Here is a 72,089-nt window from a genome sequence, read left to right on the forward strand (position 1 = left end):
CAAAACATTTTTTAGAGCAAATTTCAATAGAATATCATCAATTTTTCTATTAAAAATATTCATTCATAATCCATCAATTATTCTCATTAAAATTCAACATAAATTTAAGTAATAAAAACATCCATTTCATTAAAATTCAATTTAAACTTAAATAATATCCATTCATAATCCATCAACTATTTTAAAAAAAGGTACAACATGCCAACAAATATATTTGTTTAAGATACAACAGACAACAACACTTCATTAACATCGCCAAACCAAGCCGCCATCAACGAATTTCATCCAAGTTTGCAAGGGATGATTCCTAAAAAAATACAAATATTGTACATATTAATATAAATCAATATTAAATTAATAATAATAATAATAATAATAATACACGAATTTATAGCTTACATAATCTGGATTTTGATCCTCAAGAACATTTTCCAAAACTTTAGCATCTATAGGAGTATGTTTATCTATTTAAGACATGTAAAAGGAAAATTAAATCTCAAATTATAAATAATAAAAGCTTATTAAATGAATTAAACAATTCATACCTTCTGCCCATAACCAATCTTGAGTAGCTTCCAATAAATTTTCATTAATTTGAGAACGATGTGGACCTATGTGTCTACCACCAATACTAAATGTAGATTCAGAAGCAACAGTAGTGACAGGAACGACTAGAATATCTTTTGCAATTTGATACAAAGCAGGATACTTCACTCCATTCAACTTCCACCATTGCAAAATATTAAAATCATCTTACTGCGGTAGAAGAGACTCATCCAAATAATGATCCAACTCTGATTTGACATTATCAACATTATTAACAAACTCTTCAAACTTGAGATATCGATCTTTCCTATTAACAAAAGCAGTTAAACTACTACTTCCATCTCGCCTTGAAGTTAAAGAAGTACTAATTGTAGATGTAGAACGTTGAGGTTCTTCTATTGTTCTTGAATTTGAACTATAAAACTTCATTAAATCACAATACAAGTCTCTAACACGTTTATTTTCAACAGTTTAATGAGATCCATAGATTTGAGGAAAATAAAACTGGATCAATCTCATCTTAAATCTAAGATCTAATACTGTAGCTATTGCCAATACACCATGAATCACACTCCAATATTTTTCAAACATAGCAATCATTCTTAATGTCATTACTTGTACCTCCTCAACATCAGAGTTAAAGCACTTAGAAAGTTCTAACCTAATTTCACAAACTTCTTCAAAAAAGACATTAGAGGTTGGATAACTTGACCTAGAAAACAACTCAGTCATCAAGTAAAATGGTTCTAGTCTATCACACATTTCTTTTGCAAAATTCCAATCAGTATCTAAAGGAAGACAAGTGTATGGTGGCTCACGTTATTTTAGACGAGAAAAAACATCTTTGTATTCCAAAGCAGTTTTGAGCATCACAAAGGTTGAATTCCATCTTGTAATACAATCAAGACTGAGTTTTTTAGTGCATGGAATTTGTAATTGACGAACTCCTTTAAATTTTTCCAATTTGTAATTGATGAACTCCTTCAAATTTTTCCTTCCTTTATGGAGAAAAAGTCCAGAAATGAACAGTACCTCTAATCTTCTCTATACCATCCGAAATTATAGTCAAACCATCTTTCACTATCAAATTCAAAATATGTGCACAACAATGAATGTGGAACAAACTTCCATGCAACCACAGTGTCCTTAAATCTAACTTCCTTAATAAAATGTTAACCATTGCATCATTTGTTGAACAATTATCTACTGTTAAAGTGGACAATTTATAATCTATGTTCTAATAAAAAATACACTCCATTAATGCTTCAGAAAGTAACTGTCCAGTATGTGGATGTGGCACGTGTACAAACCTAGTATAGTAGTATTAGGTAATAATATGTTAAAATGGAAACTACCAAATCAACAAAAAATACATAACAATATAAAAGATTTAAATTACCTTAAAAGTCTACTTTGCAGGACCCGCCATCAATAAAATGTGCAGTGATTGCCATGTATCCCTTCTTCTGACTAGACGCAGTCCACATGTCCGTAGTAAGAGTAACCCTACTTCTATTATTTTCCAAAAATTTCATTGTTTTAATTCTCTCTTCTTCATAAATTTTTATTATATCTCTCCTCATCGTGGTTCTTGAAATCATCTTAAACAACGGTTGAACACCACTCAAAAACTTTCTAAATCCTTTGTGTTCAACCATGTTTATTGGATATTCATGTAAGATTATAACATAAGCAATATCTCTTCTAGAAGCTTCATAATCAAAGAGGGTCGCATTTAGGACTACTTTTCCTTCATTGATTTTAGTAGGTCTCAAACATGATTGCCTAAAATTTTGAAATGGTCATGTAAATGCTTTGTCCCATTTTTAGATCCCCCTCCTAACTTTTTTTCCACAATAATTACATATTCTTTCATTGTGTCATTTATTTTGTCTTTTATAATGATTTCATACTACTAATGTCAACCTATTACTTTTTAGTACATCCTCATTATCATCGGTATCTAACGTAATAGGCGTAGATTGATCATTACCATTCGAAACAATGTTTATTGGGATTGATTCGCTCATGTTCATGGATGTTGGAGTTGAACCACCTTGTTCTAACTCATTATTATTCGATAGAGTCATTTTCAAATTTCACCTACAAAGAGTTAAATAGTAACAAAACAATCACAAAATCGAACAATTAGTCAATTTCAGACATACAAAAAATAGTAGATCACAGTCCACAGATTCACAATCACAAATCACATATTCACAAATAGAGATGTCCATTTAATTTGTGGGGCCGGGGCCCCAAAAGGACCCGCCTCGAACGTGTGGTAATGATCAATCTATGCCTCAGGTCAATAATGAGTTAGAACAAGGTGGTTCAACTCCAACATCCATGAACATGAGCGAATCAACCCCAATAAACAGTGTTTCGAGTAGTAATGATCAATCTACGCCTATTACATAAGATACTGATTATAATGAGGATGTACTAAAAAGTAATAGGTTAACCTCAGTAGTATGGAATCATTATTAAAGACAAAAAATAAATGACACAATGAAAGCAGTATGTAATTATTGTGGAAAAAAGTCAAGAGGGGAATCTAAAAATGGGACAAAGCATTTAAATGACCATTTCAAAATTTGTCCCTTACGAAGACAGAGACATTAGGCAATCATGCTTGAGACCCACTAAAACCAATGAAGGAAAAGTAGTCCTAAACCCGACCCTCTTTGATTATGAATCTTCTAGAAGAGATCTTGCTTATGTTATAATCTTACATGAACATCTAATAAACATGGTTGAACACAAAGGATTTAGAAAGTTTTTTAGTGGTGTTCAACCGTTGTTTAAGATGATTTCAAGAACCACGATGAGGAGAGATATAATAAAAGTTTATGAAGAAGAGAGAATTAAAACAATGAAATTTTTGGAAAACAATAGAAGTAAGGTTGCTCTTATTACGGATATGTGGACTGCGTCTAGTCAGAAGAAGAGTTACATGGCAATCACTGCACATTTTATTGATGATTCTTGGGTCCTGCAAAGCAGACTTTTAAGGTAATTTAAATCTTTTATATTGCTATGTATTTTTTGTTGATTTGATAGTTTTCATTTTAACATATTATTACCTAATACTACTATACTAGGTTTTTACACGTGCCACATCCACATATTAGCCAGTTACTTTCTGAAGCATTAATGTAGTGTATTTTTTATTGGAACATAGATTGTAAATTGTCCACTTTAATAGTAGATAATTTTTCAACAAATGATGCAATGGTTGACATTTTATTAAGCAAGTTAGATTTAAGGACACTGTGGTTGCATGGAAGTTTGTTCCACATTTGTTGTTGTGCACATATTTTGAATTTGATAGTGAAAGATGGTTTGGCTATAATTTCGGATGGTATAGAGAAAATTAGAGGTACTGTTCATTTCTGGACTCTTTCTCCAAAAAGAAAGGAAAAAATTGAAGGAGTTCGTCAATTACAAATTCCATGTACTAAAAAACTCAGTATTTATTGTATTACAAGATGGAATTCAACATTTGTGATGCTCAAAACTGCTTTGGAATATAAAGATATTTTTCCTCGTCTAAAATAACGTGAGCCACCATAAACTTGTCTTCCTTCAGATACTGATTGGAATTTTGCAAAAGAAATGTGTGATAGACTAAAACCATCTTCCTTCTGATGACTGAGTTGTTTTCTAGGTCAAGTTATCCAACCTCTAATGTCTTTTTTAAAGAAGTTTGTGAAATTAGGTTGGAACTTTCTAAGTGGCTTAACTCTGATGTTGAGGAGGTACAAGTAATGACATCAAGAATGATTGCTAAGTTTAAAAAATATTGGAGTGTGATTCATGGTGTATGGACAATAGCTAACATTGTTTTTTAAAAATTGGTCATTTGACATTTTGGACCCAAAAAATGGGTCATCCGTACAAATTTCCCAACAAATCTCTCCCTTTTTCGTTCTCTCTCCGGGCGAAGCCCAGCCACCATCAAAGCCTCAGCCGTCGCTCCCTCTTTTAGCACCGTTCGAGCCTAGCCGTCGTCGACTCCTCCGTCAAGCCTCAAGGCCCGTCTCTTCGCGATGCCGTCCAGATCTGTCGCGCCTCCTCACGTCATCTAGTGTCATACATTTCGGCTCATCTCAGCCACGCCGCTCCGACTTTCAAGTTTTCGGATCTGCTCGCCGTTGGTCCTCTTCTCTTCCAGTTGTTGTCATCTTTCGAACACCACCACAAGGTTCGTTAGTTTTGGAATAAGATCTAAATGAGTTCTTGGATTTGTTAAGGATCTTGAATACCCAATAGTGCGTGTTGAATGAGAAATTTTGGACCAATCACAAGTCACCACATCGTTTGCTAAATTAACGACGAATTTCTAAATCATTGACTTTGGGTCCAATTAGAAGTTGACACATGTCCCGAATTGAATTAAAGACAAGTTTCGATGACGTCACGCGGATGAATCAGATGAGATTAAATTGGTCCAATTTGATATTACTATTTGGGCTTAAAGTCCAAACTATAAAAAAAGTTGAATTGGACCCAAATTCCAGATCAGGTTCAAAACCAACTAATTGGGCCCAAGGGTCAAGCCCATGGACCAACCAAGCCCACGAAGCCCACCTAAGAACTCTATAAATAGAGAAGTTCTCTTCATTTGTAAGGGTAACATTTTCTACACTCAGAAGACCCAGAGAGAATTCACTAATAAGTAGGGGACTCCTGAAGCTGCACTCCTATAAGGTAGAAGACCTTTGAAGACACAAATACTCTTCTAAGACTTCTACTCTAAGCTTCCAAGACTTCTACTTTAAGAACGTTCGGTACTTTCTTTCTCCAAGTCAAGCATATTCACCCAACTGAGAGAGAATCAGAGGATCAAATATTAGAGATCGAACCACATCGCATCAAATCAACTCCAACATTAACACCAACTTAAGTTCAACTCCACAAAACACGTTTCTCCAGAAACCTCGTGCGAACAAATTGGCATACCCGATGGAACCTCTCTACCTCTTATCTCTTTCTCGGCATTCAAACAAGCCAAATGGCACCAAAGAAAGTTGCATCCAAAGCTACCGTTGCAAGCAACACTTACATAAACTCTGTCATCACGGAGGAAATCTGGGGCCAGCTGATGGAATTTCTTAAAGGCGAGATCGTCATCAGAGAAAATCCCTTGTTTAAAAACTATGCTTCTGTTACTGATCTATCAGAGAAAGAATCACATCTTGATGTAGTGTCTGTCATGATGACTGACGTAACAACTGAGTCGACCATGGCAGAGATAGAGGTAAAGATAAACCTCATAATGAAGGCTGTAGAGGAGCGAGATCATGAAATCGCTGCTTTAAGAGATCAGATACAAGCTCGAGATACTGCTCAATCAAGCCTAGCACCCATGATGAAAGAAATCGACAAGGGGAAGACTGTGCTACAAGAAAGCCAATCGCAACAGTCAGCCTTGGTGGCCTCTTTGTCGGTCCAACAACAACTACAAGACATGATCATGACCTCTATAAGAGCTCAATATGGAGGGTCGGCCCAAACCTCCTTCATGTATTCCAAGCCATACACTCAGAGGATCGACAACTTGAGAATGCCTACTGGATATCAGCCCCTAAAGTTCCAATAATTCGACGGAAAGAGCAACCCAAAGCAACACATTGCCCACTTCGTAGAAACTGCGAAAATGCAGGAACAAGAGGAGATCTACTGGTCAAACAGTTCGTTAGAACCCTCAAAGGGAACGCTTTTGACTGGTACACAGACTTAGAGCCTGAGGTGATTAACAGCTGGGAGCAACTTGAAAGCGAATTCTTGAATCGCTTCTACAGCACCAGATGTACCGTCAGCATGATGGAGCTGATAAACTCCAAACAACGGAAAAGGGAACCAATCGTCGACTACATCAATCGATGGAGAGCTCTGAGTCTGGATTGCAAAGATCGACTCACCGAGTTGTCTGTTGTGGAAATGTGCACGCAGGGTATGCATTGGGAACTCCTCTACATCCTACAAGGGATAAAACCTCGTACGTTTGAGGGGATGGTAACACAAGCTCATGATATGGAGCTGAGCATTGCCAATAGGGGAACTAAAGATTTCCTAGTCTCTGAAGGGAGAAAATACAGAAATGATGCCAAGGGCACTGAAAAGATCGTGGGTAGTGCCACAAAAGAATCTATGGTCGTTCATGTGACCCCGCTGAAATTTTCCTCCAAAGGAAAACAAACAAAATTTGAAAGAAGGCACAATGAGGGTGAGAAACGTCGTCCAACTCTTAAAGAACGACAAGAGAAGGTTTATCCATTCCCTGACTCTGATGTGGCAGATATGTTGGAGCAACTACTAGAGAAGCAACTTATTCAGCTACCGGAATGCAAGTGATCGGAACAAGAAGAAAAAATGGATGATCCTAACTACTACAAGTATCATCAGGTCATTAGTCACCCAGTTGAAAGGTGCTTCGCGCTGAAGGAACGAATTATGAAGTTGGCTCGTGAAAAGAAGATTGTGTTAGATTTGGACGAAGTAGCTTAGACAAATCACGCTACAGTAGCGGTGACTTCAAATGTTCCAATACTGTCTGTGTCCCATGCTCAAAGACAAAATCCGATCCAGTTTGGAGAATTCGAGCCTATAGTTGTTCGGTTCCAACAAGAGATTCAAACAGCAAATTCCGAAAAGAAATATGAGCTTGTTGAAGATGACAACAAAAGGTGGATAGTAGTGTCTCATTGAAAGAGAAAACAACCAAACTCCACCCAAAAAAAGTCGCGTTCCTATCAAAGCTATAGAAGAAGAAACAAGACTTATAATAAAAAAAAAAAAAAAAAAAAAAAAAAAAAAAGGCAAAAAGATGACACGAAAGCCTAAGCCTGCTAAGAAAGAAGAGAAAGACTTCCCTCAATTCTGACGGCCAGCAACATCGGCAGAATTTCTCCCAAGAAGCTTTCTCAATAATCATCCAGAGAAAGTATCAGAAGTTATTTCATGTCACACTGTCAGTATAGTGGAAGTCGACAACAATCATGTGACTGCTGAAGAAGTCAAAGACTTAGAAGAAATGAAGCAAAGAACTTCTGTCTTCGATCGTATTAAGCCTTCAAGTGCTCGATCTTCAGTTTTTCAGAGATTGAGTATGGCCACGGTAGGAGAAGAAGACCAATGTCCAACGACTACTTCTGCTTGAACTTCAGCCTTTAAAAGGCTAAGTATATCCACATTTAAGAAAGATCAACCTCCGGCATCTGCTTTTGATCGTCTCAAGACAACAAGCGATCAACGTAAAAGAAGGATGAAAATCTTGAAGCCAACGTCATTCCATGAAGAAAACAACGATGAAAAGATTCATAGTCGTGTCCCTTCACGCATGAAGAGGAAATTTTCTGTTGACATAAGTACATAAGGTTCCTTGATAATGAAGCCAAAACTCATCATATTGACGAATCCTACAAATGAAGAGGATAATCAAAACCATGATGAAATAAGAGCTTCTGAAGTTTAAATGAAGAAGCTCCTCATCGCACGAGCCTAAATTGCATGATGCTCCTAGCCCGCATGAGCTTAAAATGTGAACGGCTCAAAAAAAATTGTATGAACTATATTACGACTTGATCCCTTTCATTATAAAGGGTACGTAGGCAACTTAAAGAAATTTAAGTTCAATCGCGCATAAAAAACAAAAAAAAATCTCTTCGAACTACATTATGACTTGATACCTATCATTAAAAAGAGTATGTAGGCAGCTTGAAAGAAACTTCACGTTCAGTCCAGTTAAAAAAAAAAAAAAAACTTGAAGAAGTTTGTGAAATTAGGTTGGAACTTTCTAAATGGCTTAACTCTGATGTTGAGGAGGTACAAGTAATGACATCAAGAATGATTGCTAAGTTTGAAAAATATTGGGGTGTGATTCATGGTGTATGGACAATAACTACAATATTACATCCTAGATTTAAGATTAGATTGATCCAGTTTTATTTTCCTCAAATCTATGAATCTCATCATACTGTTGAAATTAAACGTGTTAGAGACTTTGTTGTGATTTGATGAAGTTTTATAGTTCAAATTCAAGAATAATAGAAGAACCTCAACGTTCTACATCTACAATTAGTATTTCTTCAACTTCAAAGCAAGATGGACAGTTAAATGGAGGAAAAATGATACATTTGGATGTGCAAGACGGAAACAAACGGAGGAGGTTTTCAAACGATTTTGGACGGGGAAGACGAAAGCAAAAAGGCAGAAGCTTTCGAATGAGGAAGAAGATGAGTCGCACGGCGGTTTAATGGAGAAGGAAGTCGTGTACCCAGTACACGACTTAAGGTAATTGTGTACTGGGTACATGATTACCTTAGTCAAGGTTGCATGACTGCCACATTGGCAGTCTGCGCGTGCCAGATCAACCGGCACTCGTGTACCGGGTATACGACTTAAAGCTAATCGTGTACCAGGTACACGATTAAGGCATAATCATGTATCGGGTACACGATTTAAAACTTATTTTTGTTAATATTTTCAATCTTACCCTATTTTTGTTAATATATATATATATATATATTAAAATAACATTATTTAAAAAAAAAAAATCGTTTTCATGTGTTTGAACCAAAATTTTTATTTGGTTTTCATGTGTTTGAATTTTACATTTTTTATTCATTATGTTAGGAGAATGACCCATGACAACAATAAAGAACAATATAATCAAATTTGATAGATTCAAAAGATCTAAAATAAATGTATTAGTATATACCAAAATTTATGTTTCAAATGTTCCAAATATCCAAATAAATGTGTAACTCATTTTATATTGTTGTGAATTGATCTAAAATAAGATATATATATATATATATATATATATAATTTCGACTATTAATTATTTTATTTTAATTTTCATGTTAGATATTTGTTTTTTACAAAAAAAAAAAATATAAGTTCATTTGTTCTTGACATTTCATAAACAAAATTGATGTTCTAAAAATTTAAGTCGGTTGTTTAATGGAAAAGGAAGTCAGAAAGCTTCTTCCTCTTTTTGACTGAGGTAAAAAAATTTTCCTACATTGTTTTCCAATATATATATATATATATATATATCATTTTGGAACTTAATGTGCAGTTTATGGATCCATGATTTATTTTTGGATATATGTTGATGAACTTAGAAACTAGATTTTGTTGGACTATTTTTCTGATGATTATGTTTGTTGGATTATTTTTTTTATAAATAATTTGTTGGATGATTATGTATTTATTGGGTTGAACCTAGAAATATATGTATATGTTTATAAAAATAAAGATTGGTTTATATTATTTTGTTTGCATTTGGGTTGAATTAAATGTATGGTTCATGGATATATTATTTTATTTTTATTTGGACGGATTTAAATGAATAATTTATGGATCTTGGATTTAGATTGATTTAAATGTATAATTTATGAATCTTAGATTTGGGCTGATCTAAATGTATATTTTATGGATTTTATATTTGGGTTGATTTAAATGTATAACATTTAGATCTTATATGGAACTTAGAAATTGAATTTTGTTGAGTTGACATATTAACATATTTTTTATCAACTATAACAATTGAAAAAAATCATAATAAATATGTTGATGCGTCTTGAAGATTTAGTTACTCTTGAATCTGGAAATGATGGAGAAAGTGATATTAATGTTGAAGTTGATGAATTATTTAGAAACGATAGTAGTGGTGAACATGATCTTGAGTTGGTACCTCGGATATGTTCACCCAAATAGATTGGGAAATTACAAATTCATCATGTGAACTAGGGTCCACTTTGGAGGAAAGGAGTATACATGTAGTTGTAGTTTAATATAGAAAGGAATGTTTAATATTAAAGAAGATTTACAGCTTGCTGTAAAAAAATATTATGTGACAAAACATTACGAGATTATTGTAGTGGAATCAAATCAAGATCTTTAGTATGACAGATGTAAATCATGGAGTGATGGTTGTGATTGGAGCTGTGATTGGAGTTTACCGACATGTCGGCGTAAAATTGTTCGAAATCACCAAACTTCAAGGGGAACACTAATGTTTGTTTTCAGAATTGATACAGGATTATTCACAGTTTGATTCAAATTTTATGAGTATCGAAATCCAAAATTTGGTTAGAACTGATCCTGGAGTACCTGTGGCCCTACTCCAAGAAGCAATGGCTATAATGTTAATTATAGATGGGTGTGGCAAGCCAAGAGAAAAGTGTTGATTATTGTGTTTGGTGATTGAGAGAAATCATATTCAAAATTTCCGTAAGTGTGTCAGGTACGTCCTATAAGAGAAAGGTTCAAACATTGTAGGCCATTAATCCATATCGATGAAACTGATCTCTACGAAAAGTATAAGAGAAATTATTAACCGTCTTATCGCAAACAGGCATACATTTCCCCTTTTGCTATTTTGAAGGTGAAAATTCAACAACTAAAAGATTTGGTATTTGAAGCAGGAAATTAACACAAAAGGCACAAGTTCATTCGGTGCATGAAAGAATTGAAACAATTACACTCTAAATGCTTTGAATATTTTTCAAATATTGACTTGAAAAAATGGACCCAATCACATGATAGTGATATCGCTATAGGTGGATGATAAGCAATGCAACTGAATGCATGATTGGTGTTTTCAAATATGCTAGAATGTTACCAATTACTTCTTTGGTTATACTAACATTTTATCACACAATACTGTATTTTGAACATCGAAGATAAGAAAAATCAGTGAAACACTCGATCTAAGATTCCATGCTCTCATGTAATTGTAATTTGTAATTAAAAATACACGCATTCATAATGAAATGGATTGGAGAGAGGCAGGTCAAAGCATAATGAAAGAGATTGGATAGAGGCAAGTGTTATGTAGTTGTATCTTTTATGTGCTTTATTTTTTATGTAATTGTATATTTTATGTACTTATATTTTTCATATAATTGTATATTTATGTACTTATATTTTTTTTATGTAATTGTTTCATTTTATGTAATGAAATTATTTTTCATGTAATTGTATCTTTTTATATATCTTTTATGTGATGAATTTTATTATATAATGTAATTTGAACTTATTAGGTAATGGAGTCTGATCCTTCTAATCCACATATCATTCATAATCGGTATAGGATAGTTCTTCCGCAGTAGACAACATACTATACCATTTAATCTCCGTAATATTTCCTACGTTGAACAAGCAAGATCTGAAAGGCTCAAGATTGTGCATCCCTAATTGGCATCCCAGTTTCCAGAATTCCCTCCCGATGCCGACAATATTCGTCGTAGACGACAATAGGGACACGAAGAACCCCATGAGGGGTAAGGGACAACAACATTAACATTATAATTTGAAAATAAAATAAATTTACTAAAGGATGATACTCATTATAATTGTGCACTATTAAAAGATTTTGTTTTTTAAATAGACTAAATAATTTGCCAATTAGGAGAACCATTTGACAACTTAAAGATTAAAAAGTTTCTTGTAATTTCTCAAAAATAACGGTAATAATGAATAAAATTGTGGCATCCTTTATGTTTTACAACGTTATATTTATGAATACAAAATAATCATCATTGTTAACAATCCCTTTTTCTCCATTTAAACTCATTTTTATTTCTTCTCAAAAGATTCATTTCTTGTTTATTTTTTCTTCTTCTTTTTCAATCTAAATTCTAATACATATACTAAATAATTGGCCAATTTGGAGAATGATAAAAAAACTTATCATAATTTCTTTGAGTCTTCTCCTTAAAATTCATATAAAAAGACAAAAAGATGTAGAAATTGGTCATTACCTTGATTGCAAAGAGATGTTTTTTTAGTACAAATGGGGTGGGGAATTTGAACCTCATGAATGTTGTGATGCTTAATTTTGCTAGAATTTGCTAGAAATCTTGTGAAAAAATACATTAAAAATTTTCACATAAAAAATAATGTAAAATTAAATGAAAAAAAAATAAATTTATATATAATACTTACCTAAAATTTGAAATTGCAACTCTTTTCCTTCACATTAATTAATTTTGCATGGTCAAATGAACCAAGAATAAAATCAAGAAGAAATATGAAAATAACTACCTAACCAAATAGGTATATTTTAGAGATTCACAATCTATATATTTAGTAAAATTATTTATTCTACCAATTTTTATATATAAATATGGATATCATATCTCAAGTAAATCTCAAAAACAATTGTTTTATATTTCGGTCTTTTTTACTAGAGATCTTCACTCATTATTTTTCTTTTCAAAAGAAAAAGAAGATGAAGAAACTCACCTTAAAACGAAAAAACTTTTGAAATAGAGAAAGAAAACTTGATTCTAAAATTCTTTGAAGAGATGTGGCTAAATAAAGGTAGAAAGGTTTATATTTATTGTTTGAAAATTTCATAGTTATAATGCAAAAGAATGTGTCTATCCGAAGTGATGCAATTTTGTAAAGAGTTGTATGAAGTGATTGCCAAGGCCAAAAATATTGAAAAATATGGAAGGAGGGTAAAATAGGAATTTTAAAGAGATATAAGGGCAAAAAAGGAAGATAAAAATTCTCCCTTTAGTGTACCTTTGAATATACTATAGATAATAAATTAAAAAATTGGGAGATAAATTTGGATAAAATATAAGAACAAGAAAAAGGAAATGTTATAAAAAGTGGCGCAAATGTAAAAGATGTACAAACTTATCCAATTGTAAGAGGAAGAGAGGAAGCAGAGCAATTAGGAATAGTATTGCCCAAAGGTAAAGGTACTTACATTTGTGGAGCCATAAAACAAATAAGAGCAGACAAAGGCAAACCCATATAGTGGAACTGAAGCTGGGATGGATGGCATTGGTAAGGCCAATGTGTGTGTTGAGTGCAAGCAGATAACCCAATCCAACGCCAAAAAAAGCCACACACCTTAGTTCCTGCACATCAATCAACAATCAACAAATCTATATAAATTGAATGGAAAATCCTCATGTCAAGATTAATTCCGTACCATACGGCCAACATCCCAAGATTGATTTTCAGATTCAGCGTGGGGCATTTTGGACCGGCCACACCCCAAATGCTTCTTGACGAAGCTGAGCATTCGAGATTTCAAAGTCCGTCGGCGTTGAACGAGGATCCAAGATTCGGATTTGGAATCCGCTCCGATGAGTAGTTTATCAAGCTTCAGGAGGCGTTGGAGTTTCCCGGATGGGGGTTTCAGAGTGGCCTTAAGCTTGATATATAGGTTACAGATCTTGGCATGAACAGTGATTTTGAATGACCGCCGAAAACCTAACGCCATTGCAACGCAACCGCACGCGTCACACACCCACGGGGAGCAAAGCAAATGAAACCATCTTACTGACCTAATTTCATTCAATATGGGCCCACTTGGCTGATCGGCCCATTTGGATGATAGGCCCATTTGACTGATCGGCCCGCTGAACCCAATCTTAATGTCCTTTCCCTATGTGTGTGTGTTTTTCTTATTTTTTATGATTTATTTATGGAAATGTCCCTTCCCTATGTACTATAGGGATCACTAAATATGATATGAAATATAGTACAAGTTGAAGATAGGGATTTAAATCATGGATCACTTGATTTTAAATATATATAAATGTCAGTAGAGCTAAGTTCTTATTGACAGTGTGATGACCAATTTACCCATAGTTTAATTAGTTGAGCCAATTTTGTTACTCACTTGCTGTGATAGAGATGATTAGAGTATATTTGAGCATGCCTTAATAGACAGGCCCTCAGTTACCATATCTTATTTTCTTTTATTTAAAAAAAAAGAGGATATTACCGAAAGGGTATGATGTTGTTTGAAGGATGTAAACCTAGACGTTATCCTCAGCATAATGCATATCATAAGAAAAAACTGAAGGAAAAAGCTATCATTCGATTGTTTAATGTCTACGAACGAACTACAAACACAAAATTGCAACAACATAAAAAGCCTCGTCCACACTCAGTGACTCGGTATAATTGGGATAGGTCGTGGGTCGTCTAATTTGCACTCTCTATGACCACAACGACGTGGGGTGGCAGCGGTGAAATAAGAGCGGCGGGTTGTTTGGGTTTGGGTTTGGGTTTGACAGAATGGCGGCAGTTGGGGCAAGATGAGTGAGAGAAGAGCCAGGTATCAATGCATGTGAGGTGGAATCCATGGTTGCAAATGGGCAACATTCTAAGCTTCTCGCCCTCTTCAAACTGGGCAAGGCAAATTCCGCAATCTGTGCTCTTAATATTTGCATCACTTCCATAAACACCAATCGGAATCAGAGTGATTTCTCGCTTCTTAAGCCCCGGTGCCGGTGCCGGTGTCGCCTCCTCTGCACTCTCCCTTCCAAACCTATACCCACACCGCAAAACGCACCGTACAATAGTGTTCACTCCAAGCGCTCCAATGAGTGCACATAATAAGGCCGCCAGTATCACCGCCATGTGCGCATCGAAATTCATTTCCCCCACATAAGACGAATTGGTCGTCCTGTTCTCCTGCACCATCTCTGTTTCCACGACCCCTCGTGGCAATTTTTGATCCATCATTCAAAACTAATTGCTACACAAAAAGCAATAATAGAATAGGTGCTACAACTAATTGTTTAATTTGGAAACAAAACTAAAGGATTTTATAGGGACTCATTGATTGTGGCAAATTCCTAGTTATTTTAAAAAGAAAATACAAAACTTTTGGAGCTAAAGATGAAGTTTGTCAGTGATGAATCAAGATGAAACGGTGGGCAGAAGCAGAAATATCTTAGATATGTTGGAGAGTGGACACGTACCTAATTATGGGTTCAAAAATCAGCTGCAGTTCACAGCTTTATCTAATATCTAATAAGATTAGGATTTTATGGGGTTTAAAAAATTGGATATTGGAATATGTGGAAGTTGTAGATGGCAAAATGTGATTGGATAAGGACTTTCCCTTTCCTTTTGACTAGACAGCAAGGTGTTGTGAGAATGAGAGATGTAGATGTTAGTGAATGTAGGTAAAGGATAAAGAGAAATATGGATTGTTTGCCAAGTTGCCAACCAAAATATCTCCTTTTTTAAACTTTGGAACCCTTTTGTCTTATTTTTCACTTTTAAGATTCTGCTGGAGAATGAAAAAGGTTGAGGTGTTGGTTTGGTTTGGTATTGTTTTATGTTATGTACCAAAAAAGCACTTCAGAGTTGGACCAAATCTGGTGCTGCATCACATAATTTAAAATGTTGAAGTTAACATACAGATCATGTATTCATTTATCTTTCTTGCGATAAACTAAAGACAGTAAAAAAAGGTGGACCTGAAATTTGAAGAGGCTAACCTTTAACTTGAGATTTCTTTTTAAAATATCAGAGATAAAGACAAAGACAGTGTAGAATCAGTGATGGGACCACATACCCCCCATCAGGATTCGTCCTTATCCTCCTCTCATTGTCTATATATAATTTTAAATACAACGAGAATCTCAGAGTATAACTAAAAATGAAATAAAGTGAGAATAGCTCAATTTTCTGTATTTTTTAATTCTCTAATCTTATTATACTAAAACAAAACATTTATCATCGTTTTAAACATCGAAATCAGTATCATTATATTCTCCTAACCCAATCGAGCTCACCTCAGAAATGTAAATATTAAATGGGAATCAAGGTCTGAAGGGCAGAAGAAAAGCAGAGAGATGACCCTCATTCATTCAATCAACCATTTAGGAGAATGGTATAGTAGAAACTCCTATAAAGGAAACCTTAGAATATCTAACTACACTCCAAATATCTAAAACTCAACAAAAATATTGAAGAGACGTTTGGGGCAAGAGTTATCATCAAAATATAATAACCACCTCTTGTTACGTTTAAAACTATTTCAAAATCTTCAATTACCTACCGTCAACATTATTTCAAAACCCTTATTTACTATTATATTTTACTATTTTATATTCATTATTTTTTTATTATTTGCTACGGTGTTTACTATTTACTTTTTAAATTAAAATAGTTTACACCTTAAACACATACGTTTATAATCCAAATTAAAATAATCTACACTCCAAACACAAACTATCATGATCCAACTATAATAACTAATTCATTACCCCAAATACTCTAAGAGTACAAATGGAGGTCGATGAGCTACTAACCAAAGAATATCGTGAAGGTTGTCAGAAAAAAAAAAAAAAAAAAAAAAAGCAATGCATTCACATTTTAATATTGAAAAGAAATAGAGCGTAAAAATTTTGAATTAAACTTAGAAAAAAGGCCTTGATAGCTAAATTTTATAAACGGTTTAATTTTTTTTTCCTAGAGATATGATAAATTATGTAGAACATATATATCAATTTCAAATATATACATGTGAATATATGAAAAACTATGTGAAATATAAATCTTGATACTAAAATTAAAATATAGAGTACATCTATTATATGTAACATACAAGACTCAAGATTCGGAATCCAGATTGAGTAACTGATGGTCCCGACACGTATTCCCTGCGATCATTCTTGCTTGTCTTGAATGCTTCTCTCACAAGCGAATACAGGTCCAATCAATTTGTAGTATCATTGGCCCGTGTTCATTTGTAAGTTCACTACATCCAATTTCTCAGTAAGCGAAGTAATTAAAATATAGAGTACATATTATATTAAGGCCCACGATACTACAAACTAGTAAATAAAAAGGGGAATTTGAGTTATATGACTATTTTGGCGACAAAGTACCTTATTTTTCAAAAAATAGCAAACCACGTTTTTGTTGAGGATCAATATCGTATCTTTTATGAGTCTTAGGCTGCACCTAAGTCCATGCTTATTAATCTACACACAAAAAAAAAATAGTTTTTAATAATTTTTTAAAAAAATAATAATTGTCCATGATAATTTTTAATTTGGTGTAGCACGGGCATGCACAATAGATGGGGTGTGGCCTAACTGCACCCAAGTTATTCCATCTTTAATTCCAATTAAACCTTCAACCAATGTGAAATAATGGAATTCCTGAAGCGGAAGCAATTGATCATATTCGTGTCTTATACTTCATTTTACAAACTTAATATAATAGAGAGGATGAAAACATAATAAAGTATGACCTTAAGCATGCAATTCTACAAGATATCATAGGGAAGAAAAGTGAAATGATATACATACCCTTGAAGAACCGTTCTTCTTGAGATTCTCTCCCGATGAGATCACGAACAATAAAGTCCATTCCCTCGATCACAGATCTTCTCTCGAACGCAGCAACCACAAACACTGACAACAATTGGACACCAACACAGTAGTTACCTTATTATTCTCAAGGTGAGAATCAAGAAGAGTGTGTGAACTTTTGTGATTAATTTTGGTGAAATGAGAATGATTGATTGTTGAGAGAAAATGCAGAGGGAGGAAGATGAAGTGTAGAGATCTTCTATCAAAATGATTTCACCTGATTGATCCTTCAACCATTCCTCTTCCTTACAATATGAGAGAAGGGTAAGGGAGTTATAACTCCCTCCGCTATGTGAAATTAACTCCTAGAGAGTTGAATTTTGAAATTCAAAATTCAAATTATATTAACCAATTTAATATAATTAAACCATATATTATATCTCATATAATATATAACCTATAGTTTATTATATCACATACGATATAACCTTAGTTTATATTCTCTCATATAACTTATAGTTTTAATATGAATCATATTCATATTAATTTTAACCTATAGTGTTTATATGAATTACATTCATATAATTAATATTTGAATCATATTCAATATTATAATGTATGAACATAAATTATATTAATTGTATCTCATATAATTAATTCCCTTTAATTAATTTGAATAATTCAAATTAATCAAAAATTAATTGATTCTCATTAATCTTTATTGAGCTAACAAAGGAACCTTATGAACCTATAGATTAGAAGCTCCAATGATACGAGATTAATTAACCAAACTCTTTAATTAAATTAATAAACATTCATTAACTATCAATTACACCACTAAAGACCGACAACTGCACTCTTCATATTATAGATATATTTCTGTGCCCATTGGATATAACCAATCAATAATGTGTTGACCATTCACAAATTACTCGTAAGTACTGTTGGGTCAAAATTATTGTTTTACTCCTGTAGTTACATCTAACTCCTTAAGTACCACCAATCTCTCTAATGAACAATTCGTCAAAGTCCAACTATGACTAGACCCCTCCCTGGTCAGTGAGAGGGTGAAGTGTCTCATTGTTCAAGACCTAGAATTAACCTTAAAGGAGCAATTTATCTACTTACCCTAACAACGAGAATGAGTGAATTTCTTCTTGTGTAGATGTGTTCCCAGCTCCCCACTCGAATGAATCCCCAAAATGGCAAGCATATTGAGTCAGCAAATCTGACCACTCTCACTCATGTAGATCAAAGGATTGTTCTCATAAGCAGGAGTTGACAACTCATTCAGGATTAAGGTAAAGTCACTATGGTCATCCTAGTGAAGTGTAAGTATCTTCTAGTAACCGTGTTATAAAAAGAGACTAACAATTTCGTGGTTCGGTCTTATATAAACTCTTTATATAGGATACCTCCACTCATATGTCTTCACATAGATGATTAGGATCCAATCATTTGTAACATTTTACAACAACTATAACAGTTACAAAATGGGTCGCATCCGTAGTGTCACCAGGATAGGTACCTAGCCTTATCCATCTAGTATAGACCATTATGGTTATTACTTAAACATAATCCACCTGTTATGTCTCCACATACATGTTTAAGCTATATCAAATAACGTTGGATCTTAGTTCATTAGTTTTGTGTTAATGCAACAAAATGTCAAATAAAATAACAACTTATTTTGTTAAATAACTAATCTGTTTGTACAAATAAATTTATAAACTACGAAACCACGAAATTTAGGGCATCAACCCCAAGAATCTCCTACTTGTCCTAAAGTTAGTGGAGTGTATAAATACAAAGTACAGAAATTAAGTATAGTACACAAAAAAATAAACTAGGGCATATAATACGCCTAGTAACACCTCTCACTTGCCCTAGACAAGATGATGCATGTCTCATAGACCTAGACTCTCCAAGTGACCCTCAAACACTTTAACCATGAGTGCCTTTCTAAATGGATCAACAACATTATGCTCCAAAGCGATATTCATGGCATTCACATACCTTTGATGCATAATCTCCCGTATAAGATGATATTTACGCTCTATGTGCTTCCCTCGCTTGTGACTCCTAAGCTCCCTAGAGTTAATCACAATACCATTATTATCACAATAAAGAGTGATGAGCTTTGACATGTTTAGAACAACTTCCAGATCTGTCAAAAACTTTCTAAGTCATACAACCCCCTTGGCAGCTTCACAAGCCACTGCATACTCTGCCTCCATGGTAGAGTCAGCGATGTAACTTTGCTTTGTGCTTCTCAAGACCACAACTCCTCCGTTAAAAGTGGACAGTGATCTTGAAGTAGATTTCCTAGAATTTTTATGAGTCTGAAAATCAAAGTCAGTATTTTCTGTAAGGATCAAATCCTTAGACCCATACACAAGCATGTAGTCCTTCATTTTCCAAAGATACTTGAGGATGATTTTAACTATTGTTCAGTGATCTAATCCTAGATTGGACTAATATCTACTGAAAATCCTCACTACATAGCAAATATTAGGTCTATTACATAACATTGCATACATCAAGCTGCCAACAACCAATGTATCAAGGATTTGTCTCATTTCCTTAACCTCTTGAGGTGTGTTAGGACACTGTTCCTTAGACAAAATAATTTCATGCCTGAAAGATAATAAACCTCTCTTGGAATTCTGCATCAAATATTTGAGAAGCATCTTGTCAATGTACGATGCCTGAGACTAGTCTAGCATTTTGTTCTTACGTCTTGCGGATCTAGATCTCTAGAACAAATTGAGACTTTTCTAAATATTTCATTTGGAATTAAGCTGCTAACCACTATTTTGAAGGAATCGAATTCCCACGAAAGTTTGTGAATGCCTTACATTTAGATATACGTTTTTATAGAAACAAAAATAATAAAATAAAACATGCATTTGTAGAATAAAAATTCAAACAAAAACATAATCATGTTAGAAAAGAGGAAGAATGGTAGAGATTAGGACTAATCTTTGATGATTCCTCTATCCTCTTCCACCGTTATCAGCGATCTCAAACTTCTCCAAGAACAAGGACACCACCAACATAGCTACCTTGCTATTCTCTAGGATTCTAAAGAACTTGGAAGAGTGATCTCCAAGATCTTTTGAGAAGGAGGAAGGGTAGAGAATTTCTAGAGAGAAGTTAGAGAGAAGGTAGAGGTTGGAGGCTAGGATTTTGTGTAATAAAATTCCTTTACCCTAAAATGGGCTATAAGAATATATTTATATGGAGAAGGGTTAACCCATTCTCCAAGTATTTTCCTTTATACCCTTAGTGCTAATTAATTAAATAACACTTATTTAATTAATTGACATATTAATTAAATGACCATGTATTAAATCCTATTTAATATATACATTTAATTGATTATCATAAATATCATATATTTATACTAACCTCCAATCTCGGTTATTTCTTAATCAATTAAGTAACCATTAATTAATCAATTAAATAACTATACTAAATCATATTTAATATGAAGTTAATTAACATATGAATATCATATATTTGTATGTTTACATCTCTTTATGAATCCAATTCATATAAATCTAATATCTGAATCTTATTCAAATATGTATCTCTTATTTGGACTATAGATCATATCTATAATTAGCCATTATATATTAATCTCATTAATATAAAATTCTTTCACTTGATTTGAACAATTTAAATCATTCCTCAATATCCTAGTGTGCTAACAAGGGGACCTTATGGACCTACAGATTAGAAGCTCCAATGATATGAGATTAATTGATTAAACTTCTTTAATTCAATTAATCAATATTCATTAACTACGGATCACTCCCCTAAAAATCGATACCTGCATTTTTCGCACTGTAGATATATTTTTGTGTCCATGGATATAACCAATCAACAGAGCGATGACTCTTCACAAATGCTCGTAACTACAGTTGGGTCAAAATACCGTTTTACACCTATAGTTATATCTATCTCCTTAAGTACCACTGATTCCTATAATGAATAAACAGTTTATAGTCTCAAATACTTTATTATCTTTAGGATCGTAGAAATTATTTTGGTCTTGAAAATATTTTATTTGTGTTCTTTTGTGTTTGTCTCATTGACGGCTGGTATCGCTTTTATGTCGCTCCCAAAAGACCGCCGATCAAATAACATTTATAAATCACCGAACAAACTACTTATACTAACTAGTAGTACGAGTGGTAAGTCCAGGGTTGAACCATAGGGAAGCATGGAAGATTAGTTCCTCGAAGTGCATTTTTAGTTAAAGTGGTAAAATTGGGGGAGGGGTTGGAATAGGTAATGCATAAATGAAATAAAATGCAGTGAAACTAAAAGATAGAAATGAAATTAACTACGAAATTTTAGTTTAGAAAAATGGAATGGACCAATGCAATCTTGTTCATCGAGTTATTTAAATGCAATTTTAGGTTCTTAACTATGCCTAGCCCAATTGATTAGACATGCAACCAACAGTCCTAATTACCTAATTAGCTAAGCATGCTCAAATGAATCTGATAGAGTTGGCATTCAATTAATAGAAGCAATTAGGATCTTAAACACTCTAATTACATTAATTTTGGCAGAGAAACATGCATATTTATAACAACAACAGTAATAAGATTTCAGTGAACAGCCTTGGATGAAACCTTCAATTGATGCAATCTATCCGTGAATTCTCTTCAACAACTTGTTATAGGCCACCACAATGATCTTCTCTACTATTCTCAGGTCTTAGATTGGGTAGTAAAGCCCAAATTGAGAAGGATTTTGGGTGGAATATGAGAGCTAGAGTGAAGGGGAAAAAAAAAACCCAGAATTTTCACATTTGAAATTTAGATTGCATGAATCAAATTCATTCAAATTAACTTGTATTTAAGTAATTTGAACATGCAAAATGACTTAATTGTGACATTGACACTTAATATTCCACTCAATTAGTGGATTAAGTGTTTCAATTAGTGGGAAAATCCAACTTTTTCCACCAATTTTATTTATATTAATTTTAAATAAAATTTCAAATTATTTTTCATAAAATTAAATTAAATTAAATTTATTTTATTTATTTATAATAAAATAAAATAAAATTAATTATATATTTTGAATTTCATAAATTCAAAATTTTAAGCAAATAAATTATTAAATAAATAAATAAATTTAATATCAAATATTAAATTATTAAAACAACTAATTCTAACATGAATCCCTATTCATGTTATTAATATTTCAATCAAATTTAAATATTTTCAACTCTCCAAATCTGTTTGATTTGTTAATTAAACATTTATTATATCGAATATAATAATCCAAACCCTAAATCAAAATTGAACATTTCAAATTCTCTCAACACGTTATTTTAAGGTTTAATTCTTTTATGAGTTAGTAGGGAGATCTAATGGACCCACAGATCATGAGCTCCAATAATTTGAAATTAATTGGCTTAACTCTTTAAATCGAATTAATCAATATTAGTTAACTACCGAGACACTCCAATATATCTCAGTAATTACACGCTCCTCACTATAGATATATTTATGTCCACTTGATTAAACCATAATCAGTAAGTCAAACATTCACAGGTTGTTCGTATTTACAGCTAGGTCAAATTACCGTTTTACCCCTGTAATACATCTTGCTCCTTAAATTTCCACTGATCCTCTAATGAACAATTAGTTTATGGTTCTATCAATAAACCATATCTTCTCTCAGCCATAGAAAAGGTGGGGTCCCTTTGTTCAAAACCAGGAATCAATACTTAAAGAAACAACCTATCTTCTAACCCTAAAACGGGTAGGAGTGAATATCGTCTCGTAGGACATAATCCCCAACTATCTATCCAATCTTACCCCTAAAATGGGAGGCTTATTGAGCAGCGATGTTGAGCCACTCTCATCCATGCAGATTAGAGGATAATTCCGAATAAACAAGAGTTCATAATTATAACAGTGAACGACCGTCAACTTAAGTACCCCCAGCCTTAGACAGGATTATATACTGATTGAGTTTGTAACCTGGGTTTTATAAGCTTTAACTATTAAAACAGGTGGTCAACCTACGTGAGCATGCAGTTGTTGTTTATGGATTTTAAATGTCTAACCCAATTTTATAACAACTTATAAAACTTTAAACAAGCTAAAACATCCATAACATACATAAAGGCCTTCAATATTTAATATAACACTTATATTAAATACAAGAAACCCTAACATGTATACTATATATTATAACATATTATAACATACTTTCAATGCATGTAACGTGCTTCCTATGGTGGGATTTTAAATCTAAATGGCATACTGTATGCACATACAAGATTTATTTAATTATAACATACATCAAATGATTAAACACAGACTGATATGGTTTTAGTTTTGGCATACACAAGCAAACAGAAGCCTAACTATTACAAACAGCTTTAAAACCATCTTTGAACCACTCGAACCGCTCCAAACCGAACTCAAGCATATTGAACCAGATTGATGAGTCTGAACTGGACCAACCAAAAAAACTTTGAGAATGAACCAGATTGGACCTCGAGAAAATCGGTTGAACAGTTGCTCTTGGTCCAACCTCAAGGTCTTGCTAAGGCTGATCGTGTAGCGTTGAAAGCAATTGTCTAACACCATCGCCTTGTGTTGAGAAGAGGTACACGATCGCTTAGTGTCTGCTGCAGCTAAACGATCGCTTAACTCTATTGTATAGAACTACACGATCGCTTAACACCATCGTCTAGCATTTCATATCATCGTTTAGTGTCCGCCGTAGCTAAACGATCGATTAGCTCTATCATATAGAACATCATTGTGTCATTCAACCTCGTAACTAAATGATCGTTTAGTTCCATCGTTTAGAAACTTCAACGCATCGCTTAGCACTGCATCTACACGATTCCTCAGCACCGCAACTAGACGATCGCTCAATGCTATCGCATAGCACTTCATCACATCGCTTAGCGCGCGCCACAACTACACGAGCGTGTAGTACCAGCGTATAGAAAATCCAACGTATCGTTTAGTTCCCACGCAAAAGCTAAATGATCACGTAGAACTATCGTATAGCAATCTGAACGCATCGCTTAGCTCCCGCAGGTACACGATTGTTTAGCGTTCAACATTGCAACGACCAGTGCCTATTGCTATACGATCGTCTAGCTTTTCTTCACATCGTGTAACGCATGGAACTAGACAATCGCTTAGAAACTGAACCTTAACAATGATTTTGAGTAGAAGCTGAAAATTGGAACAACAGTTCGGCCTCCTTCACTTGTTTCTTCAATTACATCTTAATTTCAACTCTAATGACTCTAAATAAATTACAGAATCGTGCTAACACATAAAAGCTCATCAAACAAGAGCCAATTACAAATTTAAATGAGAAATTAAAGAGAATTAAAATGCCAAATCTCAGAAAACCATATCAGTGCATCAGTTTCATATTTCTCATATAAAACACCCACCAAACCAAGATTAAACTAAATTGAATGCTTATATGACGCTCTGATACCAATTGTAGGAATGTATCAGCAATAATGAAGACAACAATGATCATTTAAGCACTCTAATTCATTAATTTTGGCAAAATATAAAGCATGCTCTTGTAGAAAACAAGTGAGTTTCATGACATACCTTTGTAGAACCTGTTGAAAGCTCAATCTCCAACTGCAATCTTCTTCAAATCTTGTTGCAGACCACCTTAAGATCTTTCCCACTATTTTCTTGGTGCTCTAGATTGAGTTGTGGGACTAAAAACAAGCTTAAATCAAGGCATGAAGGAGAATTTCTCACAACAGCAATCTGGTTGAAGAACTCTTTCTTCAACACGAATTTTTTCTAAAATTCTCTCTTGGTTGCATACCCGAAATTCAGTCCAAACTCTTCAATATATTGCAGATCATCATGCAAGGAAGAGTTGCATGAGTTGCAGCTAATACTTTGAGTAAATGAAGAAGAGCAAATGGAAAGTGTGTGAGCAAGTAGAAGATGGATAATGGAAAACCATGTTTTTCCATTTGTGTATTATTTTTTCTAATTTTCCAATTCTATCACAAAATCAAAACTTTATTTTTAAAATCCATTTTGATTGTAAAACTAAAAAAAATTTATAAAATTAACTTCATAAATTAATTTTTAAATAAAACTTAATTAATTTAATACAAATATTAAATTAATTTTTATTCAAATCATATTTAAATATAAATTCTTCTATTCCATTTAATTCTCAAATTAAACACATAATTGTATCTCATATAATTACTAATTCCCTTAATTCTAATTTGAACGTTTCAAATTAACTTATCACATTATTCTAGAGCTAGTAGGGGGACCCCACGGACCTACAGATCATGGGCTCAAACGATCCAAGATTAATTGGCAAAACTCATTAGACTAGATTAATCCTCATTCGTTAACTAATGGGTCACTCCATTAAAGCCCATAGTTGCACTCCCCTCATTGTTGATATATTATGTCAACATGATTTAACCATAATCAGCAAGTCAACCCTTCACAAATTGTTCATAATAATGGCTAGGTCAAATATATGTTTTACCCCCAAGATTACGTCTTATTCCTCAAGTTTCTACTGATCCTCTAATGAACAATTGGTTTGTGATCCAATCACTAAACCAAACTCTTGTTGGATTTTATATCCTAAAACTCATGGTATATATACAATGGAACTTATTTTGAAAATTCAATAAAGATGTTATTGAATAGATCTATTGCTTGAATAGGAATCCAATAAACCTAAAAGTCCCTTGATTATTGGATAAGTACTTGAACTTTATGTGGAGACATAAAGGTGGATCAGGTTCGAGTAAATAGTCAAAATGATCTATAGTATATGGATAAGGTTTGGTACCTTATTCTGGTAACACTATTGGATGCGGCCTGCTCTGTAGTTGTTACAAGGAGTTGTAAACTGCTACAAACGAAGTGATCCTAATTCGTTCATGTTGGACATGAGAAGTGAGGGTGTCTTTATGCAAAAGAGTTTGTACAAGATCGGACCACGAAATGAGTCACTCTTACTTTATAACTATGTTTATTGTTTAAGACTGACTATTTCAAAGCGATGACCTAGGTAACTTAACCTTAATCCTGAGCTAATTATGAACTCCTGTTTATTCGGGATTTCCCTTAGATTTGCATAGGTGAGGGTTGGCTCAATAGCACAGGCTCAATAAGACTCCATTTCAGGGGTAAAATCGGATAGATAGTTGGGGACATAGGGTGCAAGAGGGAATTCACTCCTACCCACTTTTAGGGATAGTAGAGAGGTTGTTCCCTTAAGTGCTGATTTTGGAGCTTGAACAAGGGATCCCGCCCTTTCATTTGGCATGAGAGGGATTTGGTTTTGTTGATTGGATCACAAAACAATTGTTCATTAGGGGATCAGTGGGAACTCAAGGAACAAGAAGTAATTTCGGGGATAAAACAGAGATTTAACCCAACCATTATTACGAACATCCTGTGAAGGGTTGACTTACTAGTCATGGTTATATCGAGTGGACACGATATATCTATAGTGAGGGGAGTCCAACTATGGACTTTAGTGGAGTGACCCATTAGTTAACGAATAGTGGTTAGATCGGTCTAATGAGTTTAGTTGATTAATCTCGGATCGTTGGAGCCCATGATCTGTAGGTCCATGAGGTCCCCCTACTAGCTCGGAAATGGATTAGCTCTAGAGTAACATGATAAGTTAATTTGAAACGTTAAAATTAGAATTAAAAAAAATTGGAGAAAATATATTTAAATATGATTTAAATATATGAAGATGAATTTGTGTAAAAATTAATCTAATATTGGATATTAAATTAATTAGAATTATTTAAATTATTTAAATAATTATTTATTAATTTTATTAGAAAATTAATTAATGAAATTAATTTGTAAAATTAATAAATTTTGATTTTATAAATAATATATGATTTTAAAATCAAAATAAATTTTGAAAATAGAAAATTTACACGAAAAGGAAAATTGGTTTTCCATCTTCATCTTCAACTAGCTCATTAGGAACCCACCACCTTCTAGCTTCAATAACTCCAAGCATGAGTTGCATCCCATGCAGCAAATCTCTTTACATGATAGTCTGCAATATATTGAACAGATTGAAGTGAAGTGAGGTTGATGAACTGATTGAATTTTTCCTGAAAAATTCTTGAGAAGAAACTGTTCTTCAATGGGTTGGTTCAGTGAGCATTCTCCAAACTGTTTTCTATTCCAGCTTATTTTGAGACTTACAACTCAATCTAGAGCACCAAGAGAATAATAGAGAAGATCTTGTGGTGGTCTACACAAAGATTTGGAGAATTTAGCAGCTGAAAATAAAGATTTCAACGGTTTGGCCAACGTATGTTCTTGAAACCCATTAAATTTTGTTTTAGCATGTTTCTTTTCTGCCAAAATTAATCAATTAGAATGTTTATGGATCCTAAACTCTTTCGTTGTGTGCTGGTACTGATCCAACAACTTTCTCAGCCCAGTGAGAGGGTGGGGCCCCTTGTTCAAGACCTGAATTCAGTACTTGAGAGAACAACCTTTCTCCTATCCCTAAATCGGGTAGGCATGAACTTCGTCTTGCACCCTATGTCACCAACTATCTATTAGGTCTTACCTCTGAAATAGGAGTCTTATTGAGCCGGTGCTGTTGAGCCAACCCTCATCTATGAAAATCCAAGGGTAATCCCGAATAAACAGGAGTTCATAGTTAGCTCAGGATTAAGATCGAGTTACCTAGGTCATCTAGGTGAAATAGTCAGTCTTATACAGTAAACAACGTTATAAAGTAAGAGTGACTTATTTCTTAGTCCGATCTTATGCAAACTCATTACATAGGCCGCCTCCACTCTTCATGTCATAACATGTACAAATTAGTATCACATCATATGTAGCACTTTACAACTCTTTGTAACAACTACAAAGTAGGTCGCATCCAATGGTGTTACAAGAATAAGGTACCCAACCTTATTCATGTACCGTAGATCATTTTGACTATTTACTCGAACCTGATCCACTTTTATGTCTCCACATAAAGTTCAAATTCTCATGCAATAGTCATATGTCTTAGTTTATTGGATTTAGACTTTCATACAATTTATGAAATTAATAATAAGTATATTGATTATAGAAAATGCTTATTATTTTACAAACTGCGAGTTTTAGGACATAAAGCCAACAACATTGATGCCCTATTTTCTAGCATCAAGTGGCTACTGTCTTGTAGCATTGCAACGCTCCATCCAAGGATATTTTCATTCTTTCACATCCTTTTGAAGCCTGGTTGCTCAAATTAACTTCTAATTGCTCCAAATTAACCCCAAACAACTCGTAACGACTGATTCCACCTCAAAGATGTTTGATACCTATAAAATCATTAATTAAACATATTAAATATAGTAACGACCTAGAATTAAGAAGAAGAAAATAACACATTTTTTGTGCTATCACTCATATTGATATAAACAAATTTAGGTCTTATTATTTGTTATTATTTAGTTCACAAGCTTAAGTTACCAAATTTTTCCTTGTTATTGTTCGTCTCCACGAAATTCTTTCGAACATTACCTATATTTAGTTTTTATATTAATTATCTGCACTCCAATGATGTGTAATGGTTAACTAATTTAAAACTAAAATTAAATTCTTGGATTTGAAAGCGTTTAAGGTAGTTATCTAGATATGAGTGTGTGTGTGCTTCATGCATTCTAGACTTGGGTGGTAAGGGTAAATAAAATGATAGAATTTTGGTGGGGGTTCGGAAGTTCCATCCTGTTTGATTTTAGTCAAATTTGAGTGTGATCACGTTTTATTCTTTCAGCTAAGGTTTCTTTACTTAGAAATGTTATGACTCTCCAATTTGTGCTCATATTTTTTAGTCAATTTCTGCTCAAATTACTACGTAGTTGGTTTGAATATTATAGTGTTAAGGAAACTTTGGTAGTTCTGTTGAGGGAGGATTGTTGTTTGTTGTATTGGAAGTGCATTTCTTTGAACAGGTATCGAAGTAAAAAAAAAAAAATGGTTTTGTTGTATAGTGATGTCATGCTGCCAAATTTTTTCTAAAACATAAGAGTTGGTAAAGTTAGTTACAGGTTAAAATATGGTAATGTTCTCTAAGTTTCTGTTTTTGCTTCTAGATTTCATTGCAATTGACCCAGTTGGAGGGTAAGTTTCATAGAAGGTTTTACTTTTAAGATACTTCACAAAGTGTTATCTTCATTTTCTTGTTGCAGGTATTTTTAGGATCTTTGAGTTTGAAAGTGCATGAGAAATGAATCAACTATGAAGCAAAACTATTATGCATTTTCCAAATCTTTATTATGTTCCTCCTTTTTGGCAAATGTATTGAACTTAACTTTGTTAGTGGTTGTTATGATTGTTTAGTTAGATTGATACAACAATTTGTGGTTGTGCTCTATTTCCTTTGTTATCTAGTTTTATTTCCTTCTTCCAATAAGTTAGTTAATTTTTATGTTTGTTGAAATCATAATATATAAAAGCAATTAAGATTTTATTTTGTATATGTAAAAGTAAGAGAAATATTATTATTTTTTTAAAAAAATCTTACTGATTTGCACGTGCTTAAACAGAAAATATATATGTAATTTTTGTTAATGTCAATTTTTAACTGTTTGATCGACATTAAACATGGATTGGACATTTAAAAAATGAGGCATTAAAAAAATATCGAACAATTATTGAATAAATTGGCAAAAAACCGACATAGAAGATGGTGTACAATGTCGGTTTTCAACTGACATTGAAGATGGTGTACAATGTCGTTTCATTGAAGAATATTAGCATTAAAATTTTGGTCAGTTATAATGTTAGTTTAAAACCGACATTAAAGATCTTTTATAACACGATCTTGGATGTCAGTTTTCAACCGACATTGTACCCCTATAATGGGTTTTAAATCGACATTAAAGCCCAGTTTTGTAGTAGTGGACATGGACTTGCAAACTTAATAACATAATTAAATGCCCAAAACAATGGGCTCTTACAACTTTAATCAATATTAAAGCAATAATCTAAAGTGCCAAAATTTTAAATTATCTATTTTGCAATTCCAACATTCATAATGCAATACATACCCACATTGACTCTGATTTTCATTTCAAATTGAAAAATAAATTGCACGATTTGGCTTTGATACTAATTCAAAGAATGGAATTCCTTTGTAGAAGTGTATGAACGCCGTGCATTTGTAGATCAGTTTTGAGAACAAAAAATATAGAGAAGTTTGTATACATAACATGAAGGAAATCAGAATTGAGATTTCCATGAGCAGCGGAACAAAACTATTCCAAATCACAATCATGAATGAACATATATTTACAATCGACTTCAAACAAGCGGTTATACAATTCATACAGAGAAATTACAGCATGAAAAACTACAATGCACAGAAAGCAACTCTACGCATATATGAAGATGCGTCTCCATGCTTCGTTGCGCGACCGCTCGAACAATCAGTAACCTCGAATGCTCGATCTACACGACCGCAACACAGTATGAACTCTTCACGCTCGTCCTCAACGATCTCCTCGGTCACGATCTTCTGCGCAATAATGAACGACCTCCACAGCACCACGAACAGCCTCCAGAAAACCTCGACGGTGTCGAGTTGAGTCTAACACCACCAACAAGGCTACCTTGGTATTCTCGGTGTGAGAATCCAGAGGGTGGGCTCTGTTCGGACTTGGTATGAGACAGATGAACGGAGGAAACACCGATCGCGTACACGACTGGGTAAGTGAGAGATGGCGGAGACCTATCATATAGGTCGATGCCGAATCATTTAGATAAAGCTAAGTGATCGTCTAGCAAAAGCTATGCAATCGTTTAGCTCATCGTTTAGCTCGGTCTGTCGCCTACAAACTTTACATGATCGTTTACCTTGGGCCAGCGATCGTCTAGCAAAACTATGCGATCGTTTAGTAAATACTGCACGATTGTTTAGCTCTACTCTGCACAATCGTTTAGCTAGCTCAGCCGTCGTTTAGTAAATCTGTATTTATTTGACGACCCCATGAGTTTCTTTTGCGTGAGAGAGAAAAATCAAAACCTTTTCAATCTTTTGTAAAAAAACTTATTTTTAAAATAGGAAAACTATTTTCCTTTTAAACTCACTGTTATCATGATCCAATAACCACCCACTCATATGATTATTTAAAAGAAAAGGAATTAATTATCCAATAATTATTATAAATATAAATGATAACCAACTTATCATACTATATTTATAACCTATAGTTTTAATTTTTCATCTCATGAAACATATATACCATAGTTCTTTTTCTATTCCATGGTACTTATTGTAAATCTCATTTACATCAATCCTCCACTAGATGTATCTCATACATCAAACCGATTATATCATATATAATCAAAATACCTCTTGTCAATTGGAACATTTCAAATCAACACAAAAAACTGATCCTCAACTGAATCCATTGAGCTACCAAGGGGACCTCATGGACTTGTAGCTTGAAGCTCCAACGGTACGTGAATAACTGACTAAACTCTTTAGCCACGGGATCCACCATCCGTTAATTGTCAGACACTCCACTAAAGACCGACAGCTGAACTCTTCCTACCACAGATATATTATGTGTCCATCTTAACCAATCAGCAGTGCGATAACCCTTCACATATCGCTCGTAAGTACAGCTGGGCCAATAACCGTTATGCCCCTGTAGTTACATCTGTCTTCTTAAGTACCACTGATCCCTCTAATGAACCTAGTCCTACTATGACTTAGTCTTCTCTTCTAAAAAGAAGTTGTGGCCACTATGTTCAAGCCCCAGAATCAGCCCTTAAAAGAGCAATCTCTTTACTTATCCCTACTTCGGGAAAGAAGTGAATTCCATCTTGTAGATCGAGTTCCCAGCTCCCAGATCAGACAAGTCCCCAAAAAAGTAGGCATGTTGAGTTGGCAATCTGGTCACTCTCACCCATACTAATCAAAGGACCGCCCTCAAAGGTAGGAGTTCCCAAAACACTCAGAATTGAGGTCGTGTCACCTATGGTCGTTTAGGTGAGATGCAAGTCTGTAATATCAACGGCGCTATATACAGAGTCTAGTCATCTCGTGGTCCAGGTCTTATACAAATTCTTTGTATAGGATACCCCTGCTCCACGTCTCCACATGAATGGTCAGGATCTACCATCTATAGTAGTTTACAACACTTGCAAACCTCTACAAAGCGGGTCATATCCATAGTGTCACCAGGATCAGGTATTCCACCTTAATCCTCATACTACAGACCTATTTAGGTTATCACTTAAGACATGATCCACTTGTATATCACATATACATGCTTAAGTTCACATAACATAACCAAGAAGCTTTGTTTATTGGATATGAGTAAATGCCAGAATTAAATAATACTTATTTTATTCATTGAACAATTTGTATCTTTACAAAACAACGAGACTCTGAAAGAAATAGGACACCAATCCCAACATAAAAAACATAGTATTTCAGGATAAACATTAAATTAACTCTATAAGTATGCAGTTCTACTAAGAGGAAGGGAAGAAGAAGTGCTTACCTTTGTAGAATTACTTGTCTTCACGATAATCCTCTCCAAGATCAGAAATCAACTCTTCTGCACAAACATCGGAATCAATCCTCTGAACACTGCCACTTGGAGTCTGTGTTATTCTCAGGACAAGAGATAGGAAGTATAGTCTCCTTTTTGTTTATGGGAGAAGGGAAATGCAGACAGATTTTAGAGGGATTGGGAGAGTTCTTTTGGAGAGAGTTTTATGTTGTCACGTTGATCTATCTTTTTCATCTGTATTTTCACAAAACAAAGAGATGATAAAGAAAGGAGGGAAGTTACAATAATTCCCTCCCACGTGAAAATGGGGAACTAAAACATTTTATCAATATAACATCAATATAACATTTATCATATATAGTTAATTAATTACCTATTAATCAATAAACCACATATTATCATCTTAATCACATTAAAATACACATCTCTCTTATAACGTGTACTTTTAATATGAATTATATTCCCATTAAATTTTAACCTATGGTGTTTATATGAATGTTATTCATATAAATAATATTTAAATCTTATTCAAATATTTATCTCTTACACATATTATATAGTTTTAATTATAAATCATATGTATAATTAACTATATACTTTAATGTATTAATATACACTATACTTTACATTAATCATATTAATATAATTAATAACTACAACAAATATTATTTTTTAGAACATTTATTTATACGGTTCAAATGCTATAAAAAAAAGCGCTGAACTAAAAAATGGGTGCTCCTTTTGAAAAATTCAAAACAAGTTAAATTGAACTTTTGCAACACTCGGACACCGAAACTTCACGCAATGTAAAAGGGCATTTTCTCTCTCACTTTACCCAAATCTCTCAATCTCTGTATTCTTTCTCTCTCTCTCCCTCCAAGGTTCATTTGCAATGTTTCAAGTGTTGTCTGCTCGAAGGTTTTTCTTCACGATGCTAACCTTGTTTGGTCGACAGACGAACGATAATGATCTGGTCGACAGACGGAAAACGGATCTGGTTGACGTTCGCGGATGGATCTGATCTCGTAGATCTAAACAGAGGACGGATCTAGTCTCCTGGGTCTGCAACACATGGATCTTCAACGAACGGTGGTGAACGAACAACACACGGCGGCGGACGTATGGGTCTGCCACGCACGGAATGGAACTGTAACGCACGGATCTTCAGCACATGATGGTGAATGTAGAGATTGCAATGCACGGATCATCATCAAACTTCATGTCCTTGGAAGCAAGTCTGTTACTCTATTCCACAAATTTTCAATTTCTTTATTTGGGTTTCGTCAAAATTTCTTCCGTCTCATTTAAATTTCTCTTTTCGAATTTTTGTAATTATATGGCATGTGATTGCAGGTCGGTTACCTGGAAGAACAGAGACTTTTTGAGTCTTCACTACCTATTTTTATTTCTGTTTTTATTTCTGCCCTCTAAAATGAGTTTGTGCAAATGCGTTTTATATCATCTTATTTATTGATAATAGCTAAGTTGTTTTAGTTTCCTACCTCCAACTATGTTAGCGTTTACAGCGTTATGATTTTCTCTTGATTGTATAGGTTGTTGATTGTTGGTAGATTTGATTTTTTTTTTTATGTAATTGACGTATTGCACAGCTTCGCTAAGGAGGTTGTATGTAACTATGATGTTCAACCAAGGCTGTGGAAAGTAAACCAAACGATCTATAACTCAATCAACTATTATCAAAGTCAGGTTTATTTTTTGAAACCAGATAGCAGCTTCTGACCTGATTCATCATAAATTTACATGTTGCACCCTTGAAATTGTTAATATAATGATCAATGATGTTATTTCTCCATACTGTATAATGATTCTAATGAATTGGGGAAGGAAAAGAGGAAAAGAAAAACGATGAGCAAAGTGGTAATTAGCATAAGGGTTGTTAGGAAGGCCAAAAATCCATTAGAGAAACAAGGTAATTGCTATTCTACGAAATTTGGAAGACTTAGAGTAAATATATTATTTACGACAATACGGGCCTTTAGAAGAGAGGATAGAATCAGGTTTAGTGCCTATATTCAAAGTTCAAACTTTAAATTCCCCTAAACTCTTCCCTCTTCCTCCCCTCTCATTGAAAGTTCTATCTTGTCTCAACCAAAATTTCCACAAACTGGCCCTAGAAGCACTAAGTGTAGAGTCCTTGTCTTGTCTCGACGCTTTTGACCAAACAAAGGAAAGGCAGATATGGTTGAAAAATGGGGACCATCACATGTATTACAATTTACCCATATTGTTGAAAAATGAGGGACCATCAAAGAGCTCAAAATATGATTGATGCATCTCCTAAAGAAGATGTCAATGTTTAGCACATCGCTGCTCGATTTTCTAAACACACTCTATGAATTACAATAGAATTTCCTGATTTAGGCAACTGTTATTGCTATTTCTATATGGACACGTTGTTATACCCTAAGAACAGGATTTACCATTTAATATGTTGAATTTGTACTCATTCCCTTGTCATTATGTTCTCAAGGAAAACTTAGTTTGCAAGAATATGAGTTTATGCTCTAGTGTTTGATTTAATTGGGTTTCTTTGATCTTGATATATTGGGTTTAATCTGATATGCATGCATGTCAAATATAGTATTCTTACAAGGAAACTTTGAAGAATATTTTGATTTAATATTATTCTCTTTCACGTTGTTGTTTCTGTGATCTATGGTTCCATCTTAATTTGACTTTTTTGAATGGCTATGGACTTTTTCCCCCTTTGTACTATAGGGTAGGTAGGAGATTGAAGGTATTTAAAAAATGCGTAGATTTTTTAAAAAATGGAACAAAAAGCCTCTTTAAAATTCTAAGGACCACGTTCTAGTTTTGAATGTTTGTTGTTTTATGGGTATTTGTGTTTGGCTTGGTAAAGTATTTATCCTATGTTTTTATATGCTTCTCGTATTTCAAGTTTTGGTTGTTATGTTTTGGAGGTTTATTTTGATGTTGACTTAGAGTAAAAATCCATTTGTGTTTCTCTCCTTGGGTGCTATAGTTATCTTGCATTTCTAGTGCGATATTTAGCTGTTTTTTGTGGCTTTATTTGCATTTTTAGTGGTTTCGATGAGCTTAACTTCCTAGCTTCATCTTTGGGTTGCATGCTCTTAAAGAATTTTTTCATGTTTTGTTTATTTGAGTTTCTTCTTTTTGTTGTATAATTGTGGACTTTTTGGTTCTCTTTTTTCTTGTGTTGTTTGGTTTATTTTTGTTTTTTGTAATCTTCTTGTTATTTGGTTCTTTTTTCCTCTCTCCCTTTTGAGAAAATGATATATTGAATAAAAAAAGGAAGAAGAAGAATAACGCAAGGTTTACGTGGAAAACCCTAGATCAAGGAGAAAAAACCGCGATAGAAGAATTCTTATATTTTTTACCCCTTACAAAACACCATGGACCCAAATATAAATAGACTAAGGCAAACCTTAATACAGTAGAGAATTATAAAAAGACTAAAATGCCCTTAGGGCAAATACAACATTTTTCAACACTCCCCCTCAAGTTGGGGAGTAGATGTCAATAAAACCCAACTTGCTAATACAAGAATCAAAACTTTGCCTTAGTAACCCTTCGGTGAGAATGTCGGCAACTTGTTGACTTGAAGAAATGTAGGGAATACAAATACTGCCACTATCCAGTTTTTCTTTAATGAAGTGTTTATCGATCTCCACATGTTTAGTTCTATCATGTCGCACAAGGTTGTTGGCTATATTTATAGCTACCTTGTTATCATAATAGAGTTTCATAGGAGCATCACTCTCTTGGTAAAGATCAGACAAAACTTTCTTCAACCATATCTCTTCGCATATTCCTAGACTCATGGCCATGTATTCCACTTCAGCACTTCTTCTAGCAACCACACCTTGTTTCTTACTTTGCCAAGTAACAAGATTACCCCACACAAAAGTACAATACTCGAAGTTGATTTTCTATCTGTAACAGATCTTGCCTAATCTGAGTTAGTGTAAGCCTCAATGCATCTCCTATCATATTTCTTGAACATTAGGCCTTTTCCCTAGAGTAAATTTCAAATACCTCAGAATTCGAGTAACAGCTTCCATATGTTTCTCGTAAGGAGCCTGCATAAACTAACTAACTATACTGACATCATAGGATATATCTGGTCTAGTATGAGATAAGTAAATCAATTTTCCTACTAGACACTAATACCTTTCTTTGTTAACAGGAACACTATCGATAAACTCTACCAGCTTAACATTGACTTCAATAGGGGTATCACTGTGTTTACATCTAGTCATCCTTGTTTCCCTCAACAAATCTAGAGTATATTTGCGTTGAGAAACAGATATTCCTTCTTTCCATCTTGCCACCTTCATTCCAAGAAAATATCTCAAACTCTCTAGATCTTTGATCTCAAATTCATTTGTCATTTTCCATTTTGTTTGACAATCTCAGTAGCATCATCATCTGACAGAACGATATCATCAACATACACAATTAAATAATCATCTTCCCTGATGTTGACCTTTTTATGAACAAGGTATGATCAGAGTGCACCTGAATGAAACCTTGGGACTTAACAAAGGTGGTAAACCTGTCAAACTAAGCTCTCGGTGACTGTTTTAAACCATATAGGGATTTTTTGAGTTTACAAACTCGATGATCAAATTGAGCTTCAAACCCAGAAGAAGGGCTCATATAGACATCTTCTTCTAATTCACCATTTAAGAACGTATTCTTCACATCAAGTTGATGGAGGGGCTAGTCTTTCTTAACGGCTACTGAGAGAAGAACCCAAATCGTGTTCAATTTTGCCACTGGAGAGAAAGTTTTCAAGTAATCGATCCCATACGTCTGAGTAAACTCTTTAGCAACCAGTCTAGTCTTGTATCTATCAAGAGTTCCATCAGACTTATACTTAACAATAAACACCCATTTGTACTCAACTGTTTTATGTCCTATATGAAGAGTTACAAGGTCCCACGTTTTATTTGTTTCAAGAGCTTTCATCTCTTCCATAACAACAACCTTCCATTTGGGAATTTCCATGGCCATATGCACATTAGTCAGTATTGTTACAGTATCCAGGTTAGTAGTGAAAGCTCTAAACCCAGAAGACAAGTTAGTGTAAGAAAGGAAGCTATGCATGAAATACTTGGTACACGACCTAGTCCCTTTCCGTAGAGCAATGGGAATATCAAGACTGGCATCATAATCTTTTGTTTTACCTGACATTTCATTAGGTGGTCACACTTGCTTATCTACAAAAAGCCCTCACCCTCTTAAGTTTCTCCTGATGATATATTACTACCTGTAGTTTTGACCTTGTCTGGAACAATTTCATTAGTTTCATCACTTTTAACCATATCACCCTCAACACACTCTTCATTACTATCAGGAACAACATCAGGAGCAGAAGTACCTTGAACTTGAGTTGGTACTGGTTCCAATTCATGGACAGTATCTGGTGGAGCAAATGGAGGCGTTATTTCCTTTCTAAGATTCTTCTTGTAGTATGTTATCTAGGGCACTTGTTTAGTAGAAAGGACAGTGTCATTTGTATCTAGGATTGGCTCGGGAAGAAAATCCATAGGGACAGAATATGTGGACAAGTTAATCTCTTCACTAGTGTTCTCCCTCTAAAGAGAGCTAACGAAAAAAAAGGGTTTATCCTTCAGAAACGTTACATCTATAGTGATAAAGGACTTCCTTGAGGACAGATAAAAACAACTATAACCTAGCTGATGAAGAGCATACCTGAGAAAGACACACTTCTGAGTACGAGGAGCAAATTTAGTGTCGTGAGGACCATGGCGATGGACACAAGCAGTATACCCAAACATCCAAAGAGGAACGTCTGGAATGAGACACGTGGATAGGTAAGACTCTTTGAAGCATTCAAAAGGTGTTTGGAATTTGAGAACATGGGAGGGCATCCGATTAATGAGATGGGCTGCAGTTAGGATAATATCTCCCCATAAATAGAAAGGAAGAGATGCAAGGAGCATGAGGGATCGAGCCACTTCAATAAGGTGACAATTTTTCTGTTTAGCCACCACATTTTGTTGAGGAGTTTAAGCACACAAATTTTGATGGACAATATCTTTCGATGAAGGGTGCTATTAACAAACTCCTGGCCATTGTCACTCCGAAGAATGGTAATCTTGGTGTTAAATAGTGTAAAACCCAAACCCTAATTACTTCAAGTAAGAGTAAGTAATGATGTCTTCTAATGAGCTAAATGAAGTCATATCTTAGGAAGGGTAGAAGATGTAAGCAAGAAGAAATAGGCTCTTGGATAGCTAAGTGTAAAGGTAGGACAAAACTCAGCTAGGCTAAGGAAGGTCATGCTTGATGATGGAATGCATAATAAGCATATGAATGAGACTATACCATCTAATGAGGTATGGTGCTGAAGCAATATTGTAAGAGAAGTTAGCAAAAGGAAATTTGCTAAATCCTAGCCCTTCATCACCAATAGTGGGCCAGGTGGCACAAGAAGAGTTCATGCTAGATTTTGGGCGGTAATATAAGTATGAAGGTCGAGTTCATTGGATTGGTTTGGACAAACTACTTAGGCTATTTGTATAATTCTAGTGGCATTCGAAAGCTCTATGTGTCTATTTTCTGTGGTTGGGCTGCTGGAAGGAAAACTCACCGAAATAAGGTCGGAGGGGAAAATAAAGACGAAGAGTTCGTTTCTCGAGTGAATCTAGGCCATTAGTGAAGAATTGAAGCTCCAAGACGATTACGAAGCGTTTTGAGCTAAAATTTGAGGAAATATTGTTAACTCAATTATAATAACCTTGTAGAATCAAACTTTTTAAGATGAGGTTTGGAAATCGAGTTATATAATTTTGAAGTTTGAACTGGAAATGGTTGAACAAGCAGGCAGCTGTTTGAATTGGGGCAAATGATGAAATTTTGAATCTCCAGATTAAACGATGAGGAATTTTGAGCTGAAATTTTAAGGTAATGTTGCTAACTTAATTCTAAACATGTTTGTAGAAGGAAATCTCGCTAATTTTGTGATGATCTCGCTCTAGAAGGAAATCTCGCTAGAAATTGGGCTGAATCTCACTGGTAAGGTTAGTATCGCTAGGATGACAGTTTGCCAGGAAAAGCTTGATCTCGCTGACCTCGCTCATGAGGAGGATCTCGCTAGTAAAGCTGTCTTTGTTGATGAAAGTTCCTTTGTTAAATGAAATATTTGAGGTATTTTTTTCTAAGAATTCTGAGTAGTTTAACCAGTAATAGTGTCCTTTTAGGCCAAGAAGAGCTAGGAGAGGCATATAACCCGTTAAGGGGCCAACGAACTGTGAGTGACTATGTGATGACTTACTGTTTTAATGATTTAGAAACTATGATTTCTTGAAGATATTTCCCATGCTAAGTGTTTAAATGGATTGCCAAGCAACATATTTGTGAAACTATTTCTCATGTTAAGTAAAGCATGTTTTCCATGGAATTGACATGATTTAGATATGTTATCTTGTCCAAATACTATTAGTAGGTATAAGTAACTGCAATTTTATGATGAACCAGTATGATGGATGAACTAGTATGATGATTTGAGCACCAAGCCTTAGTGTTCAACTAAATGTTTATCACGGATACTGAAGGACAATGAGAAGGTATCCTTTCAACTAAATGTTTATGACGGATACTGAAAGACAATGAGAAGGTATCCTTTTGACTAAATGTTTATGACGGATACTAAAGGACAACGAGAAGGTATCCTTTCAACTAAATGTTTATGACTAGTTATATGATGGATACTGAACGACAATGAGAAGGTATCCTAAGGATACTGAAGGACAATGAGAAGGTATCCTAGTCAAGTACCTAAGGTATGACGATACTCAGTTATAACCACGTGCACGTAGGTTACGACGTCGAGGGATTTAGCAAAAGGGGTTCTCCCTCACCAAGGTTGACATTGAGGGTTAGATCTAATAGTTCACTCTCAACTAAGGATAAGGGCAGTCATGTCTTCTCCTAGGCTAGAAGGATAGTTTGGAATTGCTAATGCTTATGAATGTTTATCAACGCATGATGTTACTAATGTATGAGTTTTCCAAGTATGTTTTCCATATCTAACGCATGCTAATAGTTTTTACAAGCTAGTTCAACATGATTTAAGTCAACTTATTTTACAAAGTATGAAGCATGCGTTAAGGTTAAAGCTAAGGTTGAATGAAGCTTGATGTACTATGTTTTAAATACCTAAGATTGCCAAAGTACATGCGTTGGTATTCCTAAACATAATGAAAAAAGGATACTAAAGTAGGGAGGGTATCCTAAAGGGTTTTCTATGCTATATTCGAGAACTTGATAGCTTAAATGAGCTGGATACTGAAGGTAAGGAAGGTATTTGAATAAATGTACCTAAGGTGTTGACGGTACATAGAAAGCTCCATGTGCCATAGGTAGTTCTGAATGAGAGGCCGAAGTATGGGTCTCCTAGGCTATATACCAGCAAAGGGAGGTCAAAGTATGGGTCTCTTGGCCGGTAACAGATGTTGGGAGCTAGAGCGATATATGCTCGTTCTCAACTAAGGAATAATGATGTTTAATGGTAGTTTAATTTTACACAAATCCACATTCATATATTTTAATTATATTTAAATATTAATTATCCAATTCTGTTTAATTCATAAAATTAAACATGTAATTATATCTCATATAATTACTAATTTCTATAATTCTAATTTGAACGTTTCAAATTAACTTATCACGCTACTCTAAAGCTACATCCATTTACGAGCTAGTAGGAAGGCCTCGCGGACCTACAGACCATAGGCTCCAACGATCCGAGATTAATTAGTTAAACTCATTAGATCAAATTAACTCCCATTCGTTAACTAATGGGTCACTCCACTAAAGCCCATAGTTGAACTCCCCTCACTGTAGATATATTATGTTCACTCGATATAACCATGATTAGTAAGTTAACCCTTCACAGGTTGTTCATAATAACGGCTAGGTCAAATTTCTATTTTACCCCCGAGATTACCTCTTGTTCCTTAAGTTCCACTGATCCTCTAATGAACAATTGATTTGTGATCCAATCAACAAACTGAGTCCCTCTCGGTCCAATGAAAGGGTGGGGCCCCTTTTTCAAGACCTAGAATCGGCACTTAAAGGAACAACCTCTCTATTATCCCTAAAGTGGATATGAGTGAATTCTCTTTTGCACCCTATGTTCCCAACTATCTATCTAGTCTTACCCCTGAAATGGCAGTCATATTGAACCGACGCAGTTGAGCCAACCCCCACCTATGCAAATCTAAAGGCAATCCCAAAGAAATAGGAGTTCGTAGTTAGCTCAGGATTAAGGTCAAGTTACCTAGGTCATCGCTTTGAAATAGTCAGTCTTAAACAGTAAACGACGTTATAAAGTAAGAGTGATTGGTTTCTTGGTTCGATCTTGTACAAACCCTTTTGCACAGGGACGCCCCCACTTCTCATGTCATAACATGTACGAATTAGAATCACTTCGTTCATAGCACTTTACAACTCTTTGTAATAACTACAGAGTAGGCCGCATCCAATAGTGTTACCAAAATAAGGCACTCAACCTTATTCATATACTATAGATCATTTTGACTATTTTCTCGAACCTGATCCACTTTTATGTCTCCACATAAAGTTCAAATACTCATGTAATAGTCAAGGGACTTTTAGGTTTATTGGATTTCTAATAAGCGAAAAATCTATTCAACAACAACTTATTGAATTTTTAGAATAAGTTCTATTGTTTACAAACCACGTGTTTTAGGACATAAAACCCAACAAAGCCAACTGAATGCAAATGTAAGGATAATCCCGAATAAACCGGAGTTCATAGTTAGCTCAGGATTAAGATCGAGTTACCTAGGTCATTTAAATGAAATAATCAGTCTTATATACTAAACATCGTTATAAAGTAAGAGTGACTTATTTATTGGTCCGATCTTACGCAAACTCATTTCATAGGACGCCCCCACTCCTCATGTCAAATACATGAACGAATCTGGATCACTTCGTTTGTAGTAACTTTACAACAACTTGTAACAGCTACAGAGTAGGTCGCATCCAATAGTGTTACTAGAATAAGGTACCCAACCTTAATCATGTACTATAGATCATTTTTGCTATTTACTCAAACTTGATCCATCTTTATGTCTCTACATAAAGTTCAAGTATTTATATAATAACCATGGATCTTAGTTTATTCGATTTAAACTTTTATGTATGCAATTTATAAAATCAATAATAAGTTTATTGACTATAGAATATGTTTATCTTTTAACAAACTGCGAGTTTTAGGATATAAAACCCAACAATTTACTATTCTGCTTGTCACCATCAGATCCAAATGATTTTACATCGAACGCAGCGGAGTCCACAACAGTAGCCACAAAACTGTTCATAGCACTTAATCTATCTTCCTCTAGGACCTTAGAACAAACCTCCATGAGAGATGGTATCAGCCTTTGTCCCAGTATTCGACTGTGTACAACATCAAAATTGGAGTTCAACCAAGCAAGGAAGTCATAAACACGATCAACTTCCTTTATCTTCGAATACCGAATCCCGCCACATGAGCAATCCCAGAAAATCTCATGACACAGATCCATCTCCTTCCATAGTAAAGATAATTTATTGAAACAAGAAGTCACATCTATGATCCCTTGTTTGCACTCATGAACCTATTTGCGTAAGGTGTGTAGACGTGATGCGTTCTGGCTTATAGAATACAATTTTTTGTACTGTCTCCCAAATGTCTCGAGTAGTTGCAAAATATAGCAGAGGTTTTCCTATCTGAGGTTCCATATTATTGACCAGCATAGAGCGGAGCAAGGAATCTTCTCCTTTCCAAATGCACTCTTGAGGATCCCCAAGTTTTGGTCTTGGTATCTCACCAGTCAGATACCCAAATTTATGGTGCCCCTCGAGGGCCATTTTAATGGACTGAGTCCAAGAAAAATAATTCTGGCTATTTAGCTTCTCCCCTGTAATGAACACTGTAGAATTTCACATAGATCCAAGTAACAAATTTGTTATAGATAAATTAGGGAAAGTGGTTATCGGATTTTTAGAATGGATTGGTAGTCCTGAAGAAAGATCTAAGCTTACAGGATCCATATGAAGATCTGAGGTATTCCCAAGGACTGCCTCAATGGCAGCAATCTATTGCTGAAGGCTCACCAATTGTTGTTGGATCATCATTGAAGACATATCCATCGATCCCGAAGCCCCATAGTTGGCTGACACATTATGAGAGAGACTAACAGTGGTTGTCCTAAGTGGTTGCAGTCCACCAAAGGAAGAAGAGGACTAACCGCCAGAAGGATGCAACGCATTAGATAACATCGACTGTGAATGGCTTGGCTGCATCGACTACAACAGAGGCAACAGCTAAACCAATTCGGGCAAACCTGACTATGACGGTTGCGTGGGCTCCGTGAGCAATGAATGGAGGACCGACTGCAGTGGCTGGAGCGACTGCAACGGAAACGACCGCAACGGAACTAACTAGATCGTTAGAGCATGGAGTCGACTTACCTCTATCAGGTGATGCTCGGCTGCATTGGCTCCAACAGCTTGACTGGGCGGTAGGATAGTGTGCGACATCAGTGCCGGCAACGGACTTAGATATATTGACTAAAGATATTGATCGATCACAGCCTGAATCGCAGGGGACGTAATGGTGGCAGTGGTGTCATTAGTTTCGGAAGTGGTCTTGTTGCCTACTAAGGTTAATTGTTGATTTTCTTCGACGAGGCTAGGGTTTCTTCACCTTGCTTTGATACCATATTGAAATAAAGAAAGGAAGAAGAATAATGCAAGGTTTACGTGGAAAACCCTAGACCAGGGAGAAAAAATCATGATAGAATAATTCTTATTATTTTTTACCCCTTACAAAATACCACGGACCCAAATATAAATAGACTAAGGAAAATCCTAATACAGTAGAGAATTATAAAAAGACTAAAATGCCCTTAGAAAAAATACGATATTTTTCAACCTGATATATAAACTAAATATGTAAGTTTAATTGTAGGCCTGGGTCTAAAGTTTTGGAACAGCAAATGTAACTTTCATATTATTATTAATAAAAGTATCATTCTCTAGAAAAGAAAATGGACTAGAGTAATTTAATATTATGCATTTGTTGTGTGAAATTGAATCTTGTTGAATGAGATGGATTCAATTTTTGCAATCCTCATTGTTTCTTGAAGGGTGTGCAATTAGTAACTCATTAAAATGCCCATGAATTATCTTATACGGTGTAGTGATATGGCTTCCAACCCCTCCAACGAATCTCTCTACGTACATTCTCGCTTGTTTCTGTAATTTATCATAAGAAATATACCGTGTGTAGGATTATTTTGGATGGTTATCAGTATATGAATGCAACCTTTTTAAGATTGTATTTACAATGTTTGGTGGTTTCATTCTAATTTCTAATTTCTTTTCGAATTTTTTAGCCATCCATTTGTTATACTTCTTGTTAACCATATTCTTTTATTTATTGCTTAATGGGACAACGGCGAAGAAAATGAGGGTTATCCTCTCAGTTGTCTTAGCTTAAGAAAAATATATATAAAAAACACACTAATTTGTACTGTTGCTTATGAAAATTTCTGGTTGTTGCATTAGGGAAGGAAAATTTAGATACTACAAAAAAGTAATGGTTCTTATGGCAGATATTTATTGACAGATGCATGTTATCCACTTTTGTGTAGGGATGATTGCTCACGCTACTTCAACCCCATTTAATTTGAGTTAGTGATGACATTATTTAATTTGAATGATTGGATAAAAGACAAGGTATGAGTTCCAATTCCATTTTTATACTATTTCACATTTCTAATTGTGCTACTTTCAAAGACGATGTAGTTAAGACAAATATGAACTATTTGACATTTCTAGTTGAAGGACGTAGCTTTCCCACCGATAGCTTCGCCAAGTATTCAAGACTCAAAATTTACCTTTTCTGAAATTTCTTGTGGTTTTGTGTGTAATTAGGGAAGAATCAGTGAAAACCGTTAGAACAAGGGAAAATAAGCAGAAGAGGAAGGAAAGATTAAATAACTTCCATGGTTTGAACCATAGGCTTGATAAACACTAAAAGTTGGAAGATTTGGTCGGTGTTGGAGAACAATATGTTCTCAACTTGGTCGTAGACTCACCAACTAGTATCGTGGTAGGCATACAAAGCTACTGAAAGAGGCGTCATGCTTTGTCAACACTGCATTGCTTGAGAACCACTGTTGCAGGTAAGGTGTCTAGAAAGATCCCTTGTTTCATACTTCTTTTGAAGGTCTTACTTTGGCCATTGTATTTTTAGTAGACATATATATATATATATATATATATAGCCCCTGTTAAATCTTCTTTCTTTTGCAATTGTACAGTTTGTTTGATTTTAATTGCTGGTTTTGATGAAATAACGCTCTAATATATTATCTATTATGCATCTAAAACTAAATTGAAAATAGTTTATTGGCTTGCCCCTCTCGTGGTTGATTGAACTAATTTCTAATTTCATCAATCATTGTGTGATTGACCATTGGTGCTTATTTGACTATTTGGTAACCATTAGAACTATTAAATATAAGTCCTGTTGGAAACGAAGTAGGCCCTCATAATACAACTCAACAAATAAGAGAAGAAGATTGTTCTCTTACTCACACAAGATTGGAGAAACTAGAACTTGAATATTACTTTATTTTCTTGGCTTGCTTATAAATGATAAATCCTACACATATTTATACTAGTAGGAAAATACATCAAAAGACATCAATGATAAATGCAAATACATGTGACTTTTCACCAATACGTGAGCATTTATCAATGTATCTTGTAATTCATGTATTCAACTATTCCTTGAATCTCAACTATTCATGTATCTAGTTAAATGTAATTCATACATCTTGAATATAAGTCTAGATTAATTTTATCATCCTCCCTTAATCTAGACTTGAGCAATTTCAAACTTTTCTCTGAACTTAACAAATAAGTCAAACTTCAGTGCCTTTGTAAAAATATGTGCCACCTGATCTTGAGTCTTGCTTCTTCACCATCACTTCTTCATCTTTAACCAAGTCTCTGATAAAATGACACTTGATTCTAATATGCTTGCTTCTTCCATGGAAGACTGGATTTTTTGATAATGCAATGGCAGAACCATTATCACAATATAAAGTAGTTTGACTTCTTTGTGTACACTTCAATTCTTTCAACGTTCATCTAAGCCATAAAGATTGACATCCAGCTGCAAATAAAGAGGTGTATCCCGCGTTGGTGGTAGAAAGAGCAACAACAGAGTGTTTCTTTGAAGTTCATAAAAAAAAACACTCGAACCAATGCTAAAAACATAACCAGGCATGCTTTTATGATCATCATTACCACCCCAATAACTATAACAAAAACCAACTAACACTAATTTTGGAACTTTCTTGTAATAAATTCCAAAATTAATAGTGCCAAGAATGTAACGAAGCACTCGCTTACCCGCTTTCCAATGACTTCTTTTCGGGCTTGATATGAATCTACTTAACATACTTACAGCAAATAGAATATCAGGTCTTGTTGTAGTCAAGTGCATCAAGCTTCCAACTAAACTTCGATATAAGCTTGGATTAACATCTTTTCCAATATCATTCTTGCTCAATTTCAAATTTGCATCCATGGGCATGTTACAAGGAAAAACGTTTTCCATTCTGAATTTTTTCAGCAAATCACAAGCATACTTTCGTTGTGAGATGACAATCTCTCCATTTTTTTTATTGACATCAATTCCCAAAAAATAATTGATGAGACTCATATCACTCATCTCAAATTATCTTTTCATGGAATTCTTAAAATCATCACACAACAGTTTACTATTTCTAATAAAAAGCAAATCATCGACATATAATGAAATAATAAGAAATTTGCCATACTTATCTTCTTTGACATAGAGTGCATGCTCATATGGACACCATCGAAAACCTGTATAAAGAAATTCTCAATGCAACTATACCAAGCTCGCGGAGCTTGCTTCAATCCATACAAGGCCTTTTTCAACTTGTAAACTTTGTCTTCTCCTTTTTTCACATAACCCAGAGGTTGTTCAAAGAATATCTCTTCTTGCAAGTGTCCATTCAAAAAAGTGGATTTTACATCCATTTGATAAACTTTCCACTCATTTTGAGCAGCCAAAGAAAAAATCAATCGAATTGTTTCAATTTCTTGATCCATTGCAATCTTCCATTTTTTATCTTGGATTGCCTCATCAAAATTTATAGGATCAACACCGGAAAATAATGCCAAATCAGCAACATCATCATCAATTCTGCTAGTAGCATTATAAATCTTTTGAATATTTCTCATTCTCCTTGGTGACATATCATCATCACTTGTGGAAGATGGCAATGCAGATGAAGATGACTCCACTGCTTGAATCTCTACTTACTCTGAGTCTTGAGCATCTCCATTCCCGTCTATGCTAACATGATATGGACTTTTTGCTTCTCCAACAACATCCCAGTTTCAGGATTCATCTTCATTGAAAATCACATCCCGACTGATAATATTCTTTTTCGACAAAGGATTATACAACCGATAAGCTTTAGAATTTTCACTATAGCCTAACATAATATATTTTTCTGATTTATCATCTAATTTGCTCCTTAACTTATCTGGTATATGAGAATAAGCTATACTCCCAAAAACTCTCAAGTGACAAACACATGGTTTCTCACCACACCATGCTTCATAAGGAGTCATACCTAGAACACTTTTTGTAGAAGCTCGATTTAAAATATAAGCAGTACATGCAAAAGCATCTCCCCAAAACTCATTTGGCATCATTTTTGCTTTCAGCATACTTCTTGCCATCTCCATGATTGTTCTATCCTTTCTTTCTGCAAATCCATTCTGTTGTGGAGTCATTCGAGCTATCTGTTGATGATGAATACCTTGTTCTTTGAAAAATTTATCAAAACTTATATTCTCCATCACGGTCAGATGGCCACTTTGATTCTTATCTAAAGCATTGAAAGATTTAAAACATTCAAATGCTTCATTTTTTTTCTTTCAAAAGATAAATCCATAACTTTCTACTAAAATCATTAATGAAGGATAAGAAATATCGATTATCTCTATTTGATATTGTATACATGGGATGACACAAATCTATATGAATCAGCTCAAGAGGTTTGGAGGCTCTCCAAGATTTACCAGTTGGAAACGGATCTCGGTGATGTTTTGCAAGTATACACCCTTCACAAATATTTGTCTCATGGTTGATATTTTGCACAAATACGATATAGATCTAAAATTCAAGTGACCATAACAAAAATACCAAAGCCAGAATGGATCCTTCAATATGCTGCTAAAACAAGAGATTTGACCATATGTAAATTTAAGAGGAAACATCTTATTAGCAGTCATCTTTACCTTGGCAATAAAAACACTAGTCTGATCTTTGATGGCACATACACCACCTTCAAATGAAACTTTTAGACCTCGCTGAAGCAGTTGGCCAATACTCAAAAGATTATGCTTCAGATCTGGAGCATAGAATACATCCACAACTCATTTTGTGCCTTTCTTCGTCTTTACTGAGAATATCACCTTGGCCTTTGACTTGCAATCTGGTATTATCACCTGTTTTCTCTTCACTTTGGAAAGATTTATCCAAAGTAACAAATATACTTCTATTTCCTATCATGTATGTTGGGAATGTCCTAGAACTCGCAATTCGTGTTAAACATTCTATTTATCAATAATAATGACTTGTTGATTTTGCATCTTATTATGAAAATCCAATAAACATATTCATGGCTATAGTCTGAATACTGTAACTTTATGTAGTGACATAAACAGGATCAAGTTGATAGTGTAGTAGCTTAAATGGTCTAATAAGTATATGGATGATATTGGGTATCTCATCCTGGTAACACAATTGGATACGACCCATTCTGTAGTTGTTACAAGAAGTTATAAAGTGCTACAAATGATATGATCCACAGATCATTCATGTTGAGACATGTGAGCGAGGGTATTCTATGCAATGAGTTTGCATATAGACTAGACCACGAAAATAGTCACTTTTCTTTATAACGACCGTTTATTGTTAAAGCTTGACTATTTCATTTATCAAATAACCTAGGTTAACTCGATCTTAGTCCTGAGCTAGCTATGAACTCCTGTTTGTTCGAGATTATCCTTTGATCTGCAAACGATGAGAGTAGTCCAACAGTAGTGCTCAATAAGCTTCCCATTTTGAGGATAAGACTGGATGAATAGCTGGGACATAACCTTGTAAGATGAAATTCACTCCTATCCGATTTAGGGTTACCAGATAGGTTGTTCTCTTAAGTGTTGATTCCCGGTCTTGAACAATTGGGGCTCCGACTTCTCATGATGGAGAAAAGATTTGATTCATATGGATTATGAATCAAAATTGTTCATTAGAGAATCAGTGGAAACTTAAGGAACAAGATGTATTCACAGGGGTAAAATGGTTATCTTGACCCAGCTGTGATTACGAACAACCTGTGAAGGATCGACTTACTAATTATGGTTATAAAGTGGACATAATATATCTACAGTGAGGGGAGTTCAACTATTGGCTATAGTGGAGTGTCTCAGTAGTTAACGAATGGGGGGTTAGATCGGACTAATGAGTTTAGTTGATTAATCTCGAATCATTGGAGTCCATGATCTATAGGTCTGTGAGATCCCTCTACTAGCTCGTAAATGGTTAAGCTTTAGAGTAGCTTGAGAAATTAATTTGAAACATTCAAATTAAAATTAAACGGAATAGGATAATATATACTTAAATATGATTTAAATATATGAAGATGGTTTTGTGCAAAAATTAATTTAATATTTGATATTAAATTAAATAATATCTTTGAAATTAATTTTAGAAAATTAAATTTCAGTCTTGAAATCAAAATTGAATTTTGAAATTGGTTTTGATTTTAAAGAAAAATTGGAAAATTGAGATTACATGCACAAATGGAAATATGAAGTTTGCCATTATCATCCTCTTCATGCTCACATAAAACCCAGTTCCTCTTCTCTGTTAACTCCAAGCATGAGCTGTAAGCCATGCACATTTCTTCTTTGCATGTTCACTTACAATAATTAAAGAAGAACGGAGTGATTTTGAGGCATGCATTCTACAGAAATTTGAGAGAAAATTTCGGTTGAAGAAGTGTTCTTCAAGTGAGTGCTATTGCGAGCTTCTCCTTACGTTTTACATTGCTTCAAGCTGTTTTTGAGTCCCACAACTTGGTCTAAAGCTCTAAGAGGATAATGGGGAAGATCTTGAGGTAGTTCACGGTGATCTTTGGAGAAGATTGTGCTAATTAATGGAGATTTTGAAGAGTTCTACAAATGTATGATCTAAAACCCTCTTATTTAGATGAGCATGTTTTAGTTTCTGCCAAAATTAGTGAATTTAAATGATTATTGATCCTTGTTACTTCCGCTGCATGTTATTACACTCTTACATCTACTATGTTTGTCATCATCTTGTCATACCTACAATGGACTTGATAAAGCCTTGCCCACTACTGTAATCCAACCTCCTCAAGATAGGCCATCACACCAGGATACTTATAGAGCTTAGCTCAATACATCTGAAACTCAGACATTCTATAAGCTTTCACTACTAGGTAGAAGTGCGGAATTATGTCCTTACTCTTGAGTTTGTCAATCAAATTTTTCTGAATATGGTATAAAAATAGGGCATGAAATGCATCATGGAATATACTTGAGATAGCCTTTGAAATTGAGATGTGACGATCTGATATAACCACTAAATTAGGAATGTCTCCTATCGAAGCATTCAATGAGTGATGAACCAAGTCCATGATGCATCGTTCTCACCATCTACAACACTGAAGACAATAAAACAATGGGTTCCATTGCTATTAACAACACACCTTTGTATTTCTCGTGCAAATGGATCCCATCAACAATGATTAATAGGCGGATGCAGTTAAAAAAATCCTTTATACATGGACCAAATGCCATAAAGACGAACTTAAAGTATTGCTTGTCCTCTACTTCAACCTTAAAGATCGTACCTAGATTTGCAGCTTAAATGCCTCACCATATGCCCTAAAAATAGCATATGATCCTTCCGGCAACCCTCGTGCGAACACCAATCCATATTCTCTAGCGCGATAAGCCTGCCCATAACTTATGTTTGTTGGGTTTTATGTCCTAAAACTCGTGGTTTGTAAACATTAGAACTTATTCTGAGAATTCAATAAAGTTGTTGTTGAATATATTTTTTAGAAATCCAATAAACCTAAGTCCTTTGACTATTATATGAGTACTTGAACTTTATGTGAAGACATACAAGTGGATCAGGTTCAAGTAAATGTCAAAATGATCTATAGTATATAAATAAGGTTGGGTACCTTATTCTGGTAATACTATTGGATGCGGCCTACTCTGTAGTTGTTACAAAGAGTAGTAAAGTGCTACATACGAAGTGATCCTAATTCATGCATGTTGAGACATAAGGAGTGGGGGTGTCCTGTGCAAATGAGTTTTGTGCAAGATCGAACCACAAAATTTTTCACTCTTACTTTATAACGTTGTTTACTGTTTAAGACTGATAATTTCAAAACGATGACCTAGGTAACTTAAACTTAATCCTGAACTAACTATGAACTCCTGTTTGTTCGGGATTATTCTTTGATCTACAAACGGTGAGAGTAGACCAGTTACCTTTGCTCAATAAGCTTACCATTTTGGGGCTAAGAATGGATGAATAGCTGGGAACATAGGGTGCAAGAGGGAGTTCACTCCTAACTGATTAGGGTTAATACAGAGGTTGTTCCCTTTAAGTGCTAATTCTGGGTCTTGAACAAGAGGTCTCACCCTCTCATTGACCTGAGAGGGATTCGATTTGTTTATTGGATCATAAATCAATTGTTATTAGGGAATCAGTAGAACTTAAGGAACAAAAGGTAATTTCGGGGGTAAAACAGAGATTCGACCCAGTCGTTATTACGAGCAACCTGTGAAGGGTTAACTTACTAATCATGGTTATATCGAGTGGACATAATATATCTATAGTGAGGGGAGTTCAGCTATAGGCTTTAGTGGAATCACCCATTAGTTAACGAATGGGGATTAGATCGGTCTAATGAGTTTAGTCGATTAATCTCGGATCATTAGAGCCCATGATCTGTAGGTCCGCAAGGTCCCCCTACTAGCTCGTAAATGGGTATGTTTTAGGGTAGTTTGAGAAATTAATTTGAAACGTTCAAATTAAATGAAACAAGAGAATAAATATTTAAATATGATTTAAATATATAAAGATGATTATTGTGCAAAAAATTAATTTAATATTTGATATTAAATTAATTAATTAATGAAATTAATTTAAGAAAATCAAATTTTAAATTAAAATGATTTAAAAGCCATTTTGTATTTAAAAAAATAGAAATTTGTTTGCATCGGTTTTACATAATGGAAAAAGAGGTTTTTCCATTACCATCATCTTTTATGCTCACATACAAACCATGAACTTCTCTACTTGATTCTCCAAGCATGACCTACAAGCCATGCACTCCATCTCTTTGCATGTTCATCTTGATATATAAAGAATATTGGAGTTGTTGGAGAAGGAGATGAATATAGAGGAATACAGAATTTTGAGAGAAAAATCGTGGTGAAGAAGGAGCTGTCTTCTTCAACTTGCTGCTGTGAGCTCCCTTGTTTCTCCACATCTACAAGTTGTTCTTGAGTCCCACAACTCTATCTAAAGCTCTAAGAGTATAGTAGGGAAGGCTTTGAAGTGGTTCACGTTGATATGAAGTGAAGACAGCAGCTGAACAAACGATTTTCTTGAAGAATTCTTCAAAGATATGTTCTGAAAACTCATTTTTATGAACAACATGCTTTAGATTTTACCAAAATTAGTGAATTAAAATGCTTATGGATCCTTGATACTTCCGCTGCATGTTGTTTAACTCTAACAATTGGTAATAAAGCATCTTTTAAGCTTTCAATTCGGTCTAATTTTGGCAATGTGGGTGTTTTTTTCATGAGATATATGAAACTATTGTACTGCTATGGTTTTCTCTATTTTGGCATTTTAGTTCTCTTCAATTTCTCAATTAAATTTGTAATGGGCTCTTGTTTGATGAGCATTTATGTGTTAGCAAGAATCTGTAACTTATCTAGAGTCATTAGAGTTGAAATTAAGATGTAATTGAAGAAATGAGCGAATGAGGTCGAACTGTTGTTCCAGAGTTTTCAGCTTCTGCTTCAATCTGTTGTTGAGGTCCAGTTGCTAAACGATCGTTTAGCTCCAGATGCTACACAATGAAAAGAAAAGCTATACGATTGTTTAGTAATATACGCCGGTCATTGTGATGTTGAACGCTAAACGATCGTGTACCTGCGGAAGCTAAGCGATGCATTTATTTGCTATACGATAGGATTACGCGATCGTTTAGTTTCAGCCGTGGGAACTAGACGACCTAAACAATGCCGCTATACGATTGTTTAACAACGATGCAAGCTAAACAATGTGATGAAATTCTACGTGATAGCACTGAGCGTTCATTTGGTCGCGGAGTTAAGCGATCGTGTAGATAAATGCTATACGATGCGATGATGTTCTATACAATGGAGCTATGTGATCATTTAGCTGTGGCGGATACTAAACAATGACTTGAATGCACTAGGCGATGGTGTTATGAGATCGTTTAGTACTATACGACGGAGCTAAACGATTACACTGTGATGGAACTAAACGATCGTCTAGTCCTATGCGATAGAGCTAAACGATCATCTTGCTTCCAACAAACCCTATCCGATCATGTACTTCCTTTCAACCCAAGGCGGCGATGCTAGACGATTACCTCCAGGCCCTACACGATTGGACTTAGCAGCATATTGAGGTTGGACCGAGAGCAACCGGTTCCACTGGTTTACTTAAGGTTCAATCCGGTTCAGCCTCAAATGGTTGTGATTGGTCCGGTTCAGACTCGTCCAGCCCGGTTCAAGTTGTTTTGGGTTTGGTTTGGAGCGGTTTGAGGGGTTCAAAGATGGTTATGAAGCTATTTGTAATAGTTAGCTATTTGTTTGCTTGTTTATGCCAAAACGAAAACCATAACAGTTAGTATTTAATTGTTTATGCATGAGATGTATGTGATAATTAAATAAATTCATGTATATGCATACAGTATGTCATGTAGATTTAAAACCCCACCGTAGGAAACATGTTACATGCATTGATAGTATGTTATAATTGTTATGATATATAGTATGCATGTTAGGGTTATGCTTAATATAATAGTTATATTAGATACTTTCGTTGTTTTTCGTGGATGTTAAGCATGTCTAAATTTTGTAAGATGTTATAAAAAGTTGTTATAAAATTGGTTAGACGTTTAAAATCCATAACAAAGAACAGTTACATGCTCACTTAGTTTAACCACTTGTTTTAAATAGTTAAAATAGGTCGTTAAACTTGTAAAATTATGGTTACAAACTCAACCGGTGTATAATCCTGTCGAAGGCTGGGGGTATTTAAGTTGACGGTCTACGGAACACTCCTACCTAGGGATTATAGCCGAATAATTGAGCGTTGGTAACCGGTTTTATGAGCATTCATGAGCTTATCACCTAGACATTGTAGGTTAAATCCAATTATAAGAGTTATATTTGGATAAACTATTTAGACTTAGGTTATATGAAATTAGCCATCTAACCTAAGTATAAATATACCCAAACACGTAGAACACTTCAGTGGGAGAATAAAAGTTATTAGCTCTAGATTCATGCTCGGCTTCTTGTCGATTTTACCTCGACTGCTCCATATGGAAAGTGTTTGCATAGGTCAATAACAAGGTGAATAGGGGAAGTCGTTCATAGTAAGTGGGTGAAGGAAATGTGTCAACATTGTCCTACGGTCTCCTCCATTAGTCTGAATCGTGATATTTTTATGTTACACCTGCTGTCATTTTTCATGCGGCACTAGCTAGTCGTTAACCGCGGCGATCCCTACAGAGGGTTGTAACATAGGATTCAGAACAACCTATGCTTTAGTAAAATGAATAAGGTCTTATAGTTCTGTCTTGGGTATTGTCTTCTATTTTGGAGGCATACTCATACCGTTCTATAAGATCTGAAAATGGGGGATCTACACTTACAAGACTTACTAAGTGTTAGTAATGATCTTTGACCAAAGACGATAACTAAATGACTATCGGAATATGAGTTATTCTGGAGATAGTATTTGGTCAAGAATTGTCTTGCTTTTGTGAAGGAATTCTTGACTGCCCCACGGTAGCATTTGATCTAAATCACTTAAGTATCATTGCAAAAATAATGATTATGGGTAAATTATCACTTTGCTAAAACTTGATTGGATTTGAAAGCAATTCACTTATAAAATTTGTTTATAATTTCAGAATGGCGAGTTCTATTATACAATTATTGGCTTCAGACAAATTGATTGGGGACAATTATGTAAACTGGAAATCAAATACTCACGATAGACGATTTGAGATTTGTCTTAACGAAGGAATATCCTCCCATTTCTAGCTCAAATACCAACCGAACTGTTCGCGAAGCATTTGATAAATGGATCAAGGCTAATGATAAAGCTCGTGCTTATATCCTTGTCAGCCTGTCTGACGTTTTAGCGAAAAAACACGAGGGTATGAACACTGCTAAAGAGATTGTGGAATCTCTAAGAGGGGTGTTTGGACAGTCGTCCTTTACCCTGAGGCATGATGTTATCAAATATGTTTACAATAGTCGCATGAAAGAGGGGACCAATGTTCGTGAACATGTCCTAGACATGATGGTCCACTTTAATGTGGCTGAAGTGAACGGTTCTGTGATGGATGAGAGAAGTCAAGTTGGCTTTATTCTAAAATCTCTTCCAAAGATTTTTCTGCAATTTTGTACCAATACCTTGATGAATAAAATTGAATACAACTTGACAACTCTGCTTAATGAGCTGCATGCATTTCAGACCATGTTGAGAACTAAAGGTCTGGAACCAGTACCAAAAGTAAATGTTACTTCTACAAAGAAGAGAGGAATGTCCTCCAAGCCTGAAGTTGCCTCGTCTTCGCAAACTAAGAGTATTCCAGCAAAGAAAGACAAAGGGAAAGGGAAAAAGTCTGCTTGTAAGAAGAGCAAGAAAACCACTATAGAGAAAGGGAAATGTTTCCACTGCAACGAGCTGGGGCATTGGAAGAGAAATTTTCCTAAATATCTTGCAGAGAAGAGAGCAAAGAAAGGCAAACAGGCTACTTAGACCCTGGGACCATTTGCTCAGCTCATCCATTAGGAAAAGTTGCTACTTGGTTTTAATTGTAAAAACTTGTATAGAACAAATTGTATAAATGAAATGTTCATAGCAACTTCTGTTAAGAATCAAATTGTTAATAACCATTAGCAAATATTTAGATATTTAAATGGCTAAGATCAAAGTATAATGAATTTAAGATTTCTAGCTCTGACTGTTAACAAGAGTTGTTAAGGTAGGTCATACCATCTTAATCAAAGAGTTGAGAGTACCTCAACGTAGTGGGAGGAAAATGTGTTTCCTAGCCATTATTGAAAAATAGATGAATTCCCCATAAGAAACCTATTTATATACTAATATGTTTACAATGATTCTCTCAGCTAAAGTGTTTAAGAATCATCTAGTAAGACTAGAAATACCAAAGGTTAATAACCTAGGGCAAGTGGAAGAAATATCAGGTATGAGATACCAAATGGCAAAAACCATGGGTCTGGGATGCCCTAGTTTATTGTATTTCTCTATAAAAACTCAGAAACTCAGTCTTATATATCGGATATATAAGTTACCACTGGAGTTTTAGTCCAAGTGGGAGTTTGTTGGGTTTTATGTCCTAAAACTCGTGATTTGTAAACATTAGAACTTATTCTGAGAATTCAATAAAATTGTTGAATATATTTTTTTAGAAATCCAATAAACCTAAGTCTCTTGACTATTATATGAGTACTTGAACTTTATGTGGAGACATACGAATGGATCAAGTTCAAGTAAATAGTTAAAATGATCTATAGTATATGAATAAGGTTTGGTACCTTATTCTGGTAACACTATTGGATGCGATCTACTCTGTAGTTGTTACAAAGATTTGTAAAGTGCTACATATGAAGTGATCCTAATTCGTGCATGTTGAGATATAAGGAGTGGGGGTGTCCTGTGCAAATGAGTTTTGTGCAAGATCGGACCACAAAACTTGTCACTCTTACTTTATAATGTTGTTTACTGTTTAAGACTGGCAATTTCAAAGTGATGACCTAGGTAACTTAACCTTAATCCTGAGCTAACTATGAACTTCTGTTTGTTCGGGATTATCCTTTGATCTGCAAACAGTGAGAGTAGACCAATTGCCTCTGCTCAATAAGCTTACCATTTTAGGGATAAGACTGGATGAATAGCTGGGAACATAGGGTACAAGAGGGAATTCACTCCTAACAGATTAGGGTTAGTAGAGAAGTTGTTCCCTTTAAGTGCTGATTCTGGGTCTTGAACAAGAGGCCTCACCCTCTCATTGGCCTGAGAGGGATTCGATTTGTTGATTGGATCACAAACCAATTGTTCATTAAGGAATTAGTGGAACTTAAGGAACAAGAGGTAATTTCGGGGGTAAAACAGAGATTCGACTCAGCCGTTATTACAAGTAACCTGTGAAGGGTTAACTTACTAACCATGGTTATATCGAGTGGACATAATATATCTACAGTGAGGGGAGTTCTGCTATGGGCTTTAATGGAATCACCCATTAGTTAATGAATGGGGGTTAGATTAATCTCCGATTAATCTCGGATCGTTGGAGCCCATGATCTGTAGGTCCGCGAGGTCCCCCTACTAGCTCTGGGTATGATTTAGGGTAGCTTGAGAAATTAATTTGAAACATTCAAATTAAACGGAACAAGAGAATAAATATTTAAATATGATTTAAATATATAAAGATGATTATTGTGCAAAAATTAATTTAATATTTGATATTAAATTAATTAATTTATGAAATTAATTTAAGAAAATCAAATTTTAAATTAAAATGATTTAAAAGTCATTTTGTATTTTAAAAATAGAATAGAAATCTGTTTCCATGGATTTTACATAATGGAAAAAGAGGTTTTTCTATAATCATCATCTTTTATGCTTACACACAAATCATGAACTTCTCTACCTTGATTTCCAAGCATGAGCTGCAAGTCATACACTCCATCTCTTTGCATGTTCATCTTGATATATAAAGAATATTGGAGTTGTTGGAGAAGGAGATGAATATAGAAGAATACAGAATTTTGAGAAAGAAATCGTGGTGAAAAAGAAGTTGTCTTCTTCAACTTGCTGCTGTGAGCTTCCCTTGTTTCTCAACATCTACAAGCTGTTCTTGAGTCCCACAACTTTGCTTAAAGCTCCAAGAGCATAGTAGGGAAGGCTTTGAGGTGGTTCACGTTGATATGAAGTGAAGACAGCAGCTGAACAGACGATTTTCTTGAAGAATTCTTCAAAGGTATGTTCTGAAAACCCATTTTTATGAACAACATGCTTTAGTTTTTGTCAAAATTAGTGAATTAGAATGCTTATGCATCCTTGATACTTCCGGTGCATGTTGTTTAACTCTAAAATGTTCACTCCATAATCTTGTCGGACATATTCAATTATATCCCTCGGGCAGTATGTTCGACCAACTTGTTCGTATTTGGACTTGATTAAGTGTCCACTAATCCAACTTTTTTCTTGTCGATGGCTACCCATTCTCATTTCAAGAGAACATGTATGTTTGCTAGTATATTTCTTCACATTGAAGGAATCACTTTCTTTCATTTTTTTGCATGGACCCTCCATTTGCATTCCTCAACCAAACATCGGATAGTTAGCAAGCTCTTTGTTGATTTTTTTACATGGTAGTCAAAGTTTTTTTTTATTGCAAGCATTGATAATTTAACTAATAAATCATATTTCAGAAAGAAAATTTGACTGACCTATATATCCTCGTCATTTAGACAGTCATGAGGTATTGTGATGCGGTCGTCATACGATGGGCTCTCTAATGGTTTGGGTATATTTACAAATGATTGGGTTGGAACAGTGGAATGCTTTTGAACTAAATGCATCACAACTGGTAGGATGGGAGCAGGTGAGGTTGGAATATGGATGTATGGTGTTGGAGAAATTTGTGGTCCTGAAGATTGTCCATATCCATGTTTAGTATCAAACTGTGAAGTACATCTGGGTTCATTGTTGTGACCAAACCAAGCTTCACTTCGATCATCCCCTAAGTTACATGGCTAAATATGATCATCCAGTGAAGACATGGTGTGAATATTATGTGTTGGAATAATTGCAAACCCAAAGTTTTGACTGGTTGAAATAGGTTGATCGGTTGGATTGCAATATTGGTACATATCGTTTGTGTGCACTCCATGACTTTCGCAAGGTGTAACTGAGACAAATAATGGTATCCAGGATGCATCACTTCCTTCTAAAAAAAAAGTTAAGGTCTTAATCATCGATTATGTCAATTAGGGGAGCTGGAGACCAATAAATTGTAACAATATTAGATGTGTATATCAAACATATCCGGATCGATATTTAGTCGTTAGTACATAATACTCACAATTCACTGACTGTTATATCGTTTCTGACTTTCAGCCCTTTCATATGATCTCCAACATAATTTCTTTTGGACTCATCTCAATCCTCACCAAATCGTACAAAGATGCGAAGTACCGTAATTGATTTGTAATGCGATCAGCAAATCTTAAGCAATGTCCCATAAAAGTTTAAGAAATTGCCCAGTAATTGGTAAGTGATCGCCTAACTATTTATAAGTGTTTGCTTAGTATTGTATATGTGTTCGTATATAAATTTTTGAATGATTGTTTATATAGTACTACATGATCATTTATAAATTACTACATGATCGTTTATAAATTACTACACGATTGTTTATAACTTATTACACGATCGTCTAATAATTCATGAACGATCATTTATATATTAATGAACAATTGTGTATATATTACTATACGATAGTTGATTTAATGCTAAACAACACTTATTACGAAAGCGATCTGGGACAAGAAATATTGTAGAATATCACTTACATTCTCTCTATTTCTGAATCTGACGATGAAAGCGATCGACAAGGATGTTGAACTGAAACTTTGAGAGAACAGTTCGAGAAAACAATGGAAGAATTTCGTGGGGAGTTCGACAGAAAGTGAATACTGGGGTGACCTTTCATTCTGTTCATACCAATGCTATTGGCAGAATATTAGTTAGGAATAAATGTTTTGGTGGAATGTTGGTATTGCATGGAATACATATTGCATGAATGTTTGAGAAATAGTTGAAGGAAGAAGATGGAAGGCTTTGGTCTGAAGGCTTTTTAAAATTGGAGATAATTTTGGAATTTCACATGCACAAAAGGTCAATAGTAGAAAAGTTTTTAAGAAGAAGTCATTGGTAGAAAAGTTTTTAGTTTTTGGGTCATTTTGTGAAATTTTTTAACTTAAGGGGTAAATGTGTAACATTTTAAAACTCGGGGATCAAATAAAAACTAAAGTGAATCAAAAAAATATTATTTCTTTTTTGTTTTGTTTTTTTTTTTTTTCAATCAAAATGTTAATTACAAATAAGTTTAGTTTAAAGAGTTCTCACACATGTTCAAAGTCATATATTATTTTAAGATAGGTATTTATTTATTATTTATTCAAAAAATATAATTGAAATTATAGTAGACTCACTATAACATTTTTAAAGGGAATACAAGAGTCTATTTATTTCAGTGTGGGTCCTACTTTCAAGAGTCTGATTTGTGATTTTCATGATTGTGGTCACCCGATCAGAAATCATTTTACTTTTTTTTTGTAAAAAAAAATTGTAACAATCATGGTGGGACACATGAGTTTAGGTATGTATAGGAAAGCTTTTTAATAGTGATTGAAACAAAATTTAATCGTAAATTGATACATTTATTAAAGTTAAAATTGTTGAAAGTTTAGAGTTAAAATTGACAAATTACAAAATTTGAAATTTAAATTAAAAATCATAGACTAAAATATTAGATTGAATAGAATAGATGCAATCTAGGATGCACATAGTATTTTTCTTCGTCACATTTGATTGGAAGACCCATAAACTCATTGGATTTTATTTATCTTTTTTTCTATATTAAAGTTCACTCTTTTTTTCCTCTTTATTTTTTGTCTCTATTATAAATATTATGATAATAGATGTCTATTAGATGCCCATGCTTTATATCTGATTATGTGTCATGCCCCATTTCCCAAGTGTTGTGCAAACATTACACATTATTAGTGTCCATGTAATCTATCTGCTACTAGCCAAATTACCTATAAATAGTGGCATTTGGTGGATTTTGGAAAATAGACATTAGACAAAGTTCATGAAAAATGGAGAAATGAGAGAATTTAGAGAAATTTCTTATTTTATATTTTGTTTATTTATATATTTTGTTTAATTTATTTTTATATTTATTAATTATATTATATTTTAATTGGTATCCATGTTTTGTTGTGCTCTTCAAGTTCACGACCGTCTCTATATTTTTATCTTCTTATATTATATTGGAGTGTCTCTAGATAACTCTTCTCAGTCAATGATTGAAGGATTAATTAGTTCAATTTGTTTAAATTAATTAATTCGTTCCATTTGTATAAATTTGATTTCAAGATTAAAGATATTTTGGATAGTTTGATTTATTCGCTTTCAATAAAATTTTCAGTCAATTTGAATTGTTTCTTGAGAGAAAATATATTGAATAAGTAAAGGACTCTTGGAGAATTTACAGAACATAATAGTTTATGAAAAATTTACTTTTAAGCGTTATGTTATTCTACAGAAAAGAAAATAGACCATAAATTCATAGTGGCATTAACAACAAAGAAAGTAGAATTTAAACTTGGAAAAGAAATTTTTATTCCATGAGATTAAAACTAAAGGGCTAACGCAGTAAAGTATTAGGGTAGAAGAAAAGGAAAAAAAAAACAATGATAGTAATGAGGTTGAGACTTCAAATCCTAAGCTTGAGGATGGAATTTAACAAGTTGTTGAGGCATATATCTAATCCAATGTTGTCTCCAAACACAGGACATGTCTTCAATAGGGATATCCTTTGTCTCCGGTAAGAAGAAATAGACGAATAGGGTCATCAGAGCACGAAGAAAGCAAAGAAAAAAACAATCTAAATTTCATATGACAAAGTATGGTGAGGAAGATCTGGGTAATAAAAAAAGTAAAGAACATATTCACTGAGACTGTTACACTTTGAGCGGTCGATCGAATCTCGAGTGGAAAAATTTCACTTGGGATCAACCATCCCAAAGGCCCCCAAGACCATGCAAAGGCTTGAACATAAATGTAGATGAACAATACCACGACACTTGACATACCATTTAGGTAGAAAAGCAACTTCACTAGAAACTCCAAATTTTCAAGCAATAAACACAGTAACCAAAACCTACAAATGTCATTTCTTTTTTATCAAAATCAAAATAATCCAAAGATAAAATATATTATTGGCTAAATTTTGTTTTAGGAAACCAAATAAAAATATGTAGATAAAATAACTTTAATTATTTTAATAGTTAAATAAAACTAATAAACTAAAGAAAAAAAAATTAATCACCTGAAAAATGAACATGATGATTTCACCTAGCAAGAAAAGAATCTTTCTTCCCCACTTATCAGTGTCATAGACAGATACAAAAGTTGCAAGAGTATTAATACCACCAGTAATGACAGATGAAAGAAAAGAAGCATTGTCTCCAAAACCAATAGTCTTGAACAGCATAGGAGCATAGAACATGACCATATTGATACCAGTCAATTGTTGAAAAAATGGAATTAGAATCGACATTACTAGTGGTGGTCTATTTTGTCTCTCTCTCAAATTTTTCCAAGCATTTTCACTGCTTTAGCAGCCATATTTGCTGCCACAATATCTTGAAATTCTGCTTCTACGTCCTTCTTAGACACACCACGAATGCGTTGGAGCATGGCTCTTGCCTTCTCAACTTCGCCCCTTTCTAACATTGAGTTTAAAATATCCGGAAGGAATAAAGTTGAGATAGTGATAAATAATGCAGGCACGACTGCACCATCCAAATGTACCCTCCACCCCATCCACCATAAATATTAGCAGTATCATAATTGACAAAATTAGCCACTAGAATACCAATTGTAATGGAAAGTTAAAAAACAACATTAAGAGAACCTCGATATTTAGATGGAGTCATCTCTTAAACATAAAGTGGAATAGATTGAAGTGAAAACCCAACACCAATGCCTAAACAAATACGTCCAACGATGAGCATGGCGATATTTTGAGCAACAACATTAATGATAGCACCAACTAAGAATACAAAGCCACCAAGAAGCATGGACTTCTTACTACCAAAAGTTTTGGTGATCCAATCGGCTACAAAAGATGCCAAAAGAGCAGCCAAATAAAGATAAGAAGTAAACATGGTGAGTGTAAGACTGTCAAACTTACAATATTGATTGGTAGAAGTATCTAGAACTTCTTTCTGATAAACAGATGGGAAAAATCTTTGCAAAAATGGAGCCATGGAGGTGACACCACCTAATCAACGAAAACAAAAAGTAAAATGGAATGAGCGAAGACTATAAGGAGAAAGAAAAATAAGAGAATAATAAAAAAGATAAGAGGATAAATAATTACCAGAAATACCAATGTCGCAACCAAAGATGAGTCCACCCAGGACAACAACAATACAAGTCATTAGCACATAACAAGTAAGCTCTCCGGGATAGTTCTTTATCCCGCCGCCCTCGCTCAAACCCACTGTCGGCCATCTTGGTTGCTGAGTTTAAAGAGCAAAAAATTGGAAAATAGAAGTACTTGAAAGGAAATATGGTTGATGGAAAGAAAGTGATTTTGGTGAATGAAAAAAAGTGATCAATACGAGAATATATACATAAACATTTCCCTGCATTGTTAGGAATCCGTTTCCTAACCCAAAATCAAAATCCTTGTATAGGTGGAAGGTTAGATTAGGGGAAATTATATGATTATGATTAAAAATATGTTTCTTATTCCTTATCACATAAGAGAAATTTTATTTTTTAAAAAAATCGAGATTATTATTTATTATTATTAGTACTACTACTATTACTACTACTCTTATTAAAAAAAAAAGTACACTTGAGGATATAAATCATATATTAGTATAAAAAGATGAGTTGACCCATGTTTTAAGTAATTTTTTTTTTTTTGGGTTTATCTTTTAATATATTAAAATTTTCGAAAAAAAATGGTATTTAATTTTGTTAACAAAAAGTTGATTAAGGATTAAATTGTTGTTTTGTTGTGATATGATATATATTAGACATGGAAATATATTACTCAACTAGATTTAATTTTTTTTATAAGCAAAATCCAACCAATTCAACATTAATATCAATTGTTTTCAATTGACATGCTAATAAGTTTCAATATATTAATCTTCAAAAACCAAAATATATATTTTTATGTCAATCAAATTTACTAATAAACTTGTAAGTTGTAATAAGTTTTATATCGAAGTTTATTTTCTTCTTATATTTTAAAGTCTGAAAAATAATTATTTTCTTAGATTTTTTTTGTTTTTTTTTTATCTATTTTTCCTACAGGTGGACGATTCGGTTCAATTCGATTTGGAGTTCAAATTGAATCGAACCACAAATTTTGAAAAGTTTATTTTCTGAAACCGAACCAAACCACATGTTCGGTTTCACTGTTTTTTTGTTTTTTTTAAAAAATTTTTTTTATGTTTTTTCATATTTTCTAAATTATAAGTAGTTCGGTTCAGTTTCACAGTTTATATTTTATTATTTTTATTTTTATTTTTATGTTTTTCATATTTTCTAAATTATATATATATATATATATTATTTTTAATATATTTATTAAAAAAAATGGTTCGGTTCGGTTTCAAATCGATTTTCAAATTTGGAACTGAACCAAACGGAAATAATTTGATTTGAAAACATATCAAATCGAATCGAACCAAATTAATTCAGTTTCGTTTAGATTTAGAATTTAGTTCGATTTTAGCAATTTCAATGATCACCCCTAATTCATACACTCCAATTTTAACAATTAAAATTTATGAGTTTGAGGATTTATTTAATTTCATTGGTTTCATTTTTTTGTAAGAATTAAATTAATAAAATAATAGTATGAAAGAAAGAGAAGAAATATTTTTTTATTCTATAGGTTTTGTGTCTAGTTTCTATTTGGTTCTCATGTTTCAAAATGTTATACAAATTGGTTTCAAATTTGTTTTTATATGTAAGATTGTTTGATTTATTATACTTAAACAGTGTATCTATTGATGCCAAATTACCATGACATTATACTATTAAACATTATGAATTGGTTGTCGAATGTGATCGTTGGAAGTTGGCCGCCGAAAAGAGTCGTTGGAGCTAGTGTCGAAATTGGGGGTCAATGGTGTTCTTCATTGGAGTTAGCCATCAAAGTTGATTGCATAGGCAGTCAATAGAGTTGACCATTGAATGTAATCATCGAAGGTGATCATTACTAAAATTGCTTGTCGTCAGGGGCGGTCACCACAGAAACTAGGCGTTAAAAGTGGTCTTTGCTAGAATTGCCTGTTAGAGTTATTAGAAACATTGGAGAGAGAGTTTTTTTAGTATTTTTTTATATATATATTTTAATCACTATGGTGTAGATTGTAGGCTATAGCATACTCAACTCACCCCAAGTTTGAGACCTAAACACCTGATCGTTTGGTTGGAGCAAATGCCCTCATTTCCCACATATAAAGATTTTCTTTTTCTTATCTAAAACGGGAGGTTGATAGTATGAAAAGTATGCCAGTTGAGCTCCGCTCTTGTTGGCTTATTTATAATTTTATTTTGAATATAGTTAATTAATTAATGTTAGTTTAATAAACTTAATATAATTATTTGTTTTAATAAATCAATAATAACTTATTAAAATATTTACTTAAATTATTTTTACAATTAAAAAATTATTAAATGATTAAAATTATTTATTTACATAAATTATTAACTAATTAATTAACAATATCTTAAATATATTTAGTTAATAAACTAGTATTAGTTAAATTTTTATTTATAAAATTGTGATGCATTTCTCCTCCATAACCCAATAGAATCATCTTTAATTCCCAAACATCTTATTCATAGACATCATATCCCCATCTATAAAACTTTAAACCAAATAACTCCAAAATGTTTTAGCAAAAATTAATGATTGATGTGAGAGAGAAGGAAACCGAAAATCTACTATATATATATATATATATATCAACACTAAGTTGATTGAAAAGAGAGGAGATAAAAAAGTTAAAAACGTCCAAAAAGATAATTGAAATCTAGATATGAAAAAATTCTTAGCACATTTATGAATATTAGTTATCGATTAGGATAATAAGCTTAAAAATTAACACGTCCCAAATACTGATTGAACTATTATGACCTCCTCAACTCGATACCTTGTAAATTATCTAATTTTTATGAGAATGAATTAAAAGCTAATTTCCATAAATGTTTGTTTAAAAAGAAAAAAAAAATCCATGATTTTACTATATAAAAAAATTCCCTTCTAATGTCAAACCAATTTCTTTTGCTTATGAAAAATAGTTATACAGTTGCATTTTCCAATGTCAATCTTATTTTTCCTTTTATAGATCTCCCATTTTTATGATAGTCGGAGGGGCACGTGCAAATGTTTATTACTTAATTTTTATGATTAAATTTAGATTTGATTTCCAATTAAACATTTAACAAAAAAATCTTCCTTTTCTAAATTTCTTCAAATCCCAAATATACATATTTAATTACAATTGAATAAAAATACATAAAAATTATATGAAAACGTGAAATTTTTTTATACCATGAGAAAATGCATACAAATCAATCATACGAAAAGACATACCAATTATTCCATTACTTTTTTTTTTATCATTAATCAAATCAATCATCATCTAATTAACGAATCTAATTAAAAACCCTTCATTCCTGTTTGTCACATATTTAAATTCCTTCAAATTTAGAATTTAAACGTTTACTTCCGATTAAAATATCTTCATGGTTAGTGAAATTGCAAAACGAAAGGAAATTACATTAACTTTGTGGATAATATGATTTTAATGGAAAATTGTCGAAATAGCATGTTGATATTTTCATCTTACAAAAATTAGCACCATTTTTTAAAATTTTTTCAAACAATTTTTCTAGGTTCATTCGAGCAAGATTGACCACCAAGACTTAAATAATTAACTTTTCTAACTTGTTTGTTTTTGTCATTTTGGCCTTTCTCCCTACATCTTGTAGATTAAACACAAAGAACTGATTTTCCCAAATATTATGTAATTTACCCAAATCTTATACCAAATCTTATATATTTTCAAATTTTCTCCAAATTCGGTTATCTTTGTCAAATATTATATTCAATTCTTATGTAATTTTTCAAAACTTTACGATTATATGAATTTCAAAATTTTCAAATAAATTTACCAATTAGATATTTTTCAGATAGATGATTACATTTTGATTTTTAAATTTTGAAAAAGAATAAATTTTGCCAAAAAAAAAAAAAAAAAAAAAGAGAGAGAAAAAAATATAAGATAGGAAAAATATATAAAATCTGGGTGTTAATCTGCCCCAGAATTCACCGATCTCAGTATTATGAGATTAATACAAAGATTTTATATATTTTTCATATCTTACTTTTTTTTTTTTTTTTGAAAAATTTAATCTTTACCAAAATGTAAAAATCAAAATCAAACACTTGAGATCTATCTAAAAAATCCATTTGCATAATTGGTAAATTGATTTGAAAATTAGAAATTGGGCTAAAAGTTTAAAAAATTACATAAAATTTTGATATAATATTTGGTAAAGATAATCAAATTGGGAGAAAATTTGAAAACATATAAGATTTAGTATAAGTTTAGATTACATAATATTTGAAAAAATTAGCAAAATCTCTGTAGATGTACATAGAAAGGCCCAAAAAGGCTACAACAATCATAAATGGAAAGGCCCAAAAAGGCTACAACAATCGATAAATGAGAAAAAGTTAATTTTCTAAGTAAATATCGGAGGTCAATCTCATCCAAGATGAATTGAGAAAAACTGTTTGAACGAATTTTTAAAAAGATGTTAGTTTTATAAAATGAAAACTTCAATGTGCTATTTCTAGCAATTTTCCAACCTCGGTTTTATAAAAAGATGGCTAATTAGTTCAATTATTCACAAATTACTAATTTGTTTTAGTCTCATGTGGGCTCGTGTCGTCATGAAATTCTTAAGGACGATATAAATTTGTTTCACCACAATTTAGATTTGAAATATAATGTATAAATTAATGGGTTGATTGCACAAAAAACAATCAGACCCAAAGAAATAAAAAATAAAAAAGTGTAAAACAAATATAAACATATTAGGGATATAGTACAAAATTAGTGTCAAATATCACTGATTATTATATAGGTAAAGTACTAAAAAGTCCTCATGCAACCCACTATTTCACTCTTCTTTTTTCAGTTTTCTCAAATTAAAAACTATCATTGATAGCATTTATCAACGATAGCAACAGATAGCATCTATCAGTGATAGCCACTAATAGCTACTACTAGTTGCTATCATTGATAGCTGCTATTAGTGTGGTAGTTTTCAATTTGAGAAATATGAATATAACCTTAAAATAATAACACTTGAAAACCTTTCAAGTTGCTATCAATTTTCAATGGTTATCATTGATATACTTTAATTGATTGAAATCAAAGTTGAAATATTAACACCTAATGCTATCAATAGATATCAATGATAGACTTTTTTAAGTAGTTATCAACTTTTGAAAGAAAGCTATCATCTTTCAAAAATTAACATTTAAAGCTATAAGTGATAGAAATCTATCAATAAGAGGTCTATAAGTTACTATCTATGATATTTACCTAAGTCATATCATCAATATCATCATCTTATTGATATATACCTAAGTCATATCACTAATACATGGATATCACTGATAACTATGACTATCATTGATAACTTCAATCACTGGTTATCACCGATAACTTTTAGCAGTGACTATCAATGATAGACATTTATATCATTGATATCATCGATAAATAGATATCACCTAAGTTCTATCACTGATATCACTTACATCATAGTTATTGGTGATAGCTTCTATCATTGATAACATGATATTAGAGATGTTATCAATATCATTAATAGCTTATATCACTGATAACATGCTAGTAGTGATAATTTCTAGACATTTCACTTACACTTTAGTTCGAGATTAAACTTTATTAATTAAATTCACTAATTTGGCTATCAATGATAGACTTCTATAAGTGGATATTAATTGTGAAAAAAAACATCAAAGATTAAGCTATCAATAATAGAAAATATTAATGACTATCACTGATAGACTTTCATTATTGACATTCAATTTTGAAAGATTAATACTCAAAATTATTAGTGGTATTATTGAGAAACTTTTATCATGATTATCAATAATAGACTTTTATCACTAATAGACTTCTACCACTAATATCTACCTAAATTCAATATCACTAATACATGAATATGACCGATATCTTTCTAAGTTCTATCACTAATATCACTAATAATTGTTATTATCAATACATAAATATTATGGTACACAAATATTTCAATTTGTGCTTCATTGGGCCATCTACGTTACTTTTTCAAGTTTATTTCTGATAGACATCATACTCTTAAAAGTCCTATAAAAAGAAAAAAAAAAAAAAAACTATTGGCCTATATGATATCCGTTCACATTTCTCAATTTTGAGAAATAAACTGTTTAATAACTATTCTCGTTTCTTATTTCAAACTTTTAATAAATGTTTCTGGTGCAAATTTGTGGACTAGAAAAAGTAGTTTCTTTTAAATCCGTTTTCATTTGCTATTTATATTTAATATTTCGTTATAATAATAATCAAATTTGATGATTGACTAGGTGATGTTAAATCATTTATGAATTGAGTACTTTCAAATCTTGGGTACAAAACTCAACCTTATAATTCTTATGAAAAGGACAGACAAAAATCGGATAAAGCAAAGAAAATTTAAAAGAAAAAAAGAAAGAGAAGAAAGAGAAGAAGCAAACACTAGAGAAAGAAAAGAAAATTGGAAGAAGCATAAAGTAGACAAAGAAAATGAAATAAAAAAAAATAAAAGAGAAAGGAAAAAAGCAAAAACAAATAAAATAAAAAGGAAGAAGAAAGTGTAAAGAGAATGATGAATGGAAATTATAAAGAGAAAATGAAAGAAAATGATGAGATTTAAATGTAAGGGGAATTTGGATTAAACAGGAAGGACCATATAGAAAGCGAAATGTGTATGAAGCTTAAAGAATATGCATGTGATGCAGTAACTCACATGCAATAATGCAACATTACATTACGCTCAAAAATCTATTCGTATTTGTTCATTCAACTTTTTAACTGTGGTGCATATTGTGTGCAATAATTTGATCTTTTACTTTTTTTTTTTTTTTTTTTTTGTGACACATATACCAACGTAACTATATATTATTTTCAAATCCAACCCAATTGTTTGGATGGTAATTTTTTTCAACTCAAATAATCTTTATTAAAAAATGAACTAGATCCAATCCAACTATGAAATATTTGGGTTGGGTTGGAGTTAATCGAGTCATTTATTTACAATTTTGTTTTAATAAGAAGCACAACATAAATATGTAAAAATCTTATTTAATTAATTCCAGATATTGAATTAAGATTAACAACTTAATTTCAATTTATATAGTGAAATTTTTCTTTTTAAAGTGTAAAGAAACTACTTTTAAGAGTTACTGAAGAAT

The 72,089-nt window shown here is 33.5% G+C and overlaps 1 protein-coding gene, 3 long non-coding RNA genes and 2 pseudogenes across 4 annotated transcripts in view; 1 reads left to right on the forward strand and 5 right to left on the reverse strand.

Annotated features, from left to right (window-relative positions):
• Positions 1-9,313, reverse strand: part of LOC150032763 (uncharacterized) — a 10,036-nt gene extending 723 nt beyond the window's left edge. Inside the window, exons 1-3 of the long non-coding RNA XR_016524548.1 lie at positions 546-9,313; positions 400-464; positions 1-307 (exon numbers count right to left, since the gene is read on the reverse strand). The exon at positions 1-307 is cut by the window's left edge and continues 723 nt beyond it. This is a non-coding gene — a long non-coding RNA (uncharacterized LOC150032763). The remainder of the gene's footprint in view (positions 308-399; positions 465-545) is intronic.
• A 3,837-nt stretch (positions 9,314-13,150) lies between these two features.
• LOC120092221 (uncharacterized) lies at positions 13,151-13,817 on the reverse strand. Its single transcript, XM_090307156.1, has 2 exons — positions 13,511-13,817; positions 13,151-13,436 (listed from the first exon to the last, which is right to left on the reverse strand). The coding sequence occupies exons 1-2, from the start codon at positions 13,802-13,804 to the stop codon at positions 13,173-13,175; spliced, it is 558 nt and encodes a 185-aa protein (XP_090163282.1). The 5' UTR covers positions 13,805-13,817; the 3' UTR covers positions 13,151-13,172.
• A 697-nt stretch (positions 13,818-14,514) lies between these two features.
• LOC150032764 (RING-H2 finger protein ATL74 pseudogene) lies at positions 14,515-15,054 on the reverse strand (annotated as a pseudogene).
• A 1,843-nt stretch (positions 15,055-16,897) lies between these two features.
• On the reverse strand, positions 16,898-18,170 carry LOC120090321 (uncharacterized). Its single transcript, XR_005485512.2, has 3 exons — positions 17,643-18,170; positions 17,217-17,312; positions 16,898-17,086 (listed from the first exon to the last, which is right to left on the reverse strand). It is a non-coding gene; the product is annotated as an uncharacterized LOC120090321 (long non-coding RNA).
• Positions 18,171-33,931: 15,761 nt separating this feature from the next.
• Positions 33,932-34,717, forward strand: LOC120089958 (uncharacterized). Its single transcript, XR_016524887.1, has 3 exons — positions 33,932-34,069; positions 34,172-34,451; positions 34,570-34,717. It is a non-coding gene; the product is annotated as an uncharacterized LOC120089958 (long non-coding RNA).
• Positions 34,718-63,249: 28,532 nt separating this feature from the next.
• Positions 63,250-65,187, reverse strand: LOC120090732 (sugar carrier protein C-like; annotated as a pseudogene).
• Positions 65,188-72,089: the final 6,902 nt, after the last annotated feature.

The sequence above is a fragment of the Benincasa hispida genome, chromosome 11 (genome assembly GCF_027475165.1).
Source record: "Benincasa hispida cultivar pf3 chromosome 11, pf3_genome.v1.1, whole genome shotgun sequence".
Lineage (NCBI taxonomy): Eukaryota > Viridiplantae > Streptophyta > Magnoliopsida > Cucurbitales > Cucurbitaceae > Benincasa > Benincasa hispida.

Excerpts from the sequence above, each read along its gene's own strand:
- LOC120092221 (XM_090307156.1), bottom strand. The coding sequence starts at position 13,804 with ATGGCGTTAGGTTTTCGGCGGTCATTCAAAATCACTGTTCATGCCAAG. Across the intron at positions 13,437-13,510 it reads CTTGGGATGTTGGCCGTATG|GAACTAAGGTGTGTGGCTTT; the intron begins GTACGGAATTAA and ends ATTGATGTGCAG.